At 36.9% G+C, this 72,089-nt stretch overlaps 1 protein-coding gene across 1 annotated transcript; it reads left to right on the top strand.

Annotated features, from left to right (window-relative positions):
* The first annotated feature begins 37,474 nt into the window (after nucleotides 1-37,474).
* Nucleotides 37,475-57,237, top strand: LOC147516136 (Transducin family protein / WD-40 repeat family protein). The gene is made up of 20 exons (XM_086588780.1): nucleotides 37,475-37,633; nucleotides 37,717-37,979; nucleotides 38,076-38,178; nucleotides 39,347-39,429; nucleotides 39,806-40,029; nucleotides 40,126-40,258; nucleotides 41,379-41,461; nucleotides 44,572-44,787; nucleotides 46,802-47,161; nucleotides 47,542-47,713; nucleotides 48,665-48,853; nucleotides 49,354-49,563; nucleotides 49,694-49,786; nucleotides 49,909-50,123; nucleotides 51,949-52,524; nucleotides 52,649-52,729; nucleotides 52,838-52,923; nucleotides 54,740-55,492; nucleotides 56,363-56,516; nucleotides 56,617-57,237. Exons 1-20 carry the CDS (start codon nucleotides 37,510-37,512, stop codon nucleotides 56,699-56,701), a joined length of 4,203 nt encoding a protein of 1,400 aa, XP_086444906.1. The 5' UTR covers nucleotides 37,475-37,509; the 3' UTR covers nucleotides 56,702-57,237.
* Nucleotides 57,238-72,089: the final 14,852 nt, after the last annotated feature.

Here is a 72,089-nt window from a genome sequence, read left to right as displayed (position 1 = left end):
TGATAGTTCGCATAATAAGTCTAGCTCTGGTATTGGGTGTGTAATCTTGCAGCTGAATGGAGAAAAAATTGATAAGTCAGTGCGTTTAGGTTTTGACGCTTCAAATAATGAGGTCGAGTACGAAGCTGTCATTTGCGGCATGCACACTGCTCTTTACCTAGGGGCGACTAAGTTACGATTATTCATAGATTTTAAGTTAGTCGCTAGCCAGTTTAGAGGATTGTATGCGGCTCGTGACAAGAGAATGCCAGCTTATTTGGACTTAATTCATCGGATTGCTCGAAATTTTGAATATATCAGTATTATGCAGCATCCGCGTCATGATGTCCGACATGCTAATTCTCTCGCATATTTATCCGCGGCAGTTAAGTCGAATGAGCCTCACCAGATTACCATTAAATTTCAAAAGGAGCTGAGTATCAATTTGTCTATTGAGGACTTGCGAGATATGTACATCACTCAGAGCTGTTTTTTCTTCTAGACATTTTCTAACGAATCCCGTCATGCCAATTTGATATCTCCTATGCTTATTCGGAAGCACAAGCATGATCTTGATAATCAAGTTGTCGTTGCAGAGCAAACACTTTATCAACAACTTATGCTATCAAATGACCCCAATAAACATGTCAATGATATTGTCTCGGTCCATACCGATGATGATCATGAAGCAGATAATGCTCCAGAAGTTTCTGATGTAGAGCTAAGTTTTTCGCTTCCGCCTTATGATGATGATGATTGGCGCCTTCCTTATATCACATATTTACATGATCACATCTTGCCTCAAGATCATAAAGTTTGTGATCATGTCAAACGTGATGCTTAGAAATATTGTATCATCTCGACTACAGATGGTCTTTTGCAACTCTATCGCAAAGGTTCAAGTCTTAACCCTATGCTTCGTTGTCTGAGCAGAGCGGAAGGTTTACTAGTCATCGAGGAAATTCATTCCGGCCTCTGTGGGAATCACTCCCAAGGGTGAAGTCTCGCTCATAGAGAGATGACACAAGGGTACTGGTGGTCGTACATGCAAAAGGATGCTAAATATTTGTTCGAGAAGTGTGTTCCTTGTCAGAAATATGATAATATGGGAAAACTTCCAGCGATGGAACTTTATCCAATCTTGAGCCCTTGGCCATTTACGAAGTGGGGTCTTGACATTGTAGGTCCACTTCCGGAAGCCCCTAGCAGTGTTCGTTTCTTACTCGTCGCAACTGATTATTTTACCAAGTGGGCAGAAGTTGTACCCTTAGCCCATATCCATGCTTCAGATGTTAAAAAGTTCTTATGGCGTGACATTGTTTGTCATTTCGATATTCCAACATCATTGACTTCCAATAATGGCAAGCAATTCAACGTTGAAGAAATTTGATAATTTTGTTCTGACTTGAAAATTAGTCACAATTTCTCGGCATCATACCATCTTCAAGCTAATGGGCAAGCTAAAGCTACTAACAAATCCATTCTTGCAATGCTCAAGCGGCAACTTCAACAAGCAAAAGGAAATTTGGTTAAAGAACCTCATGCAATTATGTGGGCTTATCGAACCACGCCTAAGCATTCAACGGGATTTTCTCCGTTTAATCTTGCTTACGGTACGGAAGCGGTTTTGCCTACAGAGTTGATGACTCCAACCACACAAACTTCTACCATGGAATTAGAGTCGAATGATCAATTGCTCAAGCCAAAACCTTGATAAATGAGACAATAGATGTTGGTCTTCAACAATTAATTTGTTATCAGGCTGATATGAAACGAAGATATGATAAAAAAAAAAGTTTGACTTAAAGTATTTGAGAAAGATGACGGGGTACTCTATCGAAAGACGAGGTTGATAAATTCTGGCAAATTTGGAGAAAACTGGACAGGTCCATACATTATTGATCGCCCCGCCACAAAAGAATCTTATTTTCTTCGAGATTTAGATGGGAATGTTCTCGATAAGCCGTGGAATACGTTTCATCTGCGCAACTTCTATAAGTAGATTTTAGTTGTTTTCCCGTTATCCTGAAAAAACAACAAAACAAACCAAAACAAAAAAAATTTTGTTAGTTTGTTTCTAGTTCAGTCGTTTATTTTCCGTTATTATCTTTGCACATTTCAAGACTCGGTGATCAATAAAAAAGTAGTTCTTTCACTTCAATTCCAATGATATAATTATGGTGCTAGTGAACGTTATTATCGCTATAACAAAATCTGACGAAGTTACCCCGTTTAGTTTCGTCAGTCTAAGTTTGAACGCTTTTACGCTCGCTTAGTTCGTTATTCTCGCTATGATAAAATCTGACAAAGTTACCACGTTTAGTTTCGTTAGTCTAAGTTTGAACACTTTTACGCTCGCTTAGTTCGTTATTGTCGCTACGACAAAATCTAACGAAGTTACCACGTTTAGTTTCATCAGTCTAAGTTTGAACGCTTTTACGCTCGCTTAGTTCATTATTGTCGATATGACAAAATCTGATGAAGTTACCACGTTTTATTTCGTCAGTCTAAGTTTGAACGCTTTTACACTCGTTTAGTTCGTTATTATCACTACGACAAAATCTGACGAAGTTACAACGTTTAGTTTCGTCAGTCTAAGTTTGAACGCTTTTACGCTCGCATAATTAATTACTATTGCTACGACAAATTCCGCCCAAGTTAACACATTCACCTTCGTCAGTCTAAGTTTGAAATTTTTTACGCTTACTTAGTCTAATTTTGCCAAGTTAAGTTAGCATTGGGGGTGTTTTTCTCTACATGAAGGTGTCTCATTCTATTCCATTTCAACTACATAAATCAACAACACTGTCAATTTTCCACAGGTATGTTCTCTAACATCACAACGATATTCAATAGCAAACCCATACTGTATTTTTATTTTCTTCAAAATAATTTTTATCTCTAGGATATTACATTCACATAATCACATAATACTTGGTTTGGAAAAATCCAATGGTTCCTTACCAGTTTTTCACTTATACAACTCGTACAAATCTTTATAATTCATCTTTTCACATTCTAGTTCATCTCCAGCTTCAGTTAAATTCTCTTTCAATTGTCTTATGGACGATTCATAATGTGCCATTTGCACATGACCTTGGCCGAGCCGCTCGTTTAAATCTGTCATCCGCTTGTTATTTTTCTCTACCTCTTTTTGAGCACATTTCAGTTCCTGATCTTTGGTCGCCACGACTGACGTCAATTCTATCACCTCTGCTTTTAGGCGTTTGTGTTCTTCCATTATCTCATAGGCCTTCCCAAATTTTTCGTAAGATCTCAGCTTTGCCTCTTCCGTTCGCTCGAGTAAATCTTTGTTTTCATCTTCTAACTCTCTATTGGTTCGGTTTAACGCTTTATTTTCTTTTTCCAATTTTCATTTAAGTATCTTCACTTTCTTTATTTCTTCTAGGGCATTGACATCATTCGGAACAAAACTTTTCTTATCGGCTTTTTAGTGAATTTCTTTCGCCCATAATACCGCCGTTTCAACCTGTGGCAGAAAGATATCTAGTTTTTCATCAATCTTTTAGACTTAACCAAAATTTTAAGATAACTGATAAAAAAATACTGACATATCTATTTCATACTGTTGAAAATGGTTAACACCGCTCTATCATATTCTCCGTAATTTTCCGTATTTTGGTCACACTTTAAATATTTTTCGAGCCCCTCCATTGTGCACGACACGTTTTCATTATCCAATACTCTTTGGATTGCCGGCCCCACGTTCTCCCAAAATATCTGGCTCGTTTCATCTTTCTTTCTGTTTGGACGTGTTTCTAGATTTTCTTTTTGATTGGACAAATTCTTTCGGTTGCTCTTTTCTTTTTCTGAGTTTCTATCAGTGTCTTTCGTACTTTGCTTGGTCCCTGGCGATACGTTCGCTTCGTCTTCCAGACTTGAACATCTCAATTTCATCTACAGATTTCATTAGCTTAGTGTTGGAAGTTGAACAAGTTAAGTTACGTACAAACATAAAAATAAAGTTCAACGGTCAACTTACTGCTAACAAACTCTGTGGTTTTCCTCCATGAGTAATATTACCCCTGACAGTACTTGTCAATGCTCGTGGGATTCTTTGCTCCTACACTTTGCTTTGCCGTTTGTTTTCTCTCACTAACTTTGTGTTCTTCGCCACATCATATTTTGCAAGTATCATTATTTCGCTATCTTCCCAGTTATTCTTTTCTTGTATATACCAAAGCAGAACAATATATCATATCTCCCCGTTCTATAGATTTTTTGGTTATCCTATGGATTCTATTATATTCCCTTTGTCCTTTGTTAGCTTCTAAAGTCTTTTTTGACTTTCCTCTGCTGTTAACTTAGCTTTCTTTCTTTTTCTCTTTACCTATTTAATTGGTTCAGAGACTCAAACTATGTATACAGTAGTAGCGACCCCCTTGCCCAGCTTGTTACATACTTGTTTGAATTCTATTTTATGCAATTCAATTTTTACCCCACCACTTACTGTTTTGGTATTAGCAACTTGGCATATACACTACTTCCCCACGCTTACTACCCCCAATAAAGCACTCATAGTATAGTAGTAGCTAATGTGTGGGGTAGAACGACACCCACAGTTGAGGAGCATGAGGAGAAACTACTAGATATATGTTTTTCTATGGTACATATCTTTTTTTCCTTGTGTTGTTATATTTCGTGTGGGCTGTTTTGAACATTGTATTCTCGTCCCTCGGGCCATCATACATTGTCGCGTTGTTTGTCTTTCTTGGTCTTCGTTCGTCCTATTTCTTGTGAAAAATTTTCTTTTGTAAAGTTCGCTATTTTTGCTTGGCAAGCATAACACTAATTCTCGTTTTGTTAATTCTGTTTCATCTTCTTTTTCATTATCGCTATCACTGCCAAATAATGAACTTTTGAGTCTCTTACTCCTGTTCTCCATATCACTATGTGTCTCCCTTGACCTATCAGGCCACCGTTCGATATCCCCATAGTTTCTGAAATCAACAATATCATCAAAGTAATTCAGATCTACCAATCTTTCATCGGAACATTCATTAAACAAAAAATGAAAATTATTCTCCACATCCTTGTCCAATTCAATGTCTGGTAATATAATCGCGTATTCTGTTAGACACAAAATAACTAATATTAGTCAATAATTTACTCTTAGTACAATTTTCAGTACTAATGTTTTGACTTACCTCGAAATTTGTTTGGCACTTTAAACTTTGTCGGATTCCAATTTGCAAGTGATACAAAAATCTATCCCATCCGATATATATTTTCGGGAACCCTTTAAATCTTCTGTTTGGATTCTTAAATTCAACTTCAAATTTTATATATCCTTTAGTAAATACGGCTTTCGGTTATATCAACGCGAAGAATTCTTGAGCCCCAAACCTTCTATTAAATTCATCTTGTAAACGGTGCGCTCTCATAAAAATTAACCAGAACGGAATTGGTAGTTGTCCCGATGCAATTTTCCACCACTCCAATAATTGCGCAATTTCTTTGATCAACAGAATTGCACTCGCGCAACTTAATTGTGAGTAAGTCATTACTACTTCATCTTCTTCGACTTTCGTTTCAAATTCATACACTTCATCCATCTCAAATCTCTCGAGTACTAATATTTTTTGTATTTTCTTAAGTGACCATCGTCGCGGCCTCGTGTATTTGCTATATCTGTCACCTTCTTTCCACCTCACAAAGTCTACTATCGGCATAATGCTCAAGATGGATTCTCACTATTCTCAATTATTTTTGTGAAACTTCACGCTATTCCTTCGATATTTACTGTTTTTTTTATTAGTATACTTTTGCTTGTTATTAGCTGCTCCATAAGCACCACTATTTTTTGTAACGATCTTGTATCAGTTGTTTTTCTCCTCAACTTTGACCGTGTCATGATTCTTTATAACAAAAACTTCACTTCGTCAACCCCTGTTTAAAAATATCTCGAGTTCAAGTTCCTTATTCCCCCATATATAATATCGTCAGGTCAGCTCTACCTTCTGAAACAATACAAAGCAACTTGAGCCATGTACCAACAAAGGATGATAGATTGGCAGGTATGCAGTAAGAGTACTAAGGAAACGTAACAAGGCAACTAAGACATGGAGAGCCCGGATAAAGTTAAAGTGTCTTTTTGGGAGAGAAGCTCGATCCAATTTTATAGACCTCAATAGTCCGAGTTGTTTGTAATTCCTTCACACCCAACTTCGAACTTATCTTATCAAAAAAAACAAACACTTTGAAGTTATCTAGTTAAGTACATCTATTTCGGTACACTTCTTTTGTTCTTTATGAAATACTACTTATGTCCACTTCTCACTCCAACTCTTGTTAAGGTTTCGGTCATAGTTCGGAATTTCAACTAATTCAAGTTCAAATATTATTCCAAGTCCATCCTAAGTTTTGTTTTTGAGATTGGTTCATGCCACATGTAGTGTTTCCTTCCGAGTTTAATTCCTCTCATTTTTCCTTACTCCTTGTTTATACCTTTCTTTTATTATTTTACCTCCACCAGATACGTCCAACTTTTTTTTGTTAGTCAACACCTATCATTAATCTCTCATTGCCTTTCTTTTCCTCCTTAGTTGTGGTCCAGAGTCCACAGTCCAGACACCAACACTTATTCCTTCCGTTTTTTTTCCCATGTGCTGACATACAAAAACCATGTGTATCAGTTTACAATTTCGATATTTCAACAATTATTTCATTTCCCACCCTCCAATTAAAATTATGCATCCCACTCAAATTAAATTAATTACAAAAAATTATATTAAATTTATTTCATATTAGTTTCCCTAAATATTTTTCGTCCACACGCATTTACAGAAATTGTGTCAAACGCATAAATTTTGGTTTTTACGGGCTCCCATTTTTCTTAACTCATTTTTTTTTCTTCTTTGTCAAACAAACTTCGTTCACATGCCAAGGAGGGAGCATTATTTCGACCCCCACCTACTTGGCAAACGTCCATTAGTAGAGGTCTCCACTTTATTCGTTTAATCGGCAGGGCTAAAGCCCAATTTGCAATATCATTGATTAATGTATAAGTCCACTAACTCATGTGTCTATAGCTAAACCCTAGCCACATGGCTTGCCATTTACATACATTAACTTTATGTCTAGATTCGTTTCTTATCAAAGAGATAATTATCAGTTGAGAGTTATATTCAATTATAATTACTTGAGCAACAAGAAGACTCTACTCTACCTATATAAATACCAAACTATTTTTCATACAGAACTACATTATTGAGACTTGATCCCATCGATAATTTGGGTACATAGGCAACCGAAAGGTACAGTCTCATCATTCTCTCGATCACCATACTTTTCTCACTACTTTTCTATGTTATTCATCTATTTTGTCACCACTTAGTGTTTTGATCATATTTGGTTAAAATAGTCATCATCATAGAAACTGGAATTCACACAATAGTCAAGTGGATGGTAATGGTGTTTTAATTGGTCATAAATATCATGATGGGCTTTAGCAATTGGATCTGTTATAGTAACACCTTGTTCCTCTTTCTGGTTGGGTTCTGAACTGGTAGGAAGAATATTAGTCTCAGATGTTGTATCGATTAAAATAGATTAGAGAAAACATAAGGTCTTTGCTATTTGCTGAATTTGTATTGTTTGTTCGGCTATTACATGGTAAAGTTGGTCTGTGATAGATGGTAGAGTGGGAAATGAATTTGACATGAATGGTAATGGATTGTTAGTGAACCCATATTCTGAGTAACCAGGTGTAGGTATGAATGATGGTTGACTATTTGTGTCTGAACTCCATGAATTGTTTGCATGATTAGAAAACTCCTACGTGCATTGGGTACTATGGAAATTTGAAAATTGAGGTTCATAATTGTAAGAATATTTCATAAGAGGCTCAAACTCGGTATATGATGTGCATTGAGACGCCCAATGATACGGACTACCATAACAAGAACAAGGTTCTGGGTTTGCATTGTAATTCCATGACGGTTGCGATGCATATTGATAAGTCATGGATGCTCAAACAAGGATGATGCATAAACAACAGAAATTCATTTTTTTGAATTTGTATATAAAAATTTTGAAAATCTGTAGATTTGATGTTATGCCCTGTTCAAAACGAACAGTTTAGGCGCAAAACTAGGGTTTGGGGATCTACACGCTTCAAAAGAGAAGATCACTACTTCACCACGTGGGGTGCTGCCAAGAATCTCACTCGCAATGAAATGAGAGAGGGGAGTGAGTAAGGTAGTTGGTCCACTGGAATCTGGTAGTTTTCCACTCTCAATCTTCGTGCTAAGTGTGTCCTTTGGATGTGACTAGATTGGCTCTGCTTGGTTGATTTTAAACTTTCTTTAGTCAATGTAGCATTTGAATCACGTAACGTCCATTAACTAAAGTAGGGATTAGTCCCACTTGTTGTTATGTTATGGCTCAGGTTTGGCCTTAAGCGCGTAAAGTAAATACAATACTAAATCTTAACACGGAGTCACACAAGCATGCTTCTGTAAACAACCAAGTATCCTCTGACTGGGAGTTGTGAGGAGGTGAAGAAATTACCTCCCAAGTGTGAATACATGTACTTGGGGATGGAGGTGACGTGGTGGGATCGAGTGTTGGGTGTCTCGATACGTCAAACCCACCTTTCGAGCTTTACGTTATTTCGGTTACAAAATTTCTAAACTAAACCCACATTTTGGGTTGGAAAGGTGGCAAAGCCAATAACTTTACAAATTTGCCTTCATGGGCTCAATTAACAGAAATATAAATAAAAAAGTTAACTAAGTTAAAGTACTTAACTAAACATGATTTAACTATTAACTATGTGATTATGAAATTATGAAATTATAACAAGAAATGTCAAATATTGAATTTTTAATTTCCAAGTTGATTCGTAATGCGCAAGTGTATTGTTACACTACTCACCTCACGCATCCGAATGTCCCAAGTTAATCAAATATCCAACACTTGGTGAGTTTAAAAAAACAAAAAGACGAATACTTCCTATTTTAAGCTTAAGTTGATATTATTCTAATTTTTATTTTATTATTATTTTCTATATATATATATTTATTTATTTATTTATTTATTTTAGATGGAGAACACTAAAAATTGAAAAGCTAACTAGTTTCAAAACATTAACATTTGAACAAATACGAGTTAAGCAGAGAGATATACTAAACAAGGCCTACAATCTGAGGCAAGGATTTGTCTTGGTGCTACAAGGTAGAAGGGCGGGTCGTGGGTTAGACTGGGCAGGCGAGAGTCGGGCACGGGCGGTCGCGGTCGGTGCTCTAGCCACTTTTGACCAGCTTCCTCCAGTTGCTTCATAAAGTTGTTTTCAGCTCAGAGTGAGACCTAAAATCATAAACAAAATGGATCAGTAAGATCCAACAAGAAAGAAACTAAAAAAATAAGAAAAACAAGCTGAGAAATTTTAGAAAAAGATAGAGATACTCCCCTTTTGATTCACTCTTCTTCTCATATCAGTAGATCCATGACGACAACACCATTTGTTGAAGTAGAAAGTGGGGTTTTGAAGTTGTTCATCTTAAATCTATGTGGGAAGAATGGTGATGGAGAAAACCCCAGTTTTTTCTTGATTCCTCTATTGTTTTTGGGATGGTTTTTTATGTATAATGATGTTGAGAAGTACGTAGCTATTATTGTTTTGATAATGAAAATATGGAAATAAGAGTTGTTTTGGTATGAAAAATATGAAGAACTTGATATGAAAAAGGTAACTTGGTTAGCAAGTTATACTCATTTGATTGATTCAATTGAGTATAACCAAATTTGGTTAGGTGAATGAATGATTTAGAAGATGTTTTGAAGAACTATTGTTATGAAAAGCAAGATAAAACACTTTGAATGGAAAAAAAAGCAACAAGATTTAACAAAGCTTCAAGCTTTAAGGTAATGAAAATGGAAAACAATTGAATTAAAAGTAAATAAAAAACAATTAACTAATTCTTATCTCCTACTCCTACTAGAGTCTAGCTATTAGTTAACTAACTCCCTTATTTTGTGGGCATCTCTACACTTATATATGTGTAGAGATGTACAAGTTTGCCCTCCTCTAATCTTATCCAACAAGAAACCTAATCTAGAAGTTTTTTGTGTCTTCTTTGAGTAGATAAGGTAAAGCCTGTTGGGCCCAAGCCCATGCCTTTGGGAATTTGATCATTTGGTCTTTTGAGACTTTTGTGCTTAGTCCTTGTCTTGCAAAGGGTTCAGTCCTTGGTCCTTAAAGCCTTGGAGTGTTTCTTGAGCTTTTGAGTTTTTGGACCCTTGAGTTAACTTTGACCGTTGACTTTTTGGCACTTTTTCTCAGTTATCCCATATGGTCCCTTCTAGGCTCCTTTTGGCTCTAGATCACATCATTTGAGGTATTTGGTCTAGAATAGGCTTGTATCCTAAAAAAGCAATAAGAACATGAGTTTTATATATTATTGGTTATATAATTTGACATAATTGAAGCATTATAAGAAGATAAAAACACATATTTGGGGACTGATCACTAAGCCAAAAAATCAAATGAGTTTTCCAATTTATGAGCAATACTATGGAAATAAGAATTCACCAGTGAACAGATCCTCTATAGTAACATTTCTGGAACTGTACCAAACAATGCGAGGTCTTCTTCAGCTTTTTTTTTACCAAGTAAGCTAGGGTTAGGCAGACCCTCACTTGCATATATAATTAAAGTCTTTGATACACCGTGTTAGATGCGTCTTCCTCCACTATTATATTTAAATGAGCATCTAGGGGAGGAGACCACCAGATACAATAATTACAACGAACCTGATATAAGCTTGCCAGATAATCTGCCACTTTGTTACACTCTCTATACACATGAGTGAAAGAGATATAATAAAAATAACTAATTAAGGAGTGGACAGAGTTTATTAAGTCCTCACAAAACCATGGAGGTTTTTCACGCTTGTTGATAGCTTGGATGGCATTCAGTGAATCAGACTCCACAAGAAGGTGCTTATATTGTAAAGATAGACTCAGAGTCATTCCTACTTCAATCGCCTTAATCTCTTGGTAAAGAATATTGTCTCGGCCTCCACTTCCATTATATGCATATACTAACCTTCCTTCTTCATCTCTGATGGTTCCTCCATGACTAGACCCATAGATTTCAACATCCCCATCTGTGTTTAGTTTCAATTGACCTTGTTGGGGAGGGGGACTCCAAAAGCATTGCTTAATAGATGGATGCTTGTATTTCACTGTAACACCAATGCCCCAAAGACCAATCTTGCTTCCACCGAGTCATTGATCTCAATGGACAAGGAGTGAATATATCTTTTCATGAACCTGCATAACTTTTTGAACATCAAAGACACTAGTTTGGCTGTGTTTTGGAACCTTCTTGCATTCCACTCTTTCCATATAACATCAACCCACACACATAAATAAGTTTTGTATATTTCTGTTATCAAACCAGACCTCCTACATAACCTTAACAATGATGACCATTCTCTATTTGTATGTACTTCTTGTGTCAGTAGTAATCCCAAGTAGTTGTTTAATGTCATTCAATAGCTCACTTGAATACTCGCATTCAAAGAAAAGATGGTTAGAGAATTCTCTACTCCGATTGCACAAACAACATGATGAGTGTGAAATAATCTTCTTCTGGACAAGCCGATCTTGTGTAGGTAAACTATTGGCAAGAAATTGTCGACACGAGAAAGAATGTTGAGGGATCACCCATTTCCCCCAAACTAACCTATTCCATCCAACTTTTAGTCCAGCAGTTTTCAAGGCCATATATGCACTGTTAGATATGTACCTCCCTGAGTGCTGTGGCAGCCAAATAACCATGTCATTATCGATGTTACAATTAACTTTTGGTCTTCTTCAGCTTTTGCTTTCTACTTTAATCACTCTGAAAAGATGAATTTCCTTTAGACAATTTTTTCCATTTCCTCCAAGAATCCATTACTCCCCTGAAAAGAAAAATAAAAAAAAAAAAAGTGTAAAAAAATGACCAATAGATATTTCTAACAAAATATCAATGGATCTTTCATTTAGGCAGAATCGATTTTTCACTCTCAAGTTATGGGTATAACGTCACCATTTTGCATAGCCTCAAAATGCTCTGAGTGGCTCCTCAAGTATTAATTATCTGCTCTAAAAACTTTCATACGTCATCACAGAGTCTAACCTAAAGTTCCTAAAGAAACCATATTGGGAATATGATGAGAAATCCCTTGAAGGGTCTAAAATTTAGAGGTCATATCTAAATTGAGAGTGTTCACTGCCGTAGTGAAAGTGTGAAACACATAATACGATAAAAAATAAGTGCAATTATGAAAAAAGGAAAGAGAAAATAAACATGAGATCGTACCTTTTTGCAAATACTGAAGAAAGCTGATATAGACTGTAGGAACCATTATGGTTGCATCAAATGATTTACTACAAACCGTGAAAACCCACGCACAGCGGAATAAGGGGTTCTCACAATTTGGTTAGAAATTATACATTTGATCAGCTGTGATAACTCTGAGAATCCAAGCTCTACGAATCAGCAACCTCTTGATCTTCTGTTATATTCCTATCCTTAGAATGGACGTTATGTGGGCAACGATCTTCCAGCCTCTTCTTTCTCTTTTGGCCTCTCTCACTCACAAAGTTGGAACCGAATTTGGATCTCACTTGTCTTAAGCAAAACCTTAGTTTTTCTTAGTGTAAAAAATGGCCAAGAATAAGGGTTTCTTTTTATAGGCTACAACAGGGACCATGAGAAGAAATTAGGGTTGGGCCTCCTGATGGGCTTGGGCTTCCCATGTTCGCCCAGAACACACGACCTAAGTCCGTCAACAAATGGATTATTCCACTAAAAGCCATTGTTGCACTACCGCCCTAATCCCAAACCGTGAATTACATTTATAGGCTCCATATTATATGCGTGTTGATTTCTCTGTGTTTAAGATATCGAATGCCCATTGATTAAGTCAAGTTACTGACAACTATATTAATCAACTTCTTATGTCTTTAAGTATTACCACTCAACCTCATTGTCATGTCGGATTAAATCTACCTACAGGGTTTATATGACAATCCTTATGAGCTCTTCAAGGGGACATCATCAGCCCGACTTCCTGCGGGTCACGGATTTCTTCTATAATCAACAGCACATCTTACATACAGTGTCATTACCCAATCCATCGAGTTTGTTGATTCACAAATGAATCTCACTCATTGATGATTTAAAGCAATGTACAATGCACGTAAGTGCCCGTTATTATATCCGGATTAAGAGGACAAGCATCCATAATAACAGAGGTGTTTGTTCTCTTATACAGTCAGTATAAATAGAAACAACCTCACTTGGTCCTGTTCAATACACACAAAGTGTACTAGTATAATCTTGTAGTGAAGATAGACTAATACCATATTATACTACAATCATACCAATGGTTTGTCCAAATCTATCTAGGTTGTGAACGTTTACTTATACTTTATAAGGTACTGATTATATGATCTTCTGTGTGTCACCACACACCATATCATCTACAACATAAAGTATTAGACACATGTGATAAAAGATAAATTGAATAGTCTACCTACGAAATGAACGATGAACTCATGGTCGTAAGTAAACTAAACTATTTATGATGTTATACGTTTATCAAAGTTTCCTACTCTCAATTCTATCGAGATATAGTGGAGTAAGAAGTTCGTTCCACTCCTAGTGCTCTAGCATGGATGTTTTCTAGTCTATTTAGTCGGTCTTAAGTCAATGAGAGCTTTACGAAGGTGATTACTACGATACTTACTGAATTTGATTACTTGACTTTTAAACTACTAATGCTATGGAAATATGATTGTTTTGAATCTAGATAAATGATTAGAGGGGAATTGAATCCACCTCGAATCCAACTTAATAGCCTAACATAGATTCTTGTATCTCGATTCTTACATTCTTACGGCAAGAAATTCGAGTTCTAATCCCTAGTGTTCATGGCATTTCTACCGAGTACTAACTAGCATGTGAGGTCGTCCACCCATTCTCATGGCTTAATCACGACCTTCTAGATTGGAATAGATTCTACAATGTTTCTACACTATACCACTAAGTTTTCATCAAGGCTTCATCAACCCCTTTAATGGAGGTTTTAGCCTTGAGTCATCAAACCATCATTTCCCATTTCATTATAACTACACATCATATTAAAATTCTAACTTAACTAAATTAACTAACAATGGTTCAATCTATTTAAACTACGGAATGATAATCAACAAGAATTAAAATCAGATCTATAAATTGAAATAACACAATTCGAAATTGAGAAAACAACTAATTTATTTATCTAATCAATCAAGAACAATGATTCAAAGACTTAATCTAAAACAAGAATTGAAAATGGAACTAAAGCTTAATTTAATTAATGAAAACAGATCTAGAATTATCTATAATATTTTAGGTCTAACTAGCTACCATTAACAAAGAGCTAAACTTTGGTTTTTATACTTTCAGATCCAAAAATCGTGCATGGGCTTGGAGCCATGTTTTGGGCCAGAGAATCAGGCCCAAAACCCAATTCTTTCAGTCCAAAAAGACCTTTTCAGCTGCAGTTGGCTTCCACAGACTTTTCGTCCACTTGTGTTCCTCTGATTGGGTCAAGACTTATACCATTGGAAATCTCTTTCCGAGCTAGTCGTTTTGACATAAGGTAGGCCCAATTCCGAGGTCTGAGTAGAAAAGATGACGCCGGAAGTTCTCGCTAACTTGTGTGTCTTTGTTTTCACCGCGTGTCGACTTTTTTTCAGATTTTGACCGAGCTTTAGGAAGGCTTTATCTTCTTGAATCTTGGCCTTTAATCACGGAACTCCTTAGTAACTGACCTTTTCTCCTTTATCTCACTAAAGTGGCACATTTCTGCACATAATGGACTTTGAAGCCTGAAATGCATAAAAACACGTAATCAGTGTTAACTCTTAATTATTACTCACATAATTGGTCCAAAAGTATGACTGTTAAAGGGTTAAAACTACAGTTTTGGGCTTTTATCAAACCACCCCCAAACAGCATTTTGCTTGTCCTCAAGCAAAGATGAGAAATTAAAATAAGTGACCAAAATGGAGTTCTATCTCTCGTTTATTTGAGTGCGATTGCATTGAATTCTATGCAAGGGCCTTAAACCACTAGGAATTCCTAGTGGACGAAGTTATAACCTCGTGAGAGTTTTCGGTGAAGGTACTCACAAACTTCAACTATACTACAACGACTAAGAAATAAAACTATTGTTTTCCTCATTCATGTCCCAACTATCTATATATATCTCACTAGCAATTGAATAAGAATAACCAAGTCAAAACCTAAACTAATATATGCATAATAATCAATCATCTATGATACAAATATATATACTATGAGTAATACTATGAAATGCCTAGCGGGTTCGTTTATGAAAACTTCGAATAACGCCCTTAAGTAGGTCCTCACATAAATGTCAAGACAAAACCACTCGATTTTTCCACTCAAGTTTATTTGCTCGATTAATGCAAGTGGGCACACTTTACCTTACAATCTCAATGACAACAAGGAAGCCGGGGGTCGATCAAACACATCGCCACTTACTATCACACTAACCTATTCCTAATTGAGCTAGAGGTCTTTTTATTAGGTGTTCTTGGGGATTAGGAGATGGTTTAAGAAGGAAGGAAATGGATATTCAAAAGGACAAGTCCGAGATAATAGAGTCTTCATATTATGTAACTTAGAGAAAACCTTGTTATTTTCTTTTTTCTATACTTTGTTTCCATCCTTAGCCATATTTTTCTTTTTTTTTCTTTTTCTTTGGCTTTTAACTCCCTTTTATTCTATTTTTGGAGTTTTTATGTATTTCTATATTATTTTTTTTTCTTTTCCTTGGATGGAAACTTCTTTTCTTTTAAAGCAAGCAACTAACTAATTTTTTTTTTACATGTGTTTTTCTTCTTCTTTCTTCACTCATTCTATTCTCGGACTTATTCTAAATTGGGTAGGTTGATTTATTTTTATTTTTTTTTTTTTGTTTTTTTTTTGTAACGGGGGTAAAGGAATTGTGGTTTATGGAAGGCTAAAGAAAGGCTCGAGAGGGACGACTAGCGGAAAATAATTCATAGGTTTGAATTTGGCTATATCGATCCAAAAAGGGCCTAAATTCTCGCTTAGGATATGGCATAGTGATCAAGCAAGTGGGGCGTGTGATATCTCTATCCGGATTTTACTTCTCCCTTGTGTCATTTCTCAATTGTTTCGCTCATATAAGGCTTTAGGCTATATTCTCACAGGATTTGTAGAATAAGTACTCTAGCCTAGATTTCAGAAACTTACTGCTAACAATCATAGATACTCATGTAATATATTTATAGATAGATGCAAAGATTATTACCTATATATTAACCTAAGTTTCTAACAATTATTCTGATGCAAAAGCTACGTGAGACTTCTAGATTGTTAAAAGCATGGAGAAAGAAAACAATACCAATATTCCTAAGTGTATAGCATAACTTATTTATTTATATTTTTGAATTTTTTTAAAAATTTTAACTAGAAAACAAATGCATATTATACATATCTATATCCTAACAGATGCCTCAATTACACGTGTTTCTATTCCCCCCCCCCCCCCCCAAACAAGAATCATGCTTTGTCCTCAAAGTATTGTAAATAAAGAGGGTAGGAAAAATACCATTGAAACGTGTGAAATTCAAGAACATCTGCAAAACAAAGTTAGAACGTACTACTATAGGAAATAAACCGACGCGAACTCTATAATGAAGTTCCACCCATTATGGGGTTAACAAAATGAAATTGCTTGGGACATAAGCGGACACTAAAAACTAAAAATTTACCTTATCTCCCGCTTAAGCATCCTCCTCCTCATTAAAAAGATATGAGGTTCCTTCAAGATCCCCGCCAATCCATTATAACTTGCCAAGCTTGCCGCCATTTATCATCTACTAATGCTAACCTGTTAAGTGTTATTATGTCCGATGGGATGTGCGGGCGACCAAATGAGGCTGCACACCGCCATCCCAGCCAAGTCATTATTCGCGAATGAGCGAACCACCTTATTGGTGGGTCTCATGACTTCAACCCTTTTCCAATCTGTGAATTGTGCAACGAATCACGTAAACAACTACGATGATGCGGCTTACCAACACAGGCATAAGAAGATACTTACGCCTCATGGTTTGGGCTCTCTTAAGACTAGTGACCAAAACTTCGGGGAATGTCATACGGGCGACGCCCCTCGCCTAAAGCGAGGAAAATGTCACCAGCCAGATCTTGTTTGCAGAAATGAATCATCATTCCCCAAAATATTCATCAGGATGAATAACATGGTGGTGTCTACGTTTAAGGAAAGGCTACCAAGGGCAATGCTATATCGCCCCTGGTCCATTACTCGAAATACCCCTCCCCCATAATAATCATGGAAATATGTATAATCATAAAGATATGCATTATCAGTCATATATGCCCATGTGTGAACAGGATCAGGTATTGGTATTCCTAAAACTAAGGCGACCAAATCTTTATTGAATTCATGTGTCGTGTCATCGACTACGACGGAGAATTCTTGATCTCCATCCTGATTACAATAGAATTTAACGTGGTCATAGAAATAAGCAGTAAGTTGTGGTGAATATGACTCGTCATCACTTACCAATAGATGGCGCCATCCTAATCGGAGGATCCCGCCGGAACCAGTGTCCATAGGTCTCGGTGCCCAACACATCTTCGAAAGACTGTTCAGGTATGACTACAGGAGATGTCATCTTAACTACTCTTTGAACAGTTCCACAAAAAATCTTGGAATGACCCTGTGAAAATTGGAAATTTCCGCGTTCACAGAAGGCAGGGCGCGTGCGCGCTCTTGTGTAAATGTGATTACAGTGTTATGGCGCAGGTCGCACTTGGTATGAGGGCGGGTTGCGCTCTAGGTCCAGTAGCTGAGGGCGGGTCGCGCTCAGTATGAGGGCGGTCGCGCTCTGACAAAATTCTTCAAAAAAAAGTAAAGGGCGCAGGCGCGCTCGTAAGCGCTGAAATCGGAGTTTAGAGCAAAAAAAAGGTAAAACTTGGAGTGGATGGTGCGGGATGATGGTGGGATGTATTGTGGTTTGTTAGTATAGAAAGGATGGAGTTTAAATAGGTTAGGAGCTTCCAAAATGAATCGGGAAGTTCCCTATTTATTTGAAGGCAATTTCCAGAAATAGGAAAATTCCCAAAACCGAAAACGGAAACAAGCCATTTTCATGATTTCCTAAAAATCCTGGTATCTTTCATACTGGATTTAGAATAAGAACTTCTAAACTCTCCTAGATTTCATGCTACCACCACACAAGTCATAGATATGCCGATATCGGCCAAATTATCAACCTTTCCTCCAAGACAACTTCACATATATATGATCATATAACGACTTATGCTCGGTCTAAATATTTCCACCCCCAAACAAGTCGGGAAGGTGGGATAAATGATAAAACAAGCAGTACTAGAAAATAACCAATTATATTAAAAATAAAATAAAATATAAATCCAAACAACATTAAATAAACACATTACTATTTAAATTTAACTACTGAATTAAAATCCTTCTAATAAAACGAAATTATGAAATAACAGCGAACTCCAAGTGGGGTGAACACCTAGTTTTGTGATGATGATGGACCCGAGATGGAGATTGGCTTGAACCCTCGTCCTTTGGCGACGACGCATGCATGGCTTCGGACTCGGCTGAAACAGAGTCCTCCACAGTGGCATCGCGTCGTAGCATCTCTATTCGAACAAGTGTTGGGCTTCCATCTCAAGATCTTGAAGTCGCATCTTGGGTTTGTTGTTGTTCTTTGGTGGATAGTCTCCATGTTATACAAGATATCGTCCGGAACCCCTTCGAGCATTTCAAATCTCCTTTGAAGGTTCCCTTACTTCTTTTGAACTACTATCTGTCTATTTGGATATCTCCACAAATACCATAAACGCACCGAAGGCGGTTTGCAACACTTTGCATCGTTCTACATTAGAATTACACTTCTCTAATGCATCTTCATCCATCCATGTCATATCTTCCCTTTCATCCTCCGACTCATCCATTTTTCTTCGGATAACGGCCAAGTCTCTTGGATGCAATCCAGATAGATACTTGCATTAGAATGCAATTTGATCTTAATAGGAGCAGATCTTGCGGCGAGCTCTAAAGGAGAGCATGATCTTAGTGATCAATACGGGAAGAGGCTAAACTCTTCCCCACTCCTCGAATCACATTAAACATTAAATCAAGGATGCAGAAATTATACTTCTTTGTTTGCAAAATACGAGAACGTCGCGGACATTGCAGGCCGATATCATCGACTTTGTCTTTCGAGGGGCGTTCCTACTAATCCACCGAGCTACGGCCGGTTGATTGGTTCTCGTGGTGGTCGGGGGGACGAATGGGATGTCGATTGTATTCACCCTCCACGACGGTATCCTTCATCAAAGCGGGAACTCCAAAGTATATTTGGGGTTCCGAATTGTCGTTACTAGGTTGCTTTCAAAGCGTAATTCCTAATGATTCGACTAACAACCGCCGCGTTACTTCTCTCAGCGTTCCTCCTAACTTTATGAAAATCCTATCCCCTTCCAATTCTCATTTTTTATAAAACTGTTCTACCAAATCATAGTGATAGAACTCCTCAGTTGAGTACCACAGTCCGTTCCAATGTCTCTTGAACATCTCCGCGTTGTAAAATGGCGCGAAACTGTCGGAAGCAAACGCGTGTTCCGACAAAATTCTACGTCGTAGCGCCATTGAAATTTCTTAGACTACTAATGGTTTGTAGACTATGGGGGAGGCGAGTTTTGAAGAAAACTACTAAAAACGGCGTTGGTGGTGGTGGTGGAAACTATAATTGTTGGCTGTTTTTCAAGTTGGGTTGGTGGTGATGATTGTTTAGAGAAGATTTAGGTGGATTTGATTTCCTTGGTGTAGGTGTAGTTAGGTTTCTTCCCTCTCTCTATATTTATTTTTTTATTTTGGTTTCCAAAATTTAATTTAACTTGTAACCGGCGGTTTGGGATTGAAGTGGAAACACTGTGCGTGCGGGTTGGGAAGGAAGGAGACGCGCAACGTGCGTGCGGGTTGGGCCCAAGCCCAGTTTGAATTCTGAAATTTTCCGATTTTTCGCGCAAATTCAAACTCAATTTGCCGCTTCGTTACTGGCCCGATTTTGGCGAATAAGTTATGGAAATGATCAGTAGAGAATTTCCAATCCAATGATCTATAAAACACTCAATTCTAACCATGGGTGACGTATAAGAGGGTGGAAGAATGCCTCAAAGTGCGTGTATGACGTAAGTTATGCGAACGAAGGAAATCTTAGTTTAGATTACGTCAACCCAATTGAACTAATGGGCCTAAACAAAACCAATGGAAAGTTCGAACAATCCCGATGGAAAGATCGACTGCCCACCCCCAAACAAATTTTTAAACACAAAATTTGTTTACAACGTGGGTTGTTTAAAGTCAGATTCCCAAGACTTGTTGGATTGCTATTTCTATGATTTTAAGAATTTTAATTTTATTTTTATATGTTTATTATAAGAAACACGAAAAACAATAAATACATAATTCACTCCATAGAGGAACATGACTCAAAAACCGAGAAAACATGCAAAAGTGAAAAACGTGAATTATGTAAACTGTGGAGTTAGGATCCGGTACTTACAGCCACACACTCCATAGGGAGGGCCCGATTACCTGAATGGTGTACTTATCAGTATATGGAAATGAAAGTAAGTACACCAAATGACAAGAGTCAGTCCTCATAGGCGGGTCCCGTAAAAGGACTTCCTACATCGAGGGCCGAAGTTCGTGAAAATGTTTTAACCGTTGACCATTAACTTGAAAGGTATTGTTGTCATTTGGATTTACCAAGGTGATTGCCCCGTAAGGGTGACTTCAAGATAACTAGAAAAGGGCCGACCAACGGGTTTTAGTTTGCTTCGGGAAAACATGTAGGCGGGAGTTGTAAAGCAAAACCTTTTGACCGACCACAAACTCTTTGCGCAAGATATGCTTATCATGAACACGTTTCATGTTAGCTTTATAATCCTTAGCGAGATCGCATTGCGAATCGCCACGGATTTCTTCAAGCTCATTCAATTGCAACTTGCGTTTGACACCGCCTCATCAATATTGAAGTTAAGCTTTTTTTTATAGCCCACGAGCACGGTGCTCTAATTCAACGGGCAAATGACATGGTTTCCCAAAACAAGTCTAAAGGGAGACATACCTATAGGAGTTTTGAAAGCAGTTCTATCGCCATAAGGCATCCGATAGACGCTTTGACCGGTCTTTCCTATCGGGGTTCTGATTGTTTCTAAAATCTTTTTGGTTTCCCTATTAGAAACTTCTACTTGTCCGCTAGTTTGTGGATGATAAGGAGTTGCTACTTTTGTGTGTAACTCCATACTTTTTCACTAGGGATGCAACAACTCTGTTGCAAAATGTGTTCCACCATCACTAATGATGGCTTTAGGAATGCCAAACCGACGTAGAAAATATATTCTTTAATAAAAATACAACGGTCTTATGGTCATTGCTTCACGCAAGCTAGGGCCTCTATCCATTTAGACACGTAGTCCACGGAAACTAGAATATAAATGAAACCGTGGGAAACCGGAAAGGACCCATGAAATCAATGCCCCAAACGTCGAAAATTTCTAACGATCAAGATTGGATTTAATGGCATCATATTACGTTTCGTAATTCGCCCAAGTTGTTGGCAACGTATACACGTCTTGCAATGCACTTGGGCATCCTTCAAAAGGGTAGGCCAATAAAATCCACATTGCAGAACTTTAGCGGCTGTTTTCATCCCACTAAAATGTCCACCACACTCTTTGTCATGGCGAACGATAGAACTTCATTATATTCCCAGGGGAATACAACGACGAATAATCGATCCGCACAATACTAAAAAGGTAGGGCTCATCCGGTGAGTAGTATAACTTAACTCTGGCCAAAAACTTTTTACGTTCATTCCTTGACCAATTATAAGGCATAACATCAGCCGCTAGATAATTTACAATGTCAGCATACCATGGTGCTGAAAAAATGGCATACAAATGCTCATCAGGAAAAGAGTCCGGTATGGACTCAGAATCAGTCTGATCGTCGTTTGTGAGTCTAGATAAGTGGTCGGCAACTACGTTTTCGACCCCTCTTTTGTCCTTTATTTCTAATGTGAACTCTTGCAGGAGAAAGATCCATCGGATTAATCTCTGCTTAGCATCTTTCTTTGCAAGAAGGTACTTAAGGGCTGCATGGTCCGTGTAAACTAAAGTTTTAGAACCAACCAAATAAGGACGAAACTTATCTAAAGCATAAATGACGGCTAAGAATTCTTTTTTTGTAGTTGAATAATTTCGTTGAACATCGCTTTTAATGTTTTACTAGCATAATAAATGACAAAGTGGACTTATTATCTAGTTTTTGTCCCAAGATCGCACCTCGCATAGTCACTAGCATCACACATGAGTTTGAAAGGTTTAGACCAATCGGGAGGTCTGTATAATTGGTGCGAGAGGTTAGGGCGGCTTTTAAAGTTTCAAAACCACGCTTACGGTTAAAATTAAAATCAAAGATTGCATCTTTCAAAAGCAGATTAGTTAAAGGCCTAGCTATTTTCGAGAAGTCTTTAATAAATCGCCTATAAAACCTGCATGGCCTAGAAAGGCTCTAATATCACGCGGACGGTCCGTGGTTTAGGTAAAGTCGCTATCTTATCTAGTTTGGCCTTATCTACCGATGCCATCACTAGATACAATGTGACCTAGTACTATGCCCTTTTCACCATGAAATGACACTTTTCCCGGTTTAAAAGCGAGGCTCTTTTCTTCACACCTTGTCAAAACCTTAGGCAAGGTTAGACAAACGATCGTGAAGGAGTCTCCATAGATAGAAAAATCATCCATGAAAACTTCCATAAAGTGCTCTACCATGTCACTAAATATATGAAGCATACACCGTTGGAAGGTTCCAGGAGCATTACAGAGGCCAAAAGGCATTCGTTTATAGGCATACGTTCCAAAGGGACATGTGAAGGTAGTCTTTTCTTGGTCATCAATATCAATAATAATCTGAAAATAGCCTGAGTAGCCATCCAGAAAACAATAAAAAGCATGACCAGCTAGGTGTTCGAGCATTTGATCTATAAAAGGTAAAGGAAAGTGATCCTTTCGTGTCATAGCATTTAAACGTCTCAGAATCAATGGATCCTCCATTTCATAGGACCTTGTGTGACAACATAGTCACCCTTTCCGTTACGTACCATGGTAACTCCCAATTTCTTAGGAACTACATGAATGGGGCTTACCCATTCGCTATCAAAGATTGGGTATATGATACCCGCATCGAGTAATCGTAAGACTTCTTCCCTAACCACCTCTTTCATGGCAGGGTTCAAGCGATGGTGAGGTTCGCGAGAAGTCTTCGCGTTATCCTCCAAATGGATACGATGAGTGCAAACATTAGGGTCAATTCCCTTAATGTCAGCTAGGGACCAACCAATCGTAGACCGATGTTCCCTAATCACCCGGATTAAACGTGTCTCTTCATCCTTAGATAACAGAGAAGATATAATTACCGGATGATTACCATCCGGATCAAGTTGTATATATTTTAACTCTGGGGGGAGGGGTTTAAGCACTGGGGTGGAAGGAAAATCAATAAATGTTTCGTCGGGGTCCTCATTTTGCATAATGAATACTTGCTTAGGTAGCAAGTCTTCATACTCAGTATAAGGAGCACCCGAAGGGTCTACAACTTGTGTGGACTCAAGGATGGTGTTGACTTCCTCTAAGTAGGAGTTATTTACAAAATCTGACTTTCCAAAAGAAAGGAATTTGTACATATTGTCCTCAGGAAACGTGTTGTTAAAATAATCTTGAGCTAAGCTCTCGATCATGCTAACCTCCCCATCTATAGACGAATCTGGTAATTGTTTCATCATTTTAAAAACATTTACCTCAACTGTGATATGGCCAAAAGATAAGAACATCTTACCATCGTGGCAATTAATAAGTGCGTTGGCGGTTAAAAAAGGAATTCTAAGATGATCGGTGCAGAGTCATTAGCGACTTACGTATTGAGGATAACAAAATCAGCGGGATAGTAGAAATCCACTGAACCTTAACAAGCACGCGTTTTCCACTACACCCTTAGGATACTTAATTGACACGTCCGCTAATTGCAACGCGTTATTTTTGTAGGTTGCATTTCACGTAGACCTATTTGTTTATACAAGTAATACGGGGAGTAAGTTAACACTTCGCCCGTGTCTAATAAAGCGATTCGCCGCGTGTGGGAATCTCCTAAGGTGCATTTTACAAGGGCGACGGGGTCCTTGTACTTAATAATTCCATTATTTTTCGGATAAAGTTGGGAATTGTTCGGTTAGAAAGGCGTCTTTAGGTATGTTGGTCTTACGCCTAGTAGTGCACAACTCTTTAAGAAACTTAGCGTGATTAGGTTGCTTTTAATAGCTTCGAGAAAAGGAAGGTTTATCGTTAGATTTTGAAAACGCGTTCCTAATCTCCTCGAAGTTGGTATCCCGGGTTAGCATGGCTAATTTTTGAGGGAATGGTGGTTTCGCTCTATATTTAGCATATGGCTCGACTTGATGTGTAACCTTGGCTTTCTGTTTCTTAGGTTGTGGTTTAACTGGTACCTCTACAGTGGTAGGTTCTTCAGTTTCTATTTCAAGATCTAGTTCGATATCCGTGTGGAGTATCTTGATGGGGTAACTATAGGCATAGTTACTTTGTTATCAACCACTTTTCCAGAGCGGATAGTGGTGATGGCATTTAGGTCACCTACTATTGTCGTTTTCGTACTAGTATTACCGTTTACCTCAAAGGCTGTGTTTGTTGTTTTAGGGTTTGGTATCGCTTGTCCTGGAAACACGCCTTTTGGTTAGGCTTTCTCTTGGGCTAACTGTTGTATGCCCTGATTTATGGATTGTAATATCTGTTGGTTTGATTGAGTCATTGATTGGAAAAGTTGTTGGGTAACCTGTATAAAGGCGTCGATACGGTCCGGTTGTGTAGGTGTAGTAGTCACAGGTGGTGCGACTGGAACTATCTCACGTTGATTATTTATGGGTGGGTTTTGATAGTTACTATTGTTAACCGGAACGATACCTCTATTGGTATTATAACTATTATAATTATTCTGACCTTGTGCTACACCTTGTCGTGGTTATAATTATAATAGCGCTTGGTTGTTATAATTATTATAATTTCCCTGACCTTGTCCCTGTCCTTGCCTAGGTGGAGCTTGATTATAGTTGTTTGTTTGCCTAACATTTTGGTTATTAAACCCTGGAGTTGTAACTTGTTGATTGTTTCGCCAACTAAAGTTGGGATGTTGTCTCCATGGGGCATTAGGAATAGGATAGTTATTAATGGAGCAAACATTATCTTGCTCTAATTGTTGTTGTTCATAGGCGAGAGGACAATAGGAGTCGGGTGCTCGGGACTCAAACAGAAATTACATGGGTTGGAGTTGACATTCATGACGGGAATAGGTTTTGTTGAATAGAAATAGCATCTACCTTTTTAGTTAGAGATTCGATTAAATTTTTAAGTTCGGATCGGGTTTCATCTCAAACATACCCGGGCGCCTTAATCTGTTGAAGACGAACTAGCGAGCGGGGGATATCATCACTTCCCCAATTGTTATTGCGTTTAGTTTGTTCTTCTAAAATTTGTAAGCCTCTCGAGGCTCCTTTACTTAGGAAACTACCCCATTCATTATGTCAAGGACTTCTTTATGGTGGTGTAGAAGTCCTTTGAAAAGGCAACGAACTAACGTGTCTTTTCGCTAAGTTATGATGTAGACACTCTATAAGGAGATCGGTGAAACGATTCCAAGCCTCTGAAAATGATTCATGAGGATTTTGTCGAAAGAAATGAATCTTGGAAAGCATCTCATCCGTCTTTAGGGGTGGGTAAAAATGTTCCATAAATAGCTGAACAAGTTTAGCCCACGAGTCCACAGAGTTAGGCGTTTGGGCAGTTAACCAAGACGCTGCCTTATCGGCTAAGGTGAAGGGAAATACCCTCAGTTTAATTTGTTCCGCACCAACCGTAGGATGATGGAATGTTGTAAGGACTTGTTCAATCCTACGCATGTGTTGGTAAGGTTTTTCATGGCCTAAACCATGGAAAACGGGTAACAAATTAAATATGTTTGGGGGGATTCGAAAATCCCCACTGGGTCTGCTAGAACGATGCAAGATTTAGGGCTATCGCTTAAAGCTTTGTAGAAGTCGGAGAGAGGAGTCTCTCTTTCTTCACCCATTATCTCGGTATGGTTGGTGGGATAGTAGTTAGAGGTGTTGTGATTGGTATACTTTCGATATATTTGTTTGTTGACGTTAATTACGTTCGGTTTTTTTCTCGACCGGACCTTAATCTCATGCAAGTCTAAGTCTAAACACGAAAACAATCCAAACAATCTTGATATATTAGTATGAACCTCTAACCGGAGATGCGAGGTATGGAAGAAAGGAATACCGATAGCGTCCTTGCTTCGCTTTATGAATAGTGTCTTGTTCTGGCGTGTTCAGTGTAAATAACAAGTTAGAACACTGAAAAAAAAAACTTAAAATCGGGTTTGAAACAAACCCGTAGAACTCCCGCAAAATTTTGCATAGGCGGTCGGCTCCTTGTCGATAAGTGTGGCTGGTCGCTCGAAGTCCGATAAAGTGAGGGCAGGTCGGCCAAGTATGAGGGGATGGTCGCGCTCGAAGTCCAGACTATATAGCAGCGCGCTCCTTATAAGCGATCGGCATTTCCGTGTAATTGTCGTCCGGGAATTTTTCGCTGAAACGAATAACCCGCGGTATGAATCAAACAAGGGTGGGTGGGTTTAATGGGACTTAAAAATGACTAATTCTACTATGAAAACAATGCTAAAGTGCAACTAAGACGGCAGCGGCGCCATTTGATAAAAGATAAATTGAATAGTCTACCTACGAAATGAACGATGAACTCATGGTCGTAAGTAAACTAAACTATTTATGATGCTATACTTTTATCAAAGTTTCCTACTCTCAATTCTATCAAGATATAGTGGAGTAAGAAGTTTGTTCCACTCCTAGTGCTCTAGCATGGATGTTTTCTAGTCTATTTAGTCGGTCTTAAGTCAATGAGAGCTTTACGAAGGTGATTACTACGATACTTACTGAATTTGATTACTTGACTTTTAAACTACTAATGCTATGGAAATATGATTGTTTTGAATCTAGATAAATGATTAGAGGGGAATTGAATCCACCTCGAATCCAACTTAATAGCCTAACATAGATTCTTGTATCTCGATTCTTACGTTCTTACGACAAGAAATTCGAGTTCTAATCCCTAGTGTTCATGGCATTTCTACCGAAAGTACTAACTAGCATGTGAGGTCGTCCACCCATTCTCATGGCTTAATCCGACCTTCTAGATTAGAATAGATTCTACAATGTTTCTACACTATACCACTAAGTTTTCATCAAGGCTTCATCAACCCCTATAATGGAGGTTTTAGCCTTGAGTCATCAAACCATCATTTCCCATTTCATTATAACTACACATCATATTAAAATTCTAACTTAACTAAATTAACTAACAATGGTTCAATCTATTTAAACTACGGAATGATAATCAACAAGAATTAAAATCAGATCTATAAATTGAAATAACACAATTCGAAATTGAGAAAACAACTAATTTATTTATCTAATCAATCAAGAACAATTATTCAAAGACTTAATCTAAAACAAGAATTGAAAATGGAACTAAAGCTTAATTTAATTAATGAAAACAGATCTAGAATTATCTATAATATTTTAGGTCTAACTAGCTACCATTAACAAAGAGCTAAACTTTGGTTTTTATACTTTCAGATCCAAAAATCGTGCATGGGCTTGGAGCCATGTTTTGGGCCAGAGAATCAGGCCCAAAACCCAATTCTTTCAGTCCAAAAAGACCTCTTCAACTGCAGTTGGCTTCCACAGACTTTTCGTCCACTTGTGCTCCTCTGATTGGGTTAAGGCTTAGACCATTGGAAAGCTCTTTCCGAGCCGGTCGTTTTGACATAAGGTAGGCCCAATTCTGAGGTTTGAGTCCAAAGATACGGCTTTCAGAAGTTCTGCTGATTTGTGTGCTGTTTCAGCCCGTGTCGACTTTTTAGCTTTTGACCGGGCTTTAGGAAGGCTTTATCTTCTTGAATCTTGGCCTTTAATCGCGGAACTCCTTAGTAACCGACATTTTCTCCTTTATCTCACTAAAGTGGCACATTTCTGTACATAATGGACTTTGAAGCCTGAAATGCATAAAAACACGTAATCAGTGTTAACTCTTAATTATTACTCACATAATTGGTCCAAAAGTATGACTGTTAAAGGGTTAAAACTACAGTTTTGGGCTCTTATCAACATGCATATAACTAATAACAAACATAATATACATAACATTTGCCTATATGATTCTCATTCAAAATATAAAGAATTAGAGTTAATACAAAAGTAATGTTTTTAGTATATAACCCTATCAATATACCACTTTGGTTTCCAAGAATAATTATATTACCTACATATGCATAGTAGAAGGTTAGGGTTTTTTTATACATTTTTCTTGTGAATAAATAAGGTATTTAGGAAATATTCAAATTTCACGAATTCCACTATCAATATTCATACCACAAATTATAAGTGCAACACAAACCCAGCTACTTGGGCTCATCTCATTTCAAGCTCTCCTTAACATATTTTAATGCTGGTTAAAAATAGGGATTGAGCCTTAGCATACTGAAGTTCACCTCATTATGGTTTAATTAAAATCCTAGCCGAGCTTCAATGATTTCTTTCAGGGGGCAGCTTAGAACTCTTAAGCCTGTAGTTCCTACTTCCTAGACTCCTTTGTATGGATTGGACACTGGAGTACTAAACTCTCTTGACCAATTACTAATTGGGTTCGAGGGACGCATGCGGGGCCTTGAAGTGAATCACACAATCAATGTACCTTTTGACATAAAGTCAACTGACTTAAGAGGATGATCAAAGTCTGGAGTAAGAAGCCATAGAGCCTCTCGTTTCCTATGAGACATTTCAACATTGCAACTAAAGTTCTTCCATAAACTTGCAATAGATTTAAAATGGCAATCTAACAAATTATATGCAGAATTTGATTAATGAGTCAAAGAAAGATAGCATAGAAGTAAATAAGTAATGATATCTTTGCAACCAAAGCAAGTCTTAAGTTGATCCTAACAATGCATAAAGCACATGATCCATTTCATATCACATGAACTTGACCCCTTCACAAACTAATAGTCCAATACAAAAATCTATTCGTTAAGGTAGCAATATGGTGTAAACTTACACTCATACAAATTTAACAAAAGCCAGTTTACTACATGTATATACAACTAATGTTGCTAACAAATGAAGTATGGAATAAGAAGACCATTACAAAAAACTAAATAGCCACCAGCACACAATCAACTACCAATGTCTATTCATTGCTTCTCAAATCCAATCTTCAATCTCACCGCTTTTTCAGATGGAACTTCCCAAAGCATATTGTCACATATTAACATGTAATCATAGGTCATTAATAATGTGAATTTTTATGTAGAATTGTCAGATATTCATGACAAATTAGAAGCAAAAAAAGCTCAATGGTAATAACATGTACCTTTGTCATTTTCCATTTGCAAGAGCTTGATACAAGCAATCAACCACCGAACTAACAAAGTAAACAACCATCAAATTCTTGATTGCATGTTTCATCAATACTTGAAATTTTCTCATAGATACAGTTATAATCAAGTGCTTATGCACTTGATGAGTACATAAACTCTTAAGCTTTCGCAAATTTAGTTCATTGCACCCACCACGAAATCCACTTTGTCTCCAATTTCGGCAACCATTTTGTACTACACTATGGACTGATCTTTCACATACTTCCCAACATATTCCTTCAAAGTCTTTTGAACAAACTTCTAATTAATACAAAAAAGCATCTCAAAAACTGTAAACTCAATGCTCTGACATATTGATGGAGAAGAATCATGTATCACCCCCAATGCCACTCATTATTCAGAACACTCAAGCTGCACCTATTAAAAATTGCAAAAAGATCTACAGTTCAAGTTGGTGGTATATGCATCTGGAGGTTTCCATGAGATGGCTCTCCAAACAGGAAATATCGAAGTACGCATTGATTGTATCTGCATCCAACTTCAACTTTACAATTCAACTCATGTTTGATCTATCTTACACCATTGCAACATACTTAGCACTATTCACAGACATAACCACCCATTTCCAGTTATATAAATAAATATTTGAAGAACCTTCAAGCTTCCTTGTTAAAAAATTGTTCGAATATTTGAAAGACACAACACTACCGAACCTAAACACTCGATGTCGTGCCATTATATTGGAAAGAAATAATAACTCAGATATCAGCTAGCTTACGCATGGAATTAATTAGGTAGAATGGTAGATACTCCAAACAATACTATATATTGAAGTACCTCATTAATCTCGCAAAACCTATGTATGAGAATCATGTAGCAAAATACAAATAGATAGTGAAGTCAAGAATTCACGGAGTCCCAGTTCAGTAAACTGGAATGAGTACCTTTCACATTGTCAAAAACGATTTCACACATTTTGTATGTTGGATTGGGAAACTCACAATGAAGTTGGAAATCTATGAAGAGATTGATTGCCGAAAATAAGTTTATCTTGGATTAGGAAACTCAAATCTATGGAGAGGTCCCCGTCTAAGGAGATGAGAAAGATTATGTGAGTTATGAAATGAGATTAGTAATCGTAATAAGTGTATTTATATGGGTTTTGCAAATGGGGCGCGGTATTGACACCCCACTTTATGGGATTGGCACCCATTTGTCAAAAACTAGAACAATAATGGTTATTCTTTATATGTCTTTTTACACCCCACATGCTTGATAGTTCTACGGTATCGGGTTGCCGCAAGATCTCATATCCCATGGTAGGCAGTTGCAGTGAGATCGCACAATCTACGGCATCGGGTTACCGCGAGATCCCATATCATATCCTATGGTAGGGAGTTACCACGAAGGATTTTTTTGTTTTTTTTTCACTTCAAATTTTGCGTATTGAACACACACGACATATGGATACCTCATTTTCATCTTTAGAGCTTCTTTATACACTCCAAGAACAACACCAAAACCATGAAAAAAAATACAATCGAGGCATAATTTTGCAATCTCACGGCAAATACTTTCATAAGCTATAAAAAAAACTAGTGATCAAATTAATGAAGAAAAGTTTTGATAATTAACACAAACAAAGACTCCATTTTAGTGAACACAACCATCTCGCGGCAACTAACTTTTTTTATGGTGGCTATAAAAAAAACACAAAAAAACAAAAAAAACAAAAAAGGACCCGCGACAACAACCTTAATTCTGTGGGATATGAGATCTCGCAGCAACCCGATGTCGTAGATTATGTGATCTCGCGGCAACTTCTTGTCGTGGGTGTTTTTTTATGTGATTAATAGAGGGGTGCTAATACCTTGGAATTAGTCAAAGGGGTGCCAATCCCATAAAGTGGGGTGTCAATATCGCAACCCTTTGCAACCCTTTTCGAATTGCCCCAAGTCACAACTCCTGAGTCCTTACGGATAGTAAAGATTTTTCTAGTCATAAGCAACTCTTTTTTAGTATTCGTTTAGGTAACAGTAATTGATTTTTTGGTTACTGGTTCTACCTCAGATGTGGAGCGGCCCGAATATCAAACTTCTAAGGTGGTGGAATCATTTTCCATATCTTAACAATTACACTACTAAACCTACTGGAGGATCTCTACTCCTATTCTCTAATATATATTCTCTTCCTCCCTTTCCTTCTTTCTACTCTTCAAACTCCTGAACTCTAAGTTGATTGTAAATTGTAATTAATTAAAATTAAGTTTTTTCACCTTTCAAACCCAGAAGCTCCCCTCGAGAAAGCTCTCTTTCTACCCAATCTTAATGAAACATATGCATGATGCATCTTCTCAATCGTTGGAATTCCTTGGGAACAAAATGCAAGCCCAGTTGACGAAATGTTGAGCTTATTTGTAAATGTTTATAGGAGATTCCACAGTGTTCATCTTATATATGTTAATGTCTGCAAGATAGCTACTTTCACTGTTGTTATGTCAGCCATCTCTACTTATTTTGTGAAACTTAAGATCCCACCTTTGTTGTAAAATTAGAGATTTAAACTATAAATGCATAAGAAGTTGCAATAGAAATCTCTATGTTAAAATCAACGTTTGCTTTCTTCTACTGTAAATCAATAACAACTTAAAATTTCATGAACAGTGGACATTTTAACATGTATAATTCACATTCAAAGATAAAGTTTCTTTGGTCACCTCGCTTGCCAATCAAAAATAAGAAAGTTTCTTTGGTCTCAAATTTTTCGAAGACCCTACCCCTGCGATCTATTGTTATTGTTTTGCCCTCTTTTGCCTTTCCATTTCACTCTTTTCACTTTCAGTCTTTGCCTGTTTCTTCATCCATTTCTCCATCTCATACTTCAGAGTGGCTTTTACTCCCTCTAATTTCTTCTCATGCTATGACAGTGATACATCTGGCCTCTTAACCGAAAAGAACTACCCCACTCAAAAAAAAAAACCGTATGCAATTTTTTTTATTTTTTTTTTGTCACAAGGTTTAAACAATAAATATCAACAAAATTATGCATTTATTTCAATTCATAAAATTAGAGTGCGTTGACTACTAAGAATTTAATATGGACTGATGAAGTTAACTACTTAAGCTTAAGTCATTAACTGATATTACTATGTCTATATATATCTACATAATCTAGTCCACAAGTCTACAACAATTCAACAAATTGTTAACTTCCTATAACATTATATAGATGTCTATTTAATGTTATATATAACATTATAACATTATATATAAGTCTATAATATTATATATAAGTCTATATAATGTTATATAGACTTATAATGTTAATGTTATATAAAACATTATAACATTATATATAATTTTATATAAACTTATAAAATATTAACATTGAAAATAAAAAAATTTATCTTGTTTTGTTTTGTTTTTTTTTTAAGTGGAAATTTTATTGATAATGATAATGAGTTTTACAAATAATTAGGACAAGTGTGCAACAAGCTGCGTTGCACTGCAAGTCCTTTATGAATTTGTGTTTTTTGTTTTGTTTTTGTTTTTTTGTTGAGGTCTGACTCTTTGTTTAAGAATTGAGAGTGAAAGAAAGAAAGAAGAGCATACAAGTTTGTTATGGGTGATTAGAATTATACAAACTCATCGGTTGGGCTTTAGGCCTTCAGCTATTTATTTTAGTCTCATCAACCCATCAAATATTCAAAGACATATTTGTCCCTCTTTAATGGTTATAAACTTAAAATAAATGATAAATGATAATTTTATAAGGGCAAAAAGGGAAGTAAAAAAATTTGGTTTATTGGAATTTTTTTTATTAATTTTTTTTTCACACTATTTTTTTGTTGATAATATTTTTACTATAGTACATTGTAAAAAATTTGGGGGTGCGGTAGTGAAAGTTTACTAAAAGAATTGTTGAAAAGTTTGCTATTTGTAAAGCATATTGCCAACCCTTCTTCCACTCTGCCAAATTATGGAAGTAAACAACACTTATAGCTTTTCTCACAATATCCCAGTCTTTGTTGCATGATGTGAGTACGATTTTCAAATCATTGATTATCTCTAGTAGCTCGGACCTCACCTTCCATTGCCTTCCTCAAAACTTTCACCCTCTTTCCCAACCACATAATTATGTTGATCAATCTGTCATTTTAGAAATAACAAAAACTTAGACCCACGTATAGTTATATCATGCCAAGGGCATAACAACTAATGTTTTTTGAAAAAATAACCATGTTTGTTCTTTATTTTTGTGTAAAGTAGTTTTTCACCCAAAAAATATTTATTGGTCCAAAAAACATGTTTTATGATAAATAGCAAAAACTTGTTTTTCAAGTTAAAAAACAATTTTTTCTTCTCACTTTCTCATTTGGCACCAAAGGTATATGGATTGCTCGGGTGCCACTAGTGAAAAATGCAAAGATATGTCAAGATATTTCGAGAAATATCATGAAATTTACTAGTTTGATAAAATAGCTTTTAGGAAAAAAAAAAAATCTCAACCAAGCATGTTTATTCAAAAATTGTTTTTAGATTAAATATTTTTTTAGAAAAATACTTTTTGAGAAAAACTAATTTTTTGAAAAAATGATATCCAAACACCCACTTAAACTTTATGGCCGCAAATAATAAATGAATAAGCATACCAATGAGCACTTATTCAAAAGTTTCATTATGTAAAGAGAGCTCATACCAGTAAAGCCAATCATATTAAGATGTCTAAAATCTAGGGTGTCTTAGTAATAGTGAATAATAAAACCATAAATAAAGCCATCCAAATTGGCAACCAGCTACGCAACATAAAATCGATTTTTTTTATTACTCTTTTTCGTATGAAGCAACCACAAAAAAGAAAACTGTATAGCCAATCTATGTCCTTGTGATATACATTTTTGTGCCCCTCCATTAGCTTGGGCATTTGGAGTAAAGTGGCCTAAAAATTTTCTATAAATAACTAAAAAAAAAGGCAATAGTTGTCGCCAATTCATGCATAAGACACACTCAAACTATACAATTTCATCATAAAATTTATTTTATCACCGATTCCTACCAAATGATTTCGATTAGTAAAGATATAATTTTATTACAGCAAAAAAAAAGTAGGTTGAGATAACCTATAAACAATTTGTAATTAGAAAAAAGTTGCATACAGTGAAGTAGCATAGAAGCTTTCTGTTCATGTTCATTGTCACACTTTGTTTGGACCTCTCTACCTCTAATTACACCGAACCTTTGAAATTTTCAGTCTTACAACTGAGTGTTATCTGTAGTAAGTTACGACAACTTTTTCCTACGTGCAAGGGTCTTCGGTGTTCCATGTTTGTGCACCTGTATTGAGATACATGAAACACATGAGATCACATAATCGAGTAACTTCATTTTGTTAAAACATTGCAACCAACAACAAATGCAAAAAAGTTAATCATGCTCTTAACAATCACAATAGCTTTTTCTACATAATCAAATGCATAACATAGAGAATATCCAGAGCCAACTAGTTATCATATTTAACACACTGCAATATGCAACATGAAATGTTTTTATCTAGGGCTAGTTCTCATATAGTTAACATACTGAAACATGCCACATAAAGTATCATATTCAATACTAGTTCACATATTTATATAAAACTATGTCTCATATACTGCAGAAAGACTCTAACATACTGAGCTATACATAAAATGTTAGATCACTTTAACTAATTGAACTATACCACTTTATGTGTCATATCCAGAATTATTTTTGTCATGTCAAAAGACTGATGCACTTAGAACTTCACAAATAAATTAAAAAGAAATTCAGACAAGAAGACAGAAGAAAACAACTAATCTTATACTGGAGATTTAGGAAGATCAAAGTACACTGAGAGAAAAAAAAATAGAGATAAAAACAAAATTCAGGTGAGAGAGAGAGAGAAAATTGGAGTGGTGATCCCTGCCATATTTTTTTAGGTGAGAACGAGAGTGAAAATTAGAGTTAGAGGTAGTGCGGGAGAGAAGATTAGAGTGAGAAAATGACTCTTCTATTTTACTTCGCCAAATTTTAGGTTAGAGTAAGAGAGACGTGAGATGTGATGTTACAATATTACCCTTAACTGTTCATTTTACCAAAACTTTGTCACCCGGTCAGAAAATTTAAAATGAATGGCCATAAATCCACCCTGCGTAGGCTAGCTTTAGATATGTTTAATTATCAAGGAGAGATTATTGCCTTTCAAAAATATAATTTTTAGAGATGGGTGATCCTGTTAACATGAATGAAAATGTTTAAAATTACCTTTTTAAAACATGCTAACGCCTATAACTTAATTATAAATAGTTGCAAGTAGGGTTGTGAACGGAATGGATTGGTTTGGGTTGGGTTATGGAAAATCCGAACCCGAACCGATAATAAAATTAGAAACCCGAAACCAAACCAAACCAAACCGATAATATTATATTTCATCCGAAATTGAACTTAACCGATAAGATATATTGCAAACTGAAACCGAACCGAATCGAACCGAAAACTATAAAATTAATTAAATCCTAAATTAAATCAATTAATTTAAACCGCACAATTGATAAATATATTCAAAATTAATCATAAATATCTACACTATATGATAGCCAGGTCTTCCGGAATACCCTTCCCAATATCGAGTAGGCAATTTAAGATCTCCTTATTTACTTAATTTAGAAACACTCCCTTACTAAATTTAGAATAAGCCCTACTTTTATTAATATAATTTGAACAAAGTCCCTTTTTTATTAAAAATTTAGATACACTTCACTAATGTCACTTAAATTAAATAATTACCCTCATTTCCCCATTGAAATTAAAACAAGTCCTATTTTATTATTGATAATTTAAAAGAACCCTCCTCATATCACTTAAATAACATAATTATCTCCCATTTTGTTTAAAAAAAATAAATAGATGAGTCTCTCTTATATAATTACAATTACTATTTACAATTAGAATCTAAAAAAACCATGCTAACTATCGAACTCGAGGGACAGGTTTCAAGACTTAAAAAAACCGATGGGTAGTAGTACAGTTTGAATACTTGTATTACTAAAATACTATCTTATTGGTTCGGGTTCATATCGGTTTGGTGGAGGACAAACCCGAAAACAAACCAATATCTTATCGGTTCGGTTTCAGATTAGTAGAGGACAAACCAAATTACCAAAACCCAAACCGTTTTTGAAACCATTACAGCCGCAAGTCTTCTAACAAAAAAATCATTTCATTAAACTCACCCATTTAGTGACCGTGTACGAAGTTATGTATAGAAGTCTAGTGAGTGGTTCATGAGTCATGAGCAGTGTTCAAAGTCTAGGCCCTTAGCCCAATACCATTTTGACACCCTTACTCGAAACCAAGGCCCAAAATATCGATATCGATCAATATATCGGTGTACCCAAAAACCGATATATATCGGATATATCGGATATTTCGGATATATCCATTTTTTTGGTAACCAGTCCAAACTATTTAAAATATCAAAAATATCGGATATATCGGAAATATAATATCGGAAATATCGGATATATATTGGAAATATCGGATTTATATTTTAAAATGGTCAAAAAGTCAACCGATATATATCGATTATATCGGAAATATCGATTATATCGGCGATATAAAGTTTCATATCGGAAATTCCGATATATATCGGGAAAAAAAGAGTTCTATATTCGGTGGATATATGTCGGAAATATCGATATCGGTGTACCAAAATACCGATATATATCGACGATATATCGGATATATCGTCGATATTTTGGTCCATGCTCGAAACAACAGTTCGAGCAGCAGCAGCAGGAGGCATGGCTAGCGAAGAAGAGAGTCCTCATTCAACAACAAAAAGTTTACATAGCGGCGCATATCTCGGAGAAGTGTCTGCCCTCTGTTTCATCCATCATCTCTCTTCCTTTCCTCTTCTCCTCGTCGGTCAGTCTTTTCCTTCTCTCATTCTTTTACTCATTCTATATTATTAGAGGTTATAACTAAACTTTTATTCTTCTCTTAAACAGGAAGTGGGCCACACATACTTGTATATGACGTGGAGTCTGGAAAACAGTTGAATTCATTTAATGTATTTCAAGGCATTCGTGTACATGGAATCTCATGTACCACATTGTCATCATCACTCACTTCAACAGTGGCTGTGTTTGGAGAAAAGATAGTCAAACTATTTACGTTAAGTTTACAAACGCCATTAGTATGTGCTGAGCTGGTGTTGAAATATAAGTTGCCTAGATTTAGACATTGGGTTATGGATGTACTTTTTTTAAAGGTAGGACCATATTCATTTTCTACGGAATACTTTATTATTACTTTCTAGCTTATCACTTATAAGTGTTGTTATGTTCTGGTCATGGGTTTTTGCTAGGAGGAATGCACGCCGGTTTACTTAGCTGTGGGACTCGGTGAAAATTCCGTCTGTTTTTGGGATATTGCAAGATCTACTATGGTTACTGAAGTGATATTTCCAGGTTTGTTTTTTATTTTGTTTTATGGATAATGTTTTGAGATTTCACATGTTCATATACATAGGCGAGGATTAGAATTTGGCAAAGACTTTACACAAAGTAAATATATATACCACTTGTGATATTGTTATCTGTTTCCACATTCAGACCTAATTTTTAAATGTAGGAAAAGAGTTGTTGAATTGAATGCCGATAGTAAGAGTTGGCGTAGGGTGAAGTTGGGCTAAAAGGGTTTCTTACTAAGTATGCCTTTTTCATGTTGGTTTTGTTACTTGGGAGGACTCGCATGACCAACAGCCTGAGGAAGAGAGGGAAGATCATGCTTAGCACATGGTTTATGTAACAAATATTTTGGGGAGTTTTAGATGCGAGAATCTGTCCCCACTTGGGAAAATGTTTTGGAAGATGCTCTTACATGCCTTGTGCTGGTGTATTTGAAGGGAAAGAAACATCAGAATTTTTTAAGCCAATTTTGCGCACTTGGAGCTAGTCCTTTTTAACATTAACTCTTGTTTTTGGACATGGACTTTATCAAACATTAGGAGTATAGGGCTTAGATATGAACATCTCAATTGGGTGGGAAGATGTAATATTAATAATTTGCCTTGTGTTGGGATGTTTAGTATCCCACGTGAAATTGACTATCCCACATAGGACCCTTGCGTAACATTATAGAAGTTCCTGGGCATCTCCACTCATTGCCAATTAGAGTTGGATGCCCAAATTTAAGACCCCCTTGTGTTCTTGTATATCTCTGTCACCTTGCTATGGATAGTGTATCATCTCTTTGAATCATATTAAGAAATCTGTTTTAGCGATACAAAAAAAAAAAATGAATTAGAAAACTGTCAAAAGAAAAAAATAAATAGAAGAAAAAAAGGGGAATGAGCAACATCTCCAACTTAATTTAACCCTAATGAACAATTTACCTATTATTTAACAACTATTTGAAATACTTAATTAGAAAAACAAGATGCTTTATAATTCACAGTTAACTATGTGGAGAAATATGACCTAATATAATGCTTCATAGAAGTTATTATTTTTGCAATCGATAGTTCAATCTTATAGTATGAAGTTGACTGCCCTCTAGTTAATCATGTATGTTTGTATTTGAGGCTTCTGTGCTACTGCCATTTGATCCTGATCAAATTTCTTTTTTCAATATTAGAGAGGACCCTTCTCTATTCAATGCGGTTATGGGGCGAGAACATTAGTTCCTTTCTGGTGGCGTCTGGTACAATCTACAATGAGGTTGGTACATATATTCCTTTTTTGTATTCTTTTAATTTGATAAGCTATTTTTACCGATTGAATTTGTTCTGATGAAATCGACAATGCTTTTTCTAGAAGTACGTGATCTCTCTCTCTCTCTCTCTCTCTCTCTCTCTATCTTTCTTTATTTTTTTTGTTATTTATATTTTCTTGGGTAGATTGTTATGCATACTAGTCTCTCGGGAAGCTTGAATCTTTCCATAATGTAATGTTATCTCGTTCCCCTGTCTGTGTCTCAAGCAGAGTTGAGCTTTAGGTACATTGAGGGAATTAAGTGTTTTGTCAAAAAGTAGGAAATGGATTCTTCCTATGTCATGTAGCAGTGGAGCATGTCTCTCACATTGTGCTTTGGCAGGTCATTGTCTGGAAGCTGGTTTCTCAGGGACCCATTTCACCTCCTACAGGTTCGTTGGAGAAGTTGAAGAACTGCCGTGGTTTTCCTTACAACAAAAACCAACTCTGTGATCAACATCACGAGGCTTTTTGTGTGAGTAGACATGCTGGGCATGAAGGTTCTATCTTCCGATTAGCGTGGTCTCCTGATGGATCCCAATTGATGTCTGTCTCTGATGATCGTAGGTGGATAATTTTCTTATTTCTCTTCCAGCATTTGTTGTAGCAGTACTTAATAATGCGATCTTACATAGTTGTATTTGTATTTCCTCAATGGAATAGTGCTCGTGTCTGGAAAATTGGTGCCGTGACAGAAACAACTGCTAATCCAAGGTTCCTTGATGCTTCTGATTCAAATGGTCTCATACTATTTGGTCACAGTGCTAGGATCTGGGACTGCTATATCTCTGAAACCGTAAGCATTTTGTTCTCCATATTATTGTTTTATTATTCATTTTTTCTTTAACCTTTAAAGATATGCATGTCTCAATTTTCTCTAAAATCCTTGAACTTATATACCAGTGTCCCAGTTTTTTATTTTCTGCAGCAACTATTCGAAAACAGCAGCCAAAATTTTGGTTTGTAATTGGATTTCACAAAAAAAAAATCCCGAAACAATCGATTATGTGCTCCATATTACTGTGTGGTTTATCTTCATTTGCGGGAAAAGTTGCAAGATATATGTTTTTTTTGTGTCATAATTTTAATTGTTCAAGTCTGTTTAATTAATGAATAATAAACCACATTTCACCATCAATTAATCCATTTTTCCCATATAGTATGATTAAGTTAAGTAGTCATGTCACAGTTTCCATTTGTGTGCTTTTGGCTGTTTGAAGCAGTTTTATTTTTCAGGGGACATCAATGTCTTCTGATTCCATTTCTATGCTTGTAGTGGGGCGATAGGTCATAATCACAATAAGTGTTTAGAATCTGTTATTTTGACAGGTTATATATGGTTATTTACCCAGAAAACGTCAGTAAGGGCTATTAAAGTTGGCATTGTTACTGGCTTGTCGCCAATTTGATTGGTTTCTAGTGAGACCAATCTACTGGTATGATTTGGCTTTTTAAATAATGGTTCCTGCTTCATGCAACTTCGTGGACAATTCATAATTTCGGCATGCATTTACTGTTGTCATAGTGAGGGTAACCTTGTGTCATTTTGCATAGTCCATTACTACTTTGGAGTACCATATATATATACACACACAAATATATTTGATGGTTATAATTTTTACTCCCTAATGCCTTGGATTCCCGTTTCCCTGGTGAAGGTGGAGAGCGAATCCAAGACCTTGGGCCCAACCTCCCAAGTTTTGACCAGTAGGCCACTGGAGTACCCATACGGTATATGCTAACGGATGTTAAACGTGCAGATTGGAAAATAATAAGTTGTTATTTCCCATCGGAGTGAAGTATACTATTATGGATTTTGTGCTTAGTGACTTTCTGGGCATACCTGATTTCTTTTATAGGCTGTGCTCCTTGACTAATATGCTGCTAATTACCTTTTTTCTTGGAATTCATTGTAGTTAATTGTTACCGCTGGAGAGGACTGTACATGTCGTGTTTGGGGAATGGATGGGAAGCAGCTTATGCTGATCAAGGATCACTCGTAAGTTGCAATGTGGATTATAAGTTTTGTTGGAATGTTTTCTGTCGCACCTAACCATGTGCCTGGATGGTGCAATATCCCTATACACTTGAACAAGATTTGTTCCATCAGATAATGACCAATGTAGCATCTAAACATAGAAGTAGAAGTGTAGACCCATTAATTGGTTCCCATGTACATCTAAATGGATCAGTCAAGGTCATCGTGGACCACGTATGAAGGGAGGAGCTTCGGTGGGGTGGATTGGGTTGGGATGGAATCTAACTTGAGCAAGTACTCAATCCAAATCAAACTGATTCTGGTCTTACCTGATCGACAGAGAACGGCATAAGATGTATCACCTTGTATAGTGGAATCCCACCATTGGGAGTTTAAAGCCTTCCATAGTGGTATTTGAGCTCCTAAGGTCTCTCCTGTCATTACCCAATGGTTTTGAGTTGGATTTTCAAAGTTTAGGATGGTGTCGGAGTACAACCAAGTCATCAAAGATAATTTTATTTGTGCATTTTGTCCCATCAAAATTTTGTTCCAAATACAACATGGCCCGTAGTTCATCTTGGAGTAGAAACTACGAAAGGTAATATGCGATTGGTCTGACCAAAGATGAAAATACAATGATGCAAAGTTAAGCACAGTATTTTCATTGGTTGCTCTAGTGATTCCTATGCTCCAACAAAATGAACGGCCCCGTCACGGTGGATCCATTTAAGGTATAGAGTACATATACTGTGATCCTGTAGGGGAGCACATAATCGATTGTTTGAGGATTTTTTTTTTTGTGAAATCCAATTGCAAACCAAAATTTTGGTCGTTGTTTTCGAGTATATAAACAACTATGAGGTTATATGTACACGACTCTTGCACACAATGTTATCAGACCCAGCCCGGAGGTCAACCCGGTGAAGGGACTGGGTCATTGGGTTAGTGGTTCAACCAGTGGGTCACTGGTTGGACCAGTGGGTCATTGCTTGGTCCGCCATAAAAATATATACAATGTACTTGTTTAATTTTTATAGCAAAAGTTGATATTGTAGCCTAGTGGAATGTTGTCTATTAGTGATTTTGGAGGTCCTCGGTTCGAATCACAGTGAATACATAAGCTTTTAAAAGTTTACAAATAACTTGTCTTTGAAAGTTTTGTAAATATATTAAAAATTAACTTCAAACACAAACACAAGAAGTGAATTGGCACGTTGGCGAGCCTGTACATCGATGACTTATTGACCCATGGTTCGAGCCCTCCCTCCTACTGAATTTATTTTTCAAAGTTAAAAATTTCTCATCAACCGGTTTGGTTAAAACCGCCCCGGTTTAACCGGTTTAATAGAAAACCGGCCAGTTTACTGGGTTAGGACTGGGTTAATTGCTGAAACGATCCACTTAATGACCCAACCCGGTTTGGAGACCGGGTTGCCGGTTCACCGGGTCAAACCGCCGGTCCAGGCTGGGTCTAATAACACTGCTTGCACATGCTATGCTTTGGGAGATGACTTGAAAGCTGATGTTTTGTGAAGATCTCCCAAGTGAAGAAGTCAATTCAGGAAGTCATTTAGAGGTGTCATGGTAGGCAACCTTGACACACTTCAATGACTTCCCAAATTGATTTCCCTAACAACACGTGGGCCTACACAATGACTTAGCAGTTGATCTTTTCTGGTTTGATCTCCCAACCATAGATACTGTCCACGAAAAATCGGCTTAATCGAAGGTCTTGTCTTGCCAGAAGTTGTATTTAATATTATAATTTTTGAAGGGTTTACAGCTGTTCAGTTTGGTAGAGGCTAGACATATCTAGTTGAGCTGATTTTTTGAGAGATGATCTTCACCCATGAAGATCCTTTCTGCAAAAAATCAGCCACAAACACATTGTGTAGGTTCACCATTTGGGTAAGGGAGTCGATTCGGGAAATCATTTGAGGGTGTCCAGGTAGCCTGGCCACAGATATCCTTGGTGTCATGGTTCCATGCATTTTTCCCACTTATGACGTGGACTGTCTAAAAGGATGAAGTACTACGGTGGTTAATGTTGCATTTGCTTGGCTCATTCAAACAGACATACTTGACCCAATAATTCGGCACACTCAAAAAGTCAACAAAGGTTGCAAGACGATGGGCTGGGCCAGAGCCAAGGTGACAGTAACATAGAAGATTTCATGACGGCTGCTTTTGCGGGGAAAACCAAATCTCTATTGAAGCCTTTCTGATGGCTTAAAGGGGGTTGAAATTTTCTCGATCCATGCATGGTATGTAAAAAAGAAAAGAAAGGAGGTAAAATTGAAGAGAGGATTTGTTGTGCTATTCGGAATTTCAAAATTCAAATGCCGTAAGTTTTGATTCTTGGGTCGGATTTCAACGAAATTTATTTTTTTGAAATGCTCTTGGTGAGGCAATATAAATGTGATCATTGATGAACACCAGATATCCAAAAATAGAAAAAGTGGGGTTGTATTATGCTTTGTAGGTAAGCCAAATTGTGTTGAATGCATCACCTTCATGGGTGGGCAGAGGCTATCTGGATTTTATCAAGGCATCCGTAAGTTAATGAGGGGCATAACGCAGGTGGGTGAGCCGGAGGAGAGCTGAGTTGTGCAGAAGTCATGGTGTTCTTGGTAAACTGGAGGTGATCTGAGGCATGAGTGCCCGAGGGCATGGGTCGCGTGACTATATGACCCTGAAGTTTTTGGTGGAGGCAGTGAGGCACCACAAATAGTAATGACATTTGGGGAAATGAATTTGTCAGCAACTGGCTAGCCACAAATTACTACTGTTTTTATTCAGACACACACACACAAACCTTTACCGCTTGTTTTATATGATTAATGTTGTTGACTGGTGTGTAGCGCCCCATATATGAGGTTTGGTGTGTGCTTACTGTCTGTGTGAGCGACAATCCCTTTAATATGCATTGATTGTGAAGCTCTTTATGAGCCTGGGATTGTGGAGTAAAGTGGTTCAGCAATTGCTATAATATTCATTTTTACTTAAAATGTTTATATATATAAAACTTCTTAATCTAGATGATATGCACATGTATGATAGATTGATGTCCACATAATGGTTAGACAACTGATTTTAACTGAATATTGTTTATTACATTTGTAATTGTACAGAGGAAGAGGCATATGGCGATGTACGTATGACCCTAGCTCTTCACTTCTCATCACTGCTGGGTTCGACTCTTCTGTCAAGGTGCATCAGATGCATGATTCTCTGCGTCGAGGGTCAGTGAAGCAGAATATAGTTGCTGTAGATGGGTTTAAAGAGAGGATGGAGCACTTTAAACTATCCGTGCCAAATATGCAAGATCAACTTCAACTCTTGCATAGGTATTGCCACAACCTCGTAAAGTTTCTTTGCCCCCTTCTGTTTTTGTATTTTTAAAAGAATACTTCAATTTTAGGAGAGTAACATTATCTTTTTCTTTTCAAAAATCGTGATCTGAGTTGATCTGAGCTGATACATACCATTTACTGGGACTTTGATAGTGCAACATTTTCCGTATGTTTAGTAATTGAGGATGAGAGAACTCATAAATAATGTTCTATAGCACAGTTCAATTATCAAGTAGTGATGACCATATATTGAAAAGGTTCTTGTTGGGGCTTTTTTAAATAGATCAGGAATCCAACTAGAATTAGGAACAAAATTTCTTATTTAAAGGCATGTAGACCTTTGTTGTTAGACGGGGGGTTTTTTTTTTGCTCGGTAAAGGTGTATATATTAAAATTAAAAAAAATGATGAGATATCCTTATGCGTACAAACAAGAGCGGTGAAAAAAACCAAAGGGGAAAGAAACCTAAGAAAATGAAACAAAATGAAAAACCTCTATGGGAGTCCTCATAGCATAATGGACTCCCATTTACAGACATAACTCTCAAAAGTTATCGTCCGGAACTCATCATAAATGCGCAGCTAGAAAGCCAGAAGCAAAGTAGCGCCTTGATGGTCAACACCACCTTCTCCCTAGGCAAAGACACCCCCTAAAAAATGCGGTTATTCCTCTCTAGCCATAGACCCCATAAGATAGCAAAAGGTAGCATGTTCCATACGCGTCTCCCTTTACGAGAATAGATATCCAAGTGCCAAGATGCTAGTAAAGCCTTCACCGACTTAGGGCATACCCACGAAACACCTGATTCCGAGACAAAGAAACACCAAATACTCCAAGAAAAAGGACATCTAAGAAGGATATGACTGACCGACTCACCAGCCCTCAAACACAGAGGGAAGAAATCAATAAGCATCTCTTTAATACGCCTTTTCCTAAGATTATCCACAGTCAAAATCTTGCCTAGAGATGCACACCATACAAAGAAAGCAACTTTCAAAGGGACTTTAGAACACCATACAATATGACTCGGGAAATCATGCAACACTCTCATACTTGGACATTGAAGCGTTGAATGAAGGATGGAATAAAATGATCTACAAGAAAAAATTCCCTTCTTGTCGATGAGCTACAGTCTTTTATCTCTATCCGATCTCACATTAGGAATGAGTTCCAACTTCCCTATAAGTGCAGCCACACTAGCAATGTCCCTGTCACAGAGAGCCCCATATATCCCAAGGTTCCAAGCAATCGAACCATTATCTTCCCACATGAACCAGTGAACTGGTTTATTCTTTGAGTCAGATAGAGCATATAACCGAGGTAACGCTATCATCAGAGTTCTCTCCTCCAACCAAACATCCTCCTAAAAGTGGATACTATCCCCACTACCTAGGCTGTAGTCAATGTTCTTGAGAAAAAACTTTCTGACCTTCTGAATCCCTTTCCATATTCCGCATCCATAAGCAGTATGAACAGGCCCGCTCTCCTAGCCCCCATTTCTTTCCCCAAACCGAGACACAATAACTCTCCTCTAGAGACTCTCTCTATCCTCCCCAAACCTCCAGAGCCACTTACCAAGAAGCGCTTGATGAAACTGCCGTAGACTTCTGATACCCAGTCCTCCATCATCTTTTGGCTTGCAAACCCTGTCTCATCGCACGAGGTGAAATCTGTGTCTATCATCGTTGTCGTCCCACAGAAAATCTCTCATGATCGATTCCAATCTGTTGACAACAGTGGATGACATATAGAATAGAGACATTCGTTGTTAGATGGTTATTATTGAATATTATTTTTGAGACAATTGTTCTTCATGTTTGAAGGTTTAAACCCTACTTTTAGGTGTTTCTTTCACTTAAATTAACGATTGTTGAAGCTTCTGCAATAAAACCACAAAATGTTATCTGGATCTAATTTTTGTATGCCCTGTATGTGCTTTGATATGTGCTCTTTGCAGCAAACTCTAATATTAAATGTTAATTTTTTTACTTGTCTGAACTTTTTACAGCAAAAGTGAATATGTACGCTGTCTGCATTTCACTTGGAAGGATTCACTTTATGTTGCTACGAACAATGGTTATCTGCACCACGTTAATCTTTCTGATGCTGCCAATCCAATATGGACTGAACTTGTCCATGTCAGTGAAGATATGCCAATTGTTTGTATGGATTCATTGTCCAGAATTGTATCTGATCCCTCTACTGTAATAGAGGACTGGGTTGCAGTTGGAGATGGCAAAGGAAATGTGACTGTGGTTAGAGTTGTTGCTGATGTTTGTAGAGCTAAAGTGGATTGTGCCTTTACTTGGTCGGCGGGGATGGAGAGACAACTGTTGGGGATTTTCTGGTGCAAATTGTTGGGACCTAGGTAAAGACATTTGAGAACCGCCTTCTTGAAAGTGTCTGAAGTACCTTACTGGTTAGTAGACTTGGGAGACATGCAGGGGAATGCGACTCCCAGTTCTGTTCCATTAAGTTCAGTTATGGACTATACTATCAATCATTCATAACCATAGATATAGATGCTTCATCATGCATACTTACAAATATGGATCTCGGTCGATGATCTAGTTTTGGGCCATCCTGCATGCCCAAAGTCTTTTTAGTTTTTACTAAATTTGATGTATCATCCCTTACCTATACGCCTATACCCAATAAGTTCTTAGCTTCCATCTTTTCATCTTAGGTTAAGTTGACTAGGAGAGGTAAAAGCTTATAAGAGGTATTTGGATTTTTTTTGCCCTACAGTTACATCTTCACAGCTGATCCTAGAGGGATATTGAAGCTATGGAATTTCTGTCGTCCTTTGCATTCTGGATGTGATGAAGCTATGGGAAGTTTCAAGGCATTACTAACTGCAGAGTTCACCTCGTGTTTTGGAACACGAATTATGTGTTTGGATGCATCATTTGATGCACAGGTATATTCTTAAAATTGTTTCTTATATTGATTCTTTTTAATATGTCAAGTTGTTTATGGCTTCTCATTTCCCACTTCAATTGATGCTCATTCTTATGGCTTCTCTTTTCCCACTTCAATTGATACTCATTAGTTGTTCTTGAGTTGCGTCCCAGGTATATTGCTGTAAATAGAAAATTTAGGTGTTGCTATTACTATGAATAGCTAAACCATTATTCCCTATTTACATTGTATATTGCATGAATGTATGAATTATTTAATGTAGTTGCTCAGAATCTCATCTGCGGTTCTAGTCATAACTTGTTCCCTATGTTACATTGACATGGATACGTGTGTCCGTATCCAACACTGATACAAAATGTCTGGCACGGCGAAATATCAAAAATTGAGGTATATCACATACAATATGTGTCCGTGTGTCCGACACGGAGACATGGATATGTATCCGACACGGATTATTTTTGAAATATGGGGTGTCCATGTAACATAGCTTGTTCCCAATCAGGCATTGGATTGAAATATCCCAACCTAATATCACGAGTCCTATGCCCGCGGGATTGGAATGTTTCCACCAGACTGTGTCATATATAAACTCGTTTTTTGTTTCTGTTTATTTGACCTATGTTAAATAGTGTCTTGTCCATTGTTTTACTCTCTTAATTAAAATGGTTTTGTAATTTTACTGTTGTCACTTGTAAAAGCCTTGTATTACCGGGGAAATTTGGGAATGACTAAAGAGCAGTGCTTTTCCATGTGATCTTTTATTTTTTATGTAGAAAGCCAAAGTTAAAAGATGTTGATTGTAATTTTTTGGTGGGGGTGTACAAAGGTGCTTCAGAGATATAATGACCTTAGAACTTAGTTTCTGACCAACTTCCCTAACAAGAACTTGTAGTTGAACTGGAAATTTGGCTTTACATGGCTTTATCTTGTCTAATAACTTAACATGCAGGTGCTGATATGTGGAGATCAACGTGGCAATCTTATAATGTTCACTTTGTCGAGGGGCCTCCTAACAACTTCCATTGCCTCGGAGATTAAGATTTCTCCAATTAATATTTTCAAGGGTGCCCATGGAATATCGAGTGTTACCAGCATTTTGGTATCTCCAATAACTTCTAATCAAGTAGAAGTTCGCTCTGTAAGATTACCTCCAATCTTCTCTCTTTTGTTTTTGTTTTTTTAAATTTTGGCCACAAGAACTCTTCCCTTTATGCTAAACTATTTTTCTTGGCAACAAGAACTCTTCCCTTTATGCTAAACTATTTTTCTTCTCTAGCTATCATTAGTTTCACTTGTCGATAATTTAGGGATTCACTTGTTATTAAATGAAAATTTAAGATTGAAGGGCTAACAACTTTAAAAAAAGAGAAGAATCTATAAATATAAATATACAATTCTTTCTTAGTTTTTTACTCTTCCCTTTTCTTCTGATGGACTGACCATCAACATATTTCGTTAAATCATAATCTTTCTCCCCTGTAAACTTAAAATGCAGAGAGTCAGAGATGAATTTTCTTGTGGAAAACCAAGTTTCTTTAGTTCAGTAGATCACTAATATGATATGATGAAAACGAATACACTTAACACAATGGAGGATAACGATTTAGTGATTCAGACTGTTCTTTACTCTTTGGTCAGACTGGAGGAGACGGTTGTGTATGCTATTTTAGGTATGATGGTGATTGGAGGAGCTTGGAATTTACAGGAATGAAGCAGGTGAAAGAATTAAGTTTAATTCAATCTGTTACCTCTGATGTTAATTCTGATGAAGATCTGGCATGTGGTAGTTATGCGGTAGGTTTTACTTCTGCGAAATTTATGGTGTGGAGCTTACTAAATGAGATAAAGGTACTACTCTTCTTGATGTCTACCCATTTCTAAAGCACTTTCTTCTCTTCAAAGTTGATCATGTATGTTAAATAGGTTACCTTGTTGATCATGTATATTGAATAGGCTACCTTGTTGATCACTGGTGCAGATTGTACAAATCTCGTGTGGTGGTTGGAGACGTCCTCATTCTTCTTTTCTTGGTGATGTGCCAGAGTATCAGAATTGCTTTGCATTTGTCAAGGTATGCAATTTCACATCTTATTGCAAGTCACTCTCAATATGTCTCCCTTATTTGGGAATGTGTAATAAAAAGGTACTTTGCTGTTGTCAACTTCTGATTTAAGCATTCTCTGTCTCTCTCAGGATCATGTCATTAATATCCTTAGGCTTTGGATACCATCTAGTGAGAGGAAGTTAATACCTCATGTTCTGTGTATGCAATATCATGGCAGAGAGATACATTCTTTGTGTTTTGTCTCTGATGCATTACAGTCATTCTCGGATGAAAATATACGTCTCGGTAATAGATTTGGCTGCATTGCAACAGGGTGTGAAGATGGAACTGTGAGACTGACAAGGTATAGTAAATTTTTGTATACACAAAACTGAAAAGGGATGTTAACTTTCTATTGTAGAATACATAAATATGCCCTTAGTTCATCACTTCATTGTGGCGGTTAGGGATGTCAATATAAGGTGTCAAACTAAGAGGTCAACCCAGCCTTCCTCGATATATGTAATATGGGCATATACAGGAAACCTGCAAACAGCACCACTTTTCTTTCCCAAATAGCGTTCTTACACCATTATTACATCACACTCCCTTTACTTACATTTTGAAGGTCAAAGGGTAAGTTGTGATAACATGAACAATAAGTAGCTGCTTAGTTAAAAAAAAAGGACAAAACAAATTGGTTGGCATCACCCATCTCAGCACTCTTACATGTAAAGTCGTGTTCATTTTCGTTATTGCACCCTTATATGTAACATGTATAGTGTTGCATCCCATATTTCCACCGTAGATGACATTTACTAGTACCAGCTGGGGAGATTTTCTGCCTGATCGGATTGGAATAGGAGGCTTCAAAAACATTTACAAGTTTCTTTGGAATACAAAATATTGATGAACGAGGTAGAATTTTGGAAGAAAGAGATGAGGAAATCTAAATTAGAGAAGAAGTGAAGAAAAGGGAATAAGAGATTTAACGAATTATAGAAAATTAGGTTAAGGGAAGATGAATATTATGAAGAAGAAAAGAAAGAGATAATAAGAAAGATAAACTTGAAAGAGTAATTCTCCAATTCATTTTATCGTAATAGCTGGTTCTAAAAACTAATAGAGAAGCCATATGTATGTATAGATATGGTTCCTTCGACTCCAAGTAATTGACAATAGAAACTATTCCTAATTCCAATGGACACAAACTTAGAAATAACTTAGTCTCCTAACCAAAAATCTTCAAGGAACGTACTAAAATAATTGTACTTATGTTTTTTGTGGAATTATAGCATAGGTATGCCCTTCTACATCATTCTCCACTTCTTTGAAACAACTCATCCTCGAGTTGGGAACTAAAGAAAGTAAACCTCCTACATGCGATATACCTGAACTTTTAATATTTCTCCGTGTCTGACACTTCATACCCGTGTCGGTACAGATACACGTACTGACGTTCCCGTGTCGAAGTAACTTAGTTCTCAACAAACACCAAAATCTAGAAGAGAAAAGGGCCACTAAACTCACTACAAATAACTGATCTTTGTCAGAGCTCCAGCAACCAGCCTGTCACCATCGCCGGATTTGTCAGCACCATCGAATCCCAGTTATAACCCTAGGGCACCGATACCAATTTAAATCTTTATTAACATCACATTGCTTTTACATGGGGACTCACTCTCTTAACTAAAGACTGTCATCTTTTCTCTTTATCATTACTCCTTTATGCCACCACTAGCAGCACCAATATATATGAAAATGGAAACTATTAAGATGGGCATCCAGTTGATGTTCAAATTTAATAAGGTATCAAAGCGGGATATTTCTTTCTCTGGGCCTTTGGCCATGTTACTCTCCGTCACCCGTTTAAAAAACATTTCCACGTGATAGACTCAAGAATCAAGATACACCACACGTGAGGGGGCATGTTGACATTATAATCCCATATCGGGTGTCTAAAGCCTCACAATCAAGTATGTAAATCTTGGGGCCTTTCCACTCATCACCAATTGGTTTTGAGTTGGATGTTCAAATTTAATAGAAACATGGAAAATTGGAGTTTAGGCTGAATGGAATACTGTCATTAAAGTTTCTTTTAGGTGTAATTATCAACAGTCTTGGTGGATGTTTCAATGTTTTTTATGTGTCATTTGAAACTTCCATGCTGATACATCAGTTTTACACAGGTATGCTCCTGAGAATCAGAATTGGGTTGCGTCAAAGTTGCTGGGAGAACATGTTGGTGGGTCAGCTGTAAGGTCTATATGTTATGTGTCGAAGATACATAAGATTGCGGTAGATGGGACCTGCATGTTTAACGGTCACCACAGATGTAATGTTTTGCTAGATCAAAGCGAGTATCCATCCTTACTAATATCCATTGGTTCTAAACGGGTCTTAACTACTTGGCTTCGTCAAAAAAAGAGGTTAAGCAACAACAGAGTATTGTATGCTGGTGGAGACGTAGTAAAACCTGAAAATAGCTTTGATCAGTCGCAAGGAGCACAGACATCAATTTCTTTCCATTGGCTGTCCACTGACATGCCATCAAAGTTTTCCAGTGCTCACAAAACAACTGAAATTTCTGAAAAATTTATTAATCAAGGGACAAATGTGACTAATGTCCATACTGGCCCAAGCTCTGAAATCCCTGCTACTGGAAGCGTTCAACTGGATCCAAACGTCTCTTCCATGGATAAAAATGAAAATGACTGGAGATACCTTGCTGTTACTGCCTTTCTTGTTAAAGGTTCTGATTGCAGGTAAATGTGATTCTTGATGTTATTAACTCATGTATTCTCATTTACAGTTTTGTTGGAGTTTTAAATCTAATTGTCTGTTAACATTCTCTTACCATTTTTATTATAATTTTTGTTTTCCTATCAGATCAGTAGTCTGCTTCATTGTAGTTTCTTGTTCGGATGCCGCGCTCACATTACGAGCTCTTATATTGCCGTACCGGCTCTGGTATGTATACCTAGCAATCATCTGGCAGTTTGTTTTACTGTTAGCTGCAAACTTCATTAATGTTGGCCCTCTGTTTTGTACTTTCCCGTGGATTATTCTTTCTTGCAGGTTTGATGTTGCCTTATTGGTTCCTCAAACAGCACCAGTTCTTTCCCTACAGAACGTCATTCTACAGACCTGTGCTCCTTCTCAAGGTATGTTTTGGTTTTGACCAAAAGTATCAATCAGTTTGCAAGACTAGTTTGACTATCTTTGTTTCATGAGACCACTATAAATATGCGGTACCTCATAAGTCATCTCTAAGTATGAAACTTTTAGGAACTGATGCTATATCATGGGGTTATATACATATATTCTTCACTAAAAAGGCGAGAAGCCACTTCAAGTGTCTAAGGCCCTCGGGATACTCCAAGCTATTCCTCGCTGGCAATGAGCCGATGAATAAGGTTTTCGTTTATCATTCCACCCCGTGTTGCCTTCCACTCACATGACTCCAATGCAATAATCACTCTAAAGATGGGCCAATTATGTAATGATACCATTCACAAAATTGTACGGGTTGAGTGAAATCACTTTGATGTATTCATTAGTTCCCTGTATTGGTCACAGTGTTAGAATAATTAAATGAATTACAGTGCATAGACTAATTAGACTAGTTATATAGAAATAAGGATAACACATTGGATCATGACCAATATTGATGTAGTGGGATAAAGTGATGATTTGATTTGGTAATCACCAATGAAAGATATAATTTTTTATTGTATAATTGTACTCTCTCTATAAAGTAAATAAACCCTTGAGGTAATTATATAGATCATCTCATTATGAATAAAATTATCCTTATTCTTATATTCCTTTCCTTAAAACGCAAAAGCACCACCAGAAATCATCACTGCAACACAATCATTGTGTGGCATTGGTCCTTGTTATCAACCCTATTAAAAGTTTTTTTTTTGCATATAAAGCGGTGTTCTTAGTTGAAGATGCCTTACCGACACGCTCTCCGTATTTCCATTCTTAAGAGATTGCTTTTTGGATTTGATTCAGTTCATTCACTTCACACCCATCAAAAGGTGTAATGTGTTTAAAACAAAAAGTGAGTATAAGGATCCTGTTGAGAGAAGACCGATCTTTTCTCAATTTGTTCAAGTTATTGACTTATTGGAGAAGCCCTTGTTGGAAAATGTTATTGGGAAATTCAAAACCAAATCAACCAAAGACCATCAACCAAGCCCGTTAAGGAGCCACACTGAAATGTAAAAGACCTAAGAGGCTATGTCCAATAATTGTACCCACAAAGAGCTTAAATCTGGCAACAGTAGATACTTTTCATTATTTTCGTATGGGCCTTTTTCTTTTGAGTCGATTTGAGCCTAACAGTTACAACAAAACTTTGTAATTTTATTTTCGGTGTGATCAATCTCGTGGAGATCTTGGATCCCCATAAGATTGAAGAGGGATGTTAGACTTTATAATTAGCTTTGAAATTATTTAAGAAACATAGGGTAACATATTGGATCATGATAAAAGATTGATATAGGAGGATAGTGAGATATAGTAAAGGATTTGTCAGATTTCCTATTTCTCCATAAGCTCAAAACTGTAGATGGAGGTTTTGGCGATGTATTAACATATGGTATGCATGTATCGTACCACATCTCATTATGAATACAGTTCTCCTTATTCTATATTTTCAGCCACTGTTCTGTACATTTCGACACCCATCATATAATTGATGGGAAACTAATTTTAAGAAACTAAGCTTATACACAAGCAAGAACTACGTGTAGTTATAGTATGCACTAATATATGATTAACCACACCCTGCATACATGTTTTTTAAAAATCAGATCTAAAATATTCTTTTCCCTTAAAATTATATACAGTTCGCAACTTGGATTTGTCATATTTGAGAAAATTCATGATTACAGTCTCCTAAACTTGTGTGTGTCACATTTGTCCTTCAGTATGTTGGGATTCCTAAGCTGTTTTGAACTTAATTCACAGATAACCTCCCGATTGGTTGTGTGTATATTGTAATCAGTGGATCGACCGATGGAAGCGTTACCTTTTGGGATTTGACAGAAACTGTTGAAGGTTTTATGCAGCGGATGTCGGAGATCCAACCAGAAAATTTGATTGATAGTCAGATACGGCCAAGAACTGGGAGAGGAAGTCAGGGTGGACGATGGTGGAGAACTTTATGTAATCGGTTTTCTAAGACAAATACCAATGGTATCATGGGCACAATTGATGCAGAAAATACAAGTAATGGGCACAAGATCATTCCTACAGATTGTGGAGCCACGCTAAACTTAGAGAGTGATCTCATGCACAGTGAAGTAACTTCTGCTCAACCTATGAATACTGCCAACCTCTCTTGTTCAGAAGAGCTTTTGGATGATTCACCAAACAAAGTTTCTGAAGTTAGACCTTTTCATGTTCTGAATAATGTTCACCAGTCAGGTGTCAATTGTCTTCATGTCTCAACCATAAGAGGCTGTGAGAATCCTGAATTTGTATCTTCTTACTGTGTTTTGAGTGGGGGAGATGATCAAGCACTCCATTGTCTTATCTTTGACTTGTCACAGCAAGTGATGGATGATGGCTTTCAATCAGAAAATCCTTCTGATAATTCTAGTCACAGCACAGACATGAGAAATGTGACAAAGCTTTCACTTAATGAAGAGAACCAACGTTGTAGGATAAGATTCCTATCTCATGAAAGAATCTCCTCAGCTCACAGTTCTGCCGTGAAAGGTGAGTATTTTGATTTGACTTCAAATGTAGTTTAGAAAATTGGTTCTATTCCTTGCACATTTAAATGAAGAAAATTGGTGAATGATTTTAATACTCTTCTTTCATTCTTTTCTTAATGCTTGTTGTTGCGTTCAACTTGGCTCTTGTTTTTTTCGTGATACTTTTGGTATGACGTGTTGATTAGTATTGCAAGTGCTTTTAATGGCTCAAAGGTTTGGTTACTGTTTTTCTTTTTTTGGATAAATGAAGTTCAATTTATTTCATTAATGCTTGTGAGATTACAAGAATTACCAGTGATGTGCCAGAGTTACAAAATGCTACAAGGCCTTCAACAATGATCCCTCATCTTATGGTTCTGTTCCAATTGCACAAAAGATCTACAAAAGTCACCCCGAACATGCCAAATCGCACAAAGTCTCCTTGGGCTTCCTCACTATCTTGTAAATGTCTCGATAATACGTAGCATGGTGTTGGCTGGTACAGCCGTTAGCTCGCATCGGAAGGAATAGATAGATGTCTCATTCCTCGTGCTCACATATTCTGTAGTGTCTTTCATTCCATAATGTCCAAGCGATACAGTCAGAAGATACTCCTTGTTAAGTCCATTATAATGCCCCTCTAGCATTTGAAGGACGATTCCAAGGCTTGCCAAAGAACGAAAATAATAGATACCACACAGCATAGGTCATTGAATGATTGTAGTTTAGAGTAAAAAAATATAAAGATTTCACCAACTGTATTTTCTTGAAATTTCCTAAAGACATTTCAGCAAAAGACAATTTGATCAAGTCTTCTGGTTGAAAAACTTCAGTGAAAGTAGTCTATTACTTGTTGAATAATGTTGAGATCTCACATAGTTCTTTCTTGTAGGTGTTTGGACTGACGGAACTTGGGCATTCACCATTGGTCTTGATCAGCGAGTGCGATGCTGGCATCATAAGGAGCACGGTAAACTAAGTGAGCACGAACACTTGATCCTTAGCGTGACTGAACCAGAAACACTGGATGCTAGAGCCTGTGGCAGGTGAGCTAAAACCTGATGCACCATTTTGTCCCCCCGCAGTTGTTATGCATATATTATTTTTCTATAATGCTTACGATCCTTTTGTTTGAGTCTCATGCAGAAACCAATATCAGATTGTGGTAGCTGGAAGGGGGATGCAAATGGTTAACTTCTCTCCATCCACTGACAAGGATGGTTGTGGATGATGTAATCTCTGCCATATTTACTTCTCTAGTACCTCAGTAGTAGCATGGCAGGAACATGATTTGAAACTTGTGTGCTTTGCGGATTTGTCCGCCGTTCTCAGTCAGGTAGAATGAGAATGTTCTAAAGCATGTTCACATGTTGGTCATGCGGGGAGACTGACATATTAGGGTGAATTCTGACTGTACGCTCTTCATGGGGAATTTACTTAATGACATCTGTTCAATTGTATTTATAATTATATCATATTGGCTTATCGTGGGACCGAATTCGTCCGCAGGAGAGAACGGTGTCCCAGTACACTAGTATCCGCCCATTCCCAAAATTTTGTAGCTCTATAAAGGGAGCCTCTGACATAGACGTTGTACAATTTTTCACCATTACTGCTTGTGGCAGAAATCTTAGAATTCTGACTTTTTGTGGGTATGGTTTATGTGGTTTAGGAATGATACCCCACTAAAAATGAGCAGAATCCAAAGTTTTAATTTGTGAATGTAAACTTTCTACAAGGATAAAAAAACGTGATCATATTTGACAATGGTTCATGAGAAGGGTTCATATTAAAAAGGGTTCCTATACAATGCAAAAAAATGTGACTACAGAGATGATTTCATCAACAAAACAGTTTCATCAGTTCTAAAGTACGTCACTATTGTTTTGTTCTCCAGGAATGACTGCTCATTGTACGTGTCCAAGTTTGATGAGGGAAAGCAGTACCAGTAGAACTTGCAACGAAAGAACAGATGAGACGCGGGCCACAAAGACAAACAATTTAGTACCGCACAAGGCTAATATTTGGAATCTGGACTTCCAAAAACAAGAACAAGAAGGGGCATCAAAGTGATAGTTGTATTTGTAAAAACTTTGAGAGACTAAAAAAATTCTTTTATGGTACACTACAATTACTTTCTATATATAATATTTATTGAATTTACTACTTTAAATGATCATGAAATCCCTGACATGAAGAACCTGCTATTTTCTAGCATGCCAAATAAATCTGTTCTTAAAAGGGGAAAAAAGTCAAACATAGGTTGACCCAATAAGTCGCCATCACCAACCACATGATAACTATAAATCTACTGTTTAACCCATTTTTTAAGTTTTAAGACTGCGTCAGAAAATGAATCATCATTACCAACTGACCACCGACTGTGACGGTTGCAGCACAGAAGAAGAAAAATGGATGATTCTTCATAACATACGTCACAAAGGTATATTCCGTCGTCTGTGTACTTCTTGCATCTTGAAATCCCATCCCGGTTACTTTTGTCCTATATGTTTCCAACTTTATTCCAATCCTCATACTTCTATTCCCAACAATTGCGTTAATTGCCTAAAATGCCCTTCTATTGTTCACCTTAACTGTGTTAATAATAAAGGTAATAATTATGTGTGCCCACCTTGTTTAAATCCTAATTACTCATTCTTTGATGTGGGCAATAAGAGAATTGGATGTAAGAGTAGTGGTGGTAGGAGTAATGGGGTTGTTTATAATTGTGATGGGAATGAAGGGAAAATAATTGATGTGAATTTAGCTAGAGTACTTGTTGCCGCGTCGAATATTGCTTCGATTTCGATGGGGAAAGCAGCAATTGGGAAGAGGGTTGAGGCAGAGAATAGATTGAAGGAATCTGCTCTCGCTAGGAAAGTGGCGATCGAAGCTTTGGAATTGTTTGCCGTGGCGGATGACAAAGAGAAGGGTAAGAATAGCGAGAAGGATTCGATGATGTCTGCTATTGATGGGATGGACGAGAAATCTGTTAAAATGAATAATGTGGTTGGTGATGTCGTTGCAGATGACAAACAAAGTCATAAGAAAATGAAAACAGATCGGAAGGAGGACAAATCGGTGAAGGTCAAAGTTAATTTGAATAATTTCGAAAATGTGATGGATAAGAATGAGAAGGGTCTGGTGATGTCTTCCATGGATAGGAAGGAGAAGAAACCTTTGCATATAAACAATGTGGATGGTGATGCTGTTGTAGCAGATAAACGGAGTCATAAGAAATACAAAGGAAATAGGAAGGAGAGTGAATCAGGAAAGGTTAAAGAGTTTTCGAATAATTTGGCTTGTAGTGAGAATGTGGTGGATAAGAATGGGAAGGATGTGATGATGTATTATTCCATTGATGGGAAGGAGAAGAAACCTTTGCATATAAACAATGTGGTTGGTGATGCTGTTGTAGCAGATAAACGGAGTCAGAAGAAATACAAAGGAAATAGGAAGGAGAGTGAATCAGGAAAGGTTAAAGAGTCTTCGAATAATTTGGCTTGTAGCGAGAATGTGGTGGATAAGAATGGGAAGGATGTGATGATGTATTATTCCATTGATGGGAAGGAGAAGAAAGCTTTGATTATAAACAATGTGGTTGCTGATGCTGTAGCATATAAACGGAGTCATAAGAAATACAAAGGAAATAGGAAGGAGGGTGAATCGGGAAAGGTCAAAGAGTTTTCGAATAATTTGGCTTGTAGCGAGAATGTGGTGGATAAGAATGGGAAGGATGTGATGATGTATTCCATCGATGAGAAGGAAAAGAAATCAGTTAAATTGGACAATGTGGTTGGTGATGTTGCCGTGGTAGAACACAAACGAAGTCACAAGAAATTGAAAGCTGGTCGGAAAGAGGATAGATTAGGAAAGTTTAAACTTTCTTTGGATAATGTTGGCTCTAGTGAAAATGAGGGAAAAAGTCAAGAGTCTTCATCAAGTATAATGAAGAAGTTGAAGAAAGATTTACCAAACGAACAAGAGGATAGATTGAAAGTACAGAATCGTGATGGAAAGAAGTCTATCAATTTAACCAATTGATAGTCATACTATGAAAGAATACAAGGAGAATAACTGGTTACTCTCAGCTGTTACGGGCACTGGACATTTGTCTTACCTTGTAGAAATGAATGCAAGTGTAGATTTTTCGTGCGGGTGCCAAGCCACCCTTCTCAAATCAAGGTGAGAAACTAACTCATGCTAGTTTAAATTTGTCTGATTATGCTTTTAATCTGCACAAGGATTAGCTGTTTAACTATTTGTATTGTATAATGACTTACCTCTATGGTAACTGCAGACACACTGGACTTCAGATTTGATCCAGGAGTTGTATATAGAGGACTGTAACACCAGATCAATTCATATGTCTTGGTACACATCATTTCTTTTTTACTTATTCTTTTTTCATTGATGTATTTTGTCATATATTTGATCTCTACTTGGAGTCACCTTGGAAAGATTGAGTATGTTGTAATGTCAGCAGTTTGTTGAGGTGAAGTTAACACTTTAGGGTTGTAATGTTGAATCCAATTGTTTTGGTATATTTTTCTTGTTATGTTTTGCCGTTTTGGTTCGCAGAGACCAAATTCATGAAAAGTGGAGAGATAATAAGAGAATTTTGTTCTCTAACGCCACATTTGTAGGAGTGGTTTATTGCCATGTTTTTGGGGTGTTTTGGAGGAAATCAACATCCTATTTCTCTAAAATTGCTTTCCTTAAAACAGCCGGAAGACATGGTTACAATACAATCTCTCTCTCTCTCTCCTATAAACATGGTGATGAAACTCTAATCTCTCCTATACACACGGCCATTTAGGTAGTTAACAACTATCCACTTTCCAGGAATCCAAATTCCGCGAACCAAACGTAGCCTTTGTTCTTTGATCCTGTTTTTTGTTGGGATGTCTCAATTTTTATGTAAATGCATGATCACTCTAATGTCTGTATTTGATGATGAACTTGTTAATTTAAAAAAAAAATGCATTCTCATTGACCGACTCAATCCTAATATTACATAATCAGGCTTATCTACCTGTTTAAATACTGCATAATGATAATTTGTTTCGTTCTAATGTGTAAATCACACTGGTCAGTATTTATGTTACATATCTGATCAAGTGTGATTGGACCTCAGTCCATAAGGTTGATCTGGGAAGGGTTTTAAAAAATAGGAATAAAGAAAAGGATGGAGAAGATAAAAATATCTGATCCAAAACTCGGAATGGGATACTGTTTACATATGGGGAAAATTGTTTGAACCAGAGTGAGTTTCTTATGAACTTAGACATGGATGAAAGACCATAGACCTAAGTATCTTGCTTGTATACTTGAATTGTTTGGCATACAAGCTACTTGCGCTCTACAAGATTGTGGCTCTGATTTTGGACGCTCTGAATTATTTACATTTTATCACTCAGTCGAATTGTAGCCCTTTGTTGAAGTGTTATCACTTAAGATGTTTTCAACACTTTAAATAGTAGACCTCGCTTTAAACTGTGAATATGTATAGTATATACTATCTTTTCTACACAATTGAGTCTTACCCAGCTTCTATACCCTAATCAATTTTTCATTGTTCTTTTCCGTAATTGTTCTTGCAATTTGTGTACCTCCATATGCTATTGAGTCATCAGTCATATGGTCTTCTAGCCCTTTATTTTGGTTTCTTTTTATGCTTTGTTTTTAAGGTTAAGTTCATTCAGAAGAAAGAACTTTTTCTTCCAAAGGCGAAGAACTTTTTAGTCCAAAATAGGGGCTTTCTTGGTTCACAATAGCTTCTCATTGTATAACATAAGACAAAGAACACTCTCCTTTTTTTGTAAAATACAAACCCGTGAGAGCGACCCAAACTTGATAAAACTCTACGTTCTCATTTACTCTTTCCGTCTTCTGCCATCTAGAGTTAGCTTGGCTGCCTTTCAGTTTTGAAGAGTCTGCCTTGCTGTTACTCACTTTCTCAGAATTCCCTTTTTTCATGTAAAAAATTCTAAAGTCCTATGTGCTTGATATCTTTCATATACAAGTCACTGAGAAACTAAATGTTGATGAATTTATCTGGAGGCTTAGAATGGGTTGAAGTTTTCTGAGTGTTGCCGTTGTAGTTGATGTTTGGTTAAAATGCTATGTCAGGGTTTGTAATAAATACCATTTGAATGGGCAAAGTCAAAAGAGACAAATTAGTGAAATATAAATTGTGTAATGGTTAGGTGCACACATTTCAGAGAAAGAAGATTTGTTGTACTTTTCAGATTTGAAAAATCAACTCCGTTTCAACAATATTTACAGATTTGGAATGCTCTTGATGAGATCATTTTGCTGGACACTAAGGGGCCCCCCCCAAGAAATAAAATAAGAACAGAAAAAGAAAAACTAAATTTTGTTCTCTGTACACTAGTCAGAAAGTCTCATTGTGCCGAAAGCATCTCTGTGGTGGTTGTCATGTAATGAATGGTGTCATAGTTTGATGTTCCATCGCTCACAAAATCTCAATACCACACAAACCAGAATTTTGTTAGAAATTTCCGCATCCGTGTAGAAGAATGTCCGATATATCTTTATATGTTTTGTACATACCAGGCTCAAAAAACTCCTTAAATATCTCAGGTTCCCGAAACTCAAATGAATTGTGAGAATTTTTCTAAGGATAGCGATGTTGAGTTTGAAAAAGTGGCTAATGTTTACAGTGAATCGTGAGGTTGTTTGGTCGATAAGGGTACTAGAAGTTAAGCCCCTATAGAGGATAAATTTGCTCCTCTACTCTAAAAGCTACAATGAAAACTGGAACCGGTATAACTGATAATTCTCGATGAAGACCTTATTGCTAATGATAGAGACCGCACTCTGGAATTTTTTTCTCGAGAACAAACCTGGGATACCTGAGGCTATGAAGTTTTCACCCATACCTAATTCTTTCTGGCGTTCCTAGTTCTTTCTGCTGTTCCATTCATATGTCACGAGCCTTACCTAACAACAGGTGCAACAGACTTTCGATTTTTTGGATTTTCTAATCTAACCAAATATTTGTATCCCTGGTTTTGGATTCTTATCAGCGCTTTGACTTCCGATGTTTCTTATTGCAATTCCATTACTAGGAATAGTGTGGTTTGTGCTAGTACTCAGTATTCTCGGCGTTGAGTTATGATTGGAGAGTGCTCATATTTTGTCATCCTTCACTGGTGTGTGAGCGGCCATTGGTGACTTTAATATCTTCCTTGGTGCTCATTTGAAGGTTGGAGCTATTATCCCTAAATATGTTTCTTGTGAGGATTTTTTGTTCCTAAGTGAGCAGGTAAATTTAAATACTAGAGTTATGAAGATTACATGGTGATTTTAGAAAGGGGCTAGGTTCTTGCATCTATAGAGAATGAAAGAGCCTATCTTATAAATCTATAATAAAGTCTGTTAGGACTTAGGATCCTCCCAGCAAGTTATCTGCAGCCTTTCCTACATACATGGTTTCACATGTTTGCATCAAAATGGCTATGTTTGTTGCCTTGTCAGCTGATGTGTTTACTTCTCTTCAAGTACTCGAGAAGAAGCATCCATCTTTGTACTATGTCCCAAGGTAGGTTTTCTGCTCCAAAAGCTTGAATAGCTGTATTTGAATCGGATTCGATTTACACCATTGAATGCCTTCAATTGTTACCATCCAGTCTGCAATTTAGTTGGTATTGACACCATGCCAGGATTACCATTAGAAGCACTATTGCATTTGAGTTTAACATAACGTTGTGGTGGGGTAGACCACCTACATTACTTTGTGTTGGGGGCCCTTTGGGAGTTTACCTTGGGGTTTGATCTGCCTTTAGATGAGAACCCAATCTGTTGCACTATCTTTATCACATCCTTTGTGCAGTAATTGAGGCTAGAATCTTCGTTTTTGAACACCATCTGATTTCTGTGCTTCCACAAGGCTATCATGCCTCCAGGAATAGCAGCAGTCCAACTGCTTCCTTTCCTTCAGTTCAGTGCCTCCTGCAAGATGTGAATCTTGTAGTGAAACTGAACATATAGCATATCCAATACCGTAGATGTTTGACCATACTGCAGTCACGTAACAATTGCTTTGGGTCTTCTGGTTCCTTCTTGCAGACACAGCATCTTGAAGCTAGATGAACTCCTTTTCTTTGGACACTGGAATTAGTTTCTGCAGTATGATTAGAAAGCTCTTAAGCAAGAGCTGAAGTTCGATACCTGCTTGTACCATTGGCATCTATGCTGTTTTCTTCTGACTTGGCTACTAAAAAATGACCTTGGCATCTGGTAGCCATACTCGAAAGTCAAATTTGTCAGTGTACACTTTAGGAAGCTGACTGAGATTTATACCAGCGGAATGTTGGATTTGTAACACTTGACCAGGCACCACTCAGTTGCCGTTTACTCTGCATTCTTAAGATCAGAACTGATGAGGTGAAGATCTCGTTTTATTGACACGGAACCCAACCACTTGTCCCTACCGAAGTCTAATTACTTGCCATTTCAAACAACCCAATCAGACCTTGGTTTAATCTTAATTAAGGTCTCATTTGTCAGAATTCTAGGCCATGTCAGATAATTGTGAACTGAACCTTATGGTGGCGTTTCAAAGGGTGTTTTTCAATTTAGGCGAATGATAGAGAGTGGAGGAAACTTGTGGAGGTGAGATTAGATCGGTTCTTGTGTAACATTCAATGACTCTTGACATGGACTACTTCAGATTGTAGAACTCTTACAAGAATGTTGTCTGAATCGCAATCCTTTTTTATCGTCCTTTGAGAGTGTTCGTTACAAGGCGTTTCGTTACAAGATCTTTCAGAGTGCTTGGTTTCACAGTTTATGGATGTCCCAGCTTAATTGTGAAGCAAAACAAAACGGTTCAAAGAGGGAAGTAAAGGTTACTCTGTAGACGTTAAAATCGTATTTTCATATACAAGATAGAAGTTATAGATTTGTATATTTCAGCAGATGGTTAAAGAAAATGCTTATCTCATGGTGGTTTCCAGATGAAGGGGAAGTCATTACACCGCTTACACGAGAATTCAGCAACTACTATGGATTTAGTAGTGCAGCTGGGGAATAACTGGCGCTGATTAGCGCTGGATATATTTATTCATCATATTGTTTCCAGAAATTCAAGAGGCAGACGCAGTTGATCAATTTCCCCATGTTGCCCTGCCAATTCCAAAACTTTTGTGGGATTGACTTGCATCAATAGTTGGACAAGTGCTGCCAACGGAATAATGTGATTCTTTCAAGGTAGTGATACTTCAAATTGGCTGCTAAATGTGTCGTCGTCCTTAAATATAGACATTTCCTTTTTTTTGGTAAAGGTAATTTTCATTGACGAGGAATAAAACATTCACACTTACATAACGACATACATGATACATCCTTGAACAAAAGATTATACAGGGTTCTGTACGAGACATACTCTGATCCACTAGAAAATGGAGGCAACATCCTCAGGGCGGTTTGGTCAATGTAATTTATGTGACAGTTCTATTGGTTCTACAATTTGCTCTGTGAAGAATGTCGGGCAAGAGCATCTGCTGCTTTGTTTGCTTTTGATATACTGCCAATGAATTCATATCACGAAATGATCTCCACCTGTTCATTTCCCCTTATACAATCTATGACTAAATGGAATATGTTTAAACATCTCTTGTGAGTCACACAGACTACGTAGAATTAGTCCCCACTTACACTTTAGGCAGATGTAGCGAACCACAGCATGTAATGCAAGCTTAAGAAACAAGAATTGAACAACCATAGAACTTGAGCGTAACAAAATGGTGGCGATGTCAAGCTTAAAATTACCATCAACGTCACGAAGGAGTGCACACACTCAGCTCCTTGTATTATTTGATGCCCATGGGTAGGCTTATAGAGTTATAGCAGAGCCATCTGCATATAATTTTAGGCTAAATCTACTGTGCGCGAGATGTACTGAAACTAATGGTGCGCGCGTTTTCTAGCCACACATTTGTGAGGGTAGAACCGGAACAAACCGGGTGAACAAGTCAATGCAACAAAAAAGTCACATAAACTACTATTCCGGGTCAACAAGTTAATCCAACCAAAAAGTAACAAAAGTACATAACATTCGAAAGTATGATATATATAGAGTCATATCTATCGGTGATTCGAAAGTGCTAATATGACATATATAGTGTCATATATGAGATAACATTATCGGTCATATAAAAAGTGAGATAACATTCGAAAAGACATATATAGTGTCATATCTATCTCGTGATTGTTGGTACCGAACGATAAAACTCTAATTGACATATATTATAAAAAGTGACATAACATTTGAGTATGACATATATAGTGTCATATCTATCAGTGAGTATCTAAAATTATATGACATAACTCCTAGGAGGTCGGAAGATCTAAAATTATTGTGAATATACCTGCTTTGGTTCCTCCTCATTATGATGAGGACTTGCCCGATTAGTACTAATTACAAGAATGAGATTAAGGAACCAATTCTTGATTGTAATGCGTGGGGAGAAAGGGACTATGAACATCTCATTATTCATAGCTACCGAACTATAAACAATTCTACTTTCCGGTATGTTTTTGTATACTGTACGTACTACGAACAATCAATGTTCATAGTCATGAGCTATGAATATTCTTTGTTCATACCACAATTCGACTATGAACAATGATTGTTCATAGTTCGGTAGCTATGAACAGTGATTGTTCATAGTTCGGTAGCTATGAACACTCAATGCTATGAATAATGAGTGTTGAGCTATGAACAATGAGTGTTCATACCACAATTGACTATGAACAATGATTGTTCATAGTCATGAGCTATGAACATTCTTTGTTCATACCACAATTGACTATGAACATAACGTAAGGTTGGAGCTTTGCAGAGGAATATGTCATATGTTAACATAACATTCTAGTATGACAAATATAGTGTTATATGTATCCGTGATTCTTATGATATACTACCAAACTAATATATTATAAAAACTCGACATAACATTCGAAAGTATGACATATATAGTGTCATATCTATCACCGATTCACATAATATTTGAGTATGACATATAGTATCATATATATAAGTGATTGTAGCTTTTTATGATATACTACCAATCTGTATAAAACTCATACTAAGCATATATTATAAAAAGTAACATAATATTCGAAAGTATGACATATATCTAATTGTGATTGCTACACTTATGAGACCCAACGATAAAACTCTTATTGACATAGCTTATAAAAGTGACATAACATTTGAGTATGACATATAGTCATATATATCGTTGATTGTAACGCTTTATGACATACTACTACCAAACGATAAAACTCTTATTGACATACTATCCTCTTAAACAATTGTTTTATTGTACCATCCATAAAGTATGATATACTTTTTGTTTATAGAACATGAGTACGATATACCATAAAGTATGATATACTACATCCTATATGACATTTTTTATAACATATATCCATGCTTTTACAATGCAATACCGGTAGTAGGTCACGACTCAGACTCTATGAAATATTAACTTATGAGTAATACTCGTCACACCCCGATTGTCTCTCTACACACGGCAAATTTATTCAAAAAAAAAACTGGTGCTGCTTTCTCCACACCCCATTTTTTGTTAATATGACCATTATAACCTTAAATAACTCTCAACTCTCTCCACACCCCATTTTTGTTAATATGACCATTATAACCTTAAATAACTCTCTCCACACCCCATTGTAATTCAAACGAGCTCTTCACCGCATTTTTACTACTCCACCTAACACTCCTACCACTCATGCTCTCTCAAATTTCTCCCCTCCCTCTGTTGTTCTCTTAGGTTAGTCTTGAGTTACCCACAAAATTGTTGTTATTCCCACCAAATTTTCACTTTAAGAATGGACTCATGTCTTTGGAAGCAACGCTCAAGATAAATTCTCCGCCAAAATCAAAATGATAACTTTGATTAGTGTTAAAAGTGACATGGAGTCAGCTTTTAACACTACCGCAATCAAATTATTATTCGATGATGAACTTTGCAACAATGTTGAAATTAGCTATCCCGATATGACCGAATCATTTACAACAATTGAGGTAATAATGTAATTTGAAAGCTTGTATTTTTATTTATTTTATCAATAACTTAGCAAAAACAATTTTCGCCAATAGTATCTAAGATTAAGGGTTTACGCAGGTCTTCAAGATCGCCACTCGTTGATCCGATGGTGTTCGACAGATTGGTATGACTGTTGGAGTTGTGGTTGTGATATCAAGGTCCGATAATTGGGACTTGGGCTAAGACCTAGAGTTTTCTTGAGTTGCGAAAGGAGTGGAAAATTTAGACCATCCGAAAGCCGAAAATATTGAACAAAAACCAAAGAATATAGCCAATCCAAAAAAAATGTGGTCGGTCCATTTGTGTTGAAAGGGGAATTACTTAAACGAAGGTGGATGGATACCGAAAGTGTTATGTGTGGAACTCATAATCATACTATCGGGGAGCATCTTATAGGTCGCGGCATTCGGCCGGAAGGTTAAAAAGTCAAGAAAAATTGATTGTTCAGATTTGTCTTTGAGTGGTGTTAAACCGTGAAATTTTACCCCTCTTGAAACAGAGAGATGACAATAATTTGTCAAACAAAAGCACTTAATACAATTATCGTCACAAGAATCAGTTGGTTCGGTTGAGTGGAAGAAACCAAATGCAAGAATTTCTAAGAAATTTAGAAGAATTTGGGTACACAGAGTTTCATAGGATAATCCAAGAATGTGAATGTAGAGATTTGTTGTTTGCACATCCCCAATCAATTCATTTGGCAAAGTGTTTTCCCGAGGTCATTGTCATGGATTGCACGTACAAGACGAATGTCTTCAAGATGCCATTGTTTTAAGTTGTTGGGTTCACATCCATGATGAAGACATTCTGTATTGCTTTTGGGTATTTGGAGATTGAGAAAAAAGGTTCTTACCTATGGGTTTTGAAGAGATTGCGTGATATTCTGGACTACAAAGCTACTTCTGTAAAGATAATTACAACTGATTGTGAGTTGGCACTTATGAATGCGATAGCTATAGTGTTTCTTGAAGTCGCGACACTCTTTGTGTCGAAGTTCACATCGGGGAGGAACATCGAGACAAAGGCCAAAAAAACATTTGAGAAATTTGTTGAGTATGAACAATTTATGTTTATGTTCAAAAAGTTGATAACAAACCAGATCGAAGTTGAGTACTTGGAACACCCACGTTGTTTTAAACTTGAGTACGGAGATCATTATGGTGTTGTGGAATACATAGAAGACCGATGGCTTTTGAAGTACAAAGAAAGGTTTGTCTCGCTTTGATAGATCTCCATATGCATTTTGGTACTTCGAAAGCAAGAACCGAATTGAAAGTATGCATTCCTCTTTGAAGAGGCATTTGGCGTTCTAGCAATAATGGTAACTTCACTAAACTTTAATTTGATTAATAATCTCCCCGACAAACCAAGTGACAGAAATTGAAAGTTCTTTTAATAGAGCTTGAATCTCGGGATCATCGTTACAAACAAAACACATATGTGCAACTTAGAGGGTACATTTCTAGAGATGTATTGGATTTGATAGCAAAAGAGCTAATAAGGTCCGTTAGAGTGGGACGATGAAATTCGTTGTCGCCAGGTTTATAAGAGTATGTATGGGCTTCCTTGTGCGCATGAGTTATGTGAAATTGTTCTAATTGGTAGGGAAGCATCCCCTTATCTTTGATACACCCTAGGTGGAGAAAACTTTAGTAGCACCGATTGATCTTCCTAATGGGTCCTTTGATATTCAGCCCGAGCTTGCATGATTCGGAAGAAGTTTCACCGCCTCGATGAACAAAAGGTTTTGATGCTGAAAAAGTGTGTAGAACTAGGTGATCCAAAGGCAACTTTCAGCGAGCCTCGGTCAACACCAATGTGAGGGGTAGGCCACCGAATAAAAATTGGTGTGAAGACTTGTAAAGATAAAAGGGACACAAAGAGAGAGCCTTCAATTTCGAAAGTATGCACAAACAGTTGAGGAACAAATTGTAACTCAAGAAAGCAAGAATAGTAAAGCCAAGAAGTTGGTACCATGCAAAAGAAAACCAAGAAGAACTCATATTCAAGTGTTTGTAGATTTACCTGAAATTGGGTCTAATTGGGATGATGGGCTACGGACTTAAATCCATTGATACTGAGACTTCATTGTGGATTGGCAAGATGTTGAACCAAATGGACATTGTGGATTTAGCGCGATTGCACGATGCTTAGGGTCTAATGGAGGTGATGCATGGATTACTGTGAGGGCTCTTATGTTGACAGAGTTGATTTCCCATGAGGCAGATTATACTTCAATGATGGGTGGAGAAGAATGAAAAGAAGCGATCAAGACAAATCTACGATGTATAGTTCCATATACGATGAACCCCAAAGAATGGTTTGAACTTCCTTCAATGGGATTTTTAGCCGCTAATACTTTTCAGTGTGTCCTTGTCGTCATTGGAGAGAAAAAATGTATGTCATACTTTCCTTTGTGGATCGCTTCCCGATCCAACTCGTGGTCCGTGATAATGCAATAGGCCACATCGAGGAGGCACACATTTTGTGAAACTCGTGCTTGAAGATGATAGTCCTATTCCGCCACTTGCTCCAGGGTGGGAGTCATTTGCATGGACGTAAGCTTGGGATTGGGCAACTATAATGGAACCAAGGATCGCGGAAGTGGTATAAAAAGGGTTCCAAAAAATGTTATGGATTTAGACCTTTCGAACTATCCTTGTAATCGACAGGTTTTTGGCTTTAATATCTATTTTGTGTATGTGTATATACTGTCATAAATTGCAGAATGTATTAGAATATGTCAGAAATGGTATTAACTAATTTTTGTTAAGTGCTCTGTAAATAACATTAAAAATGCAAGAATATGGTAAGTGCTTTGTCGGTTTAAGGTAGGAACCAAAGGCGTATCGAGCTTCAGGTGAGCTTTATCACTTGTGTTGTGACAAAAGAACACCAGCTGCCTTTACAGCACAAAGTGATTGAGGGACTGATGGGTTCTAGAACAAGCTATCTTAATTCGTAATAAGAATTCAGGACTGGCGAACTAGCAAGGATATTCCTGTCATACAGTAAATGCAAAGAGATTTTTTTTTTCACTTGTAAACATAAGTCAGAGTATGTTTATGATGCTCGCAGTTGTACTCTGAATCCTCGTTTTTATAGCTAATTTTGGCACTTGTTTGAACTTGCATTAATTTAGTGAATTGGCAATGGAACGAAAGCAACCCGTGAGTCCAATACACATCTTAATCTCCGACAAATGTTTCTTAATCACGCTTTTGCACAAACTTTTGTTTTTCAAACATTCTCTTATAACATTTTTTATAAAGTTTGGGATATCATATGTAGCAATGATTTCATGGAGATTACAATTATCATTAAACCCTAACTATCAATGTTCTAAACCGTTATTTTAAACATGCCTCCACTTTAAACACAGGAGGAGGATCAAGCACCCAAACCCAAAAAAGAAAATGTAACGGTGCCACCAATTCCCATTGTTGACAACTCCTCCACTAGAAATTTCATTGCCAACCATCGTAGGCTTAGAGTAAGTTCATCTCTTTCATTTTGATTTAGTTATGACATTTTTCATGCTTGTCGAGTGAGCGGAGTGAACGATCTTGGTAGAAGGGGGGTATGGACAAAACCAAGTTGGTTGGTTTCTCGCCTCGTCCTCAACTTCTCTCTCATTTTTCTTAAGCCCCCAATACCCTTTCTCCTTCACCCAATTCTCTCCCTCCCAGCCTCGGCCACCCCCCATCGCCATGCAAGATACTAGTTGAATGTTCTTAGAATTTGTTGTTCTCTCGCTAAAATTTTATAACCGGTCGAAATATATTTTATACCCTTATCTTATCTTCACTCTCTTTATCTTATCTTCAATGCTACTCTATTGTCCTCCATACTACATAGTGGACTTTAAGTGTTCATACTCCTAGTGGCTCAAACAGGGGGTATCTCAAATTGACCCATGAACATTCAGTGTTCATACTCCCAATGGACTATGAACACCTAATGTTCATACTTTTGTTGGACTATGAACATTCAGTGTTCATACCATTGAATTATGAACAGTGAATGTTCATACTTTTGTTGGACTATGAACAATGAATGTTCATACTTTGTCGGACTATGAAGAACTAATGTTCATACTTTGTTGACAGCTTATACATTGTCGTGATATAAACTTTTTGTTATATAGTGTTGTGCATAGCTTATTCAATGTCGCCCATATAATGTCGATATAAGCTCTGCGAGTAGATATGACACTATAACCGCCATACTTATATGTTATGTCACTTCTTACAAAATCGACGGGTCGGTATGTCACTTACTTTAAGTGACATACTTTCGCAAGGTAAAAACTCCAATCGTTGACATCTCATCGCGATATGTCGATGCTTCCACAATGCCATTTCTAGTTGCATATATTTGGCATAAAGTATATTTATGATATACTTTGTTTATAAAACTATCCTTAATTCTTATGTACCGGTAGTAGACCACGACTGTGACTCTATGAAATTTTGCATAACATACTATACTATGTATGTTAATTAAAAGCAGATTTAC

This window comes from Coptis chinensis, chromosome 2 (assembly GCF_015680905.1).
Source record: "Coptis chinensis isolate HL-2020 chromosome 2, ASM1568090v1, whole genome shotgun sequence".
Taxonomy (NCBI): domain Eukaryota; kingdom Viridiplantae; phylum Streptophyta; class Magnoliopsida; order Ranunculales; family Ranunculaceae; genus Coptis; species Coptis chinensis.
Note: the sequence above shows the minus strand (reverse complement) of the source record. Positions and strands in the feature narration are given on the sequence as shown.

What these genes read in the sequence shown, in the direction of transcription:
- LOC147516136 (XM_086588780.1), top strand. Translation starts at nt 37,510, where the DNA reads ATGGCTAGCGAAGAAGAGAGTCCTCATTCAACAACAAAAAGTTTACAT. An exon ending in ATGCATCATTTGATGCACAG is followed by an intron (nt 47,714 to 48,664) that starts GTATATTCTTAA and finishes CTTAACATGCAG; the next exon opens with GTGCTGATATGTGGAGATCA. An exon ending in GATGCTAGAGCCTGTGGCAG is followed by an intron (nt 56,517 to 56,616) that starts GTGAGCTAAAAC and finishes AGTCTCATGCAG; the next exon opens with AAACCAATATCAGATTGTGG.